The sequence below is a fragment of the Budorcas taxicolor genome, chromosome 9, assembly GCF_023091745.1.
Source record: "Budorcas taxicolor isolate Tak-1 chromosome 9, Takin1.1, whole genome shotgun sequence".
NCBI classification, from domain to species: Eukaryota; Metazoa; Chordata; class Mammalia; order Artiodactyla; family Bovidae; genus Budorcas; species Budorcas taxicolor.
This window is the reverse complement of record NC_068918.1, coordinates 66,548,972-66,621,060: the sequence shown is the minus strand read 5'-3', so window position 1 is coordinate 66,621,060 and position 72,089 is coordinate 66,548,972. Positions and strand designations below refer to the sequence as shown.

Below are 72,089 nucleotides of genomic sequence, written 5' to 3'. Positions count from 1 at the left end.
AGGATGACTATGCTAAGATACATGGTATTGGCTCAAGAACAGACTAATAGATCAACAGAACTGAAAAAAGAGCTCAGAGACCTGTGAATATAAGAAAACTACAAATAAACAGGAAAAAGATGGACTGTTAAGCAGATCATCAATAAATAAATGAATGAAATAAAACCCTGTATTGGTTGAGATAAATCTAAGCAAGCAGCAGAAATATAGGCTCAGAAAAAAAAAATGAGCTGAATTTTTAAATTGAATTTAAGTTCAGTTCAGTTGCTCAGTCATGTCCGACTCTTTGCTACCCCATGAACCAGGCCTCCCTATCCATCACCAACTCCCGGAGTCCACCCAAACCCGTGTTCATTGAGTCCATTGATGGTTAGTGATGCCATCCAACAATCTCATCCTCTGTTGTTCCCTTCTCTTCCTGCCTTCAATCTTTCCCAGCATCAGGGTCTTTTCCAGTCAGTCAGCTCTTCGCATCAGGTGGCCAAACTATTGGAGTTTCAGCCTCAACATCAGTCCTTCCAATGAATACCCAGGACTGATCTCCTTTAGGATGGACTGGTTGGATCTCCTTGCAGTCCAAGGGACTCTTAAGAGTCTTCTCCAACACCACAGTTCAAAAGCATCAATTGTTTGGCAATCAGCTTTCTTTATAGTCCAACTCTCAGATCCATACATGACCACTGGAAAAATCATAGCCTTGACTAGATGGACCTTTGTTGACAAAGTAATATCTCTGCTTTTCAATATGCTGTCTAGGTTGGCCAAAACTTTCCTTCCAAGGAGTACATATCAAAAATATCCTATATCCCTGCATATCTAAACTTGTGGAATGAGGTTTATGTTTACTACAAGAGTAACTTTGGGTTGGAGGGAAGGAATAACACTTCTATTTGATGCAAAGCTATGGGGCCCAACTGAGAAATTGAGAAAGGAAGTGGGAAGGGAACTAACATTTATCAAACAGCTGCTGCATTCTAGGCACTGTACTAGATTTCAAATTTCAGACTGATTTACTTATTTAATTTTTACAATATCATCATATGCTGTGATGTACTGTGCTTAGCCTCTAAGTTGTATTCAACTCATTGTGACTCCATGGACAGTAGCCTGTCAGGCTCTTCTGTCCACAAGGATTCTCCAGGGGAGAATCTGGAGTGGGTTGCCATGCCCTCCTCAAGGGGATCTTCCTGACCAGGGATTGAACCCAGGTCTCCCACATTCAAGGTGGTTTTTTTTTTTTTTACCGTCTAAGCCACCAGGGAAGCCCAAGAATACTGGACTGGGTAGCTTATCCCTTCTCCAGGGGAACTTCCCGACCCAGGAATAAAATCAAGGTTTCCTGCATTGCAGGCAGATTACCAACTGAGCTACCAAGGAAGCCCTTCATCATGTATAGATGCTATTGATCCTTTTCTACTAGTGAGGAAAACAAGGAAGATGAAGCACCCAGCCCAGGGTCATATTTATTGATTCCTTTATTCATGTATTAAGAGGTATCAATCACACACCTATTTCTTACCAGATGTTTTTTTTCAAGCACCTGGGATAGAGTAGTGTGCGGATAGAGTAGTAGGGGATAGACAGACCAAGGCTCTGTCTCCAGATAACATTCTAAAGGCAGGAAACAGTCAATACAGCTTATGAATGAGCATATATATAAAGTCACCTCAGTACAGGAAATGCTGGGAACCAAGGGTATAAATCTAATGAGAATGATGAAGAAAAGGCACTCATTTGACAATCTTAGGGAAAAGTATTCCAAACAGAAGCAAGAGTAGATGCAAAGGCCCTGAGGTAGCAATAAGCAAGCATGTTTAAGGGACAGAAAGAAGACTAGTGTGATGGACTTAAGCATTGTGAGGGCATGATGGAAGATGAGGTCAGAAGTAGAAAATATATTATAGTCACCTGCCATGCTAAAACCTAGGTCACAGTTTTCAACGACATTAAACAATAAGTATTTATTTGATGGGTTTTCTCTTAATGGAAGGTTTTCCCCCCTCAAGTTATTTATGTTCACAATGAATAATTGAATGAATTTCTTATTCCAGTTGTTTTATGAGGTTAAAGGAAATAAGAGAACATCAAACCTAAGCAAGCCAGGTTTTGCAATATTTACATTTAGTAATAGGTGTTGAGGGACAGAAGATTATAAACACTGATTGCAAACAGAATTTGGAAAGATAATTGTTTTTGCTTTTTTCATTTAAATTGCTACTTCTCAAAAGTACATCTTCTTTTACTTCTGAGTTTTCCCAAAGGCAAGAAGAAGCCACAATGGTGAATAAACAAGAGTTTAAATAAAACAGAAATTGTCTAAATTTGGGTAAGTCATCAAGGCTGAAATGGAACCAGAATTGAGAAACTGAGTGATCTGTGTGTTGTTATAGATCTGTGTGTTATCTGTGTGTTGGCTCAGTGGTGAAGTATCCACCTTGGATACTTTAAGAGACAAGTTTGATTCCTGGTCAGGAAGATCCCCTGGAATAGGGAATGGTGACCCACTCCAGTATTCTTGCCTGGAGAAGTCCATGGACAGAGGAGCCTGGCAGGCTACATATATAGTCCATGGGGTCACAAAGAGTCAGACATAACTGAATGATTAAGTACATATGCATGTGGGTTGTTACAGGGTTCTACGTTAAATTTCCAAGAGAAAGACATTGAACATATAGAGATTTCTATGCCTTATTTCCACATTCTCAAGAAATAAGTATGCAGAAGATAAAATTATTTTAATTTTAACATATTTCAAAAATTTAAATCACAGAAGTCTACATTTTTTGTGTGAACACTAAGCTCCCCAAATATTTAATGTTATAAAACTGCCTATGAAAACTTTACATGGGATTACAAACAGACAGGTTTCTCTACAAATTTGCTGAAACTTGAATTACATGGTTGGATGGCATCACCGACTCAATGAACATGGGTTTGGATGGACTTCAGGAGTTGGTGATGGACAGGAAGGCCTGGAGTGCTGCGGTTCATGGGGTCGCAAAGAGTTGGACATGACTGAGTGACTGAACTGAACTGAACTGAATTACATCTAAATCTGAAAAATCTATCTCGTTATTGAAAACTGATCCTTAAAAAAAACAAAAAAAAACAATTCCCATTGACCCTTGTACAAACCCATATCACTAATGGGTGGGAATCAGCCACGCCAGTGTCAGGACAGCTTGGTATCCCTCATTGTGAAGTGGCTGAGTGCTGTGGTGGAGTAGGAAAGGAAAAAAAGCCAAGGAATTTCACCTGCAAGAAGAATGGGGACATTGATACCACTTGACTGGCTCTCGCTTTTTAAATTAAGTAAAAGTGTTGAGATGATGACCAGGGTCTGAGTTTCCTCCATCGTCTCTTGAATTTTTGGCTTGTTCTAGATTCCAGGTTAGGGAAGGATGCTGACACGTAAACAACTCTTTAGGATGTAGAATGAAAAGGAAGGTTGTAAGGAATCGCAAGCACCAGCTGAGGAGACTACTGAAGCTGCAGCTGCAAATGCAGACTGGGAGAGTACAGTAAGGCTGGGAGAGTACAGTAAGGCTGCAAGAGTACAGTAAGGCTGCGAGAGTACAGTAAGGCTGCGAGAGTACAGTAAGGCTGCGAGAGTACAGTAAGACTTCCTAGATGCTGCGGCTTGAAAAGAGGAAAAGTCAAGCCAGTGCCAAGAAAAGGTGAGGTCACTAAAAATAGGTCTCTTAATTGATTTTTAAAATATATATAGACTGAGCATTAGATGTATCTTCTGGTGCTACCATAATGAAGCAAAGAGTTTCTTAGTCATGATAGAGAAGGAAGGCTAGCTAGACCAGGTGGTAGCTCAGGATGAAGGCAACGATCAAGGTGGTTTAGTGACTCCCAGTGGTCAGCATTTGCTCCTCAACCTCAGTTCTAAAGAGTTGTTGGAGGTTTCTGATGATGTCTCTCTATTGGTATTAATTATAGGAGTAACAGGGCTGATGAGACTAAGATACAATTGGGGGACACTTCTACCGAGCAGGCATTGTACCTTGATTATGTCCTTATGGACTCAAACAGCTAAATTATTCATTAATTTAGCAATTAATCATCAAACATAGAGTTGGGCAGTTTGTTCCAGCCAATAGAAAATTTTATTTGAGCATCTGTGTATAAAGATGTATTAGTGACCAATTAATGCTTTCTAAAAGACACACAATTCAGAATAAAATCTATAGTGTGTAGAAATTCCTAAGTATAATTTTCTTTTGATTTGTAAAAAAAATCCCTTTTTGTATATAATATATAACAATAATTCACTGCAAAATTTCATTGGTACATTAGGGACTCATCATTGGCCTCAGAGTTCTCGTTATCTTGACACTAAATGGCTTTGAAGTAGACTCTTCTCTTGCCTTTGACTGTCAGTCTGATCCAGTGTCAGCTCTTCTCCTTTGTTATTTCTATCCTCCACCTATGAAACCTCTCTAATGGCTCTGAACTACAATAAGGCAGTGGTATACCTGAAGTACTAAAATAGGAAGAGGATAGCAACGAGAAAGACAAATTTCATCCTCACACACAGAAAAAGAAAGAGAGAAAGAAAGAAAAGGTCTTGGTTTTGAGACAAGGAAGGAACTCATCTTATTGTGAGTACCAAAAGATCAACACAAGGAATAATTTAAACATCAGGTAAAGAGAAGTCTTTCTCTTCAATAATGAAGCTTTTAAAGGTCTGACAATCCTGGGACTTCCCTGGCAGTCTTCTGGTTAAGAGTTCACATTTTCGACACAAGTTTGATCCCTGGTCAGGAAACTAAGATCCCGATGCCATGTGGTGTGACCCCAAACAAAACAAAACAAAACAAAAACAAACAAACAAAAAACTAACGATGGAAGAGGCATGTGCTAATTTTTTAATGCCTTTTCACCCTGATCAAACATGTTTAAACTAGGGTCCTTATTTAACATAAACCTTGTAAATGCATTAAATAAGCAATCCACACATGCTTACTTAAGCACTCAATAACTGAATCAATAAATTACTTCACTTATTACTAGGTCATTGTCTTGACATAACTTTTTCTATGTCTCTGAAGTTTCTTATTCATGAATAATAAGTTTCTTAATATTTATTATTTTTTAAATTATACTCTGTGCCCAGGAGTTATGCACACTAGCTTGGTTTATTGACACATTTTATCACCTCATTTCACAGAGGAAAAAATTGAGATTCAGAAAAGTTAAGTGACTTTCCAGGGTCATACAGCTGTAAGTGAAAAACTCAGAACCCTTGCCTATTGCTTTTTTGGCCTTGTAGCTCAGTCAGTAAAGAATCTGCCTGCAGCACAGGAGACTCAGGTTTGATCCCTGGGTTGGGAAGATCCCCTGGAGAAGGAAATGGCAACCCACTCCAGTATCCTTGCCTGGAAAATCTCATGGACAGAGGACCCTGGTGGGCTACAGTACATGGGGTTGCAAAGAGTTGGGCATGACTGAGTGACTAACACTTATTTACTTACTAAAAGAAGTCACACTGATAACTCTTCTGATATAAAAAATTATTTAATTCTGTGATCACAAGCCACCCCCATACAAGCACCAGCATTGAGTTCCAACTGGCAGATAGAGACAGTGTGGTCTGTGCTAATGTGTCTTTTTGAAACAATTGCATTTCTGTAGACTGTCATAATAGAACATCCAAAGCTAGCAGAGAATCTAGGCTTTCAAGAAAAACACAGAGAAGGTGACGTCTTTGGGATTTTGCATCTAACCACTTCCTTTCAGTAATCAGCTCATCATAGAATCTATAGAAGAGATATTCTGGATTGTTAAGTATGAAGGAGTTTATGGGAGCAAGTAACATTTTGCATGGAGCAAATAGTCCCTGGTTTTAGAAGCTACACACTTCATACCTGGGCTGGAAATGGGACTAATTTGGCAATCTAAAAGTTCTTATGTGAAAACTGAAGATTTTTTACCTGAAAAAGACAAATTTTGACCCCGATTACCAAGTGAATCACCAGGATTTGCCACAAAGTCAAATTTAGAAGACTATAATATATTTTGGTTCATCTGCAGTAGCTTCTGTGGGACTCAAGCAAATTATGAAATCAATGATTTAAAAAGCCTGTACTTTGGCATTAATTTAATTTCCCTGTCTACACCAAAACTTTTACCTTACTGGATAATATACATATCAGTGCTATTTCCAAATATTTCTACCTTGACCCCTTTCCAATGATATAATTCTCTTTTTCTAGGAGTTGGAGAAAAAACAAAATGACAAACAGAGTAGAAGGATATAAAGGGATTTCTTCACACTTGCCTCCAGCCAAACAATGCCTCCATGGGATAAGGTCATTGACTTTCTCCAAAAGTGAGCATGTGGAACTAAGTCCAGTCTTATATCTCACAATTCCGATAAATATACTGATTTTTATAAACATAGCACAGACAGCAGAGTCGTAGTGTTTGTCAAAAATAAAATAATAAACCAGGAGCAAAATGAACCTTCAATACTTAAACCCTGGTCATTAGTGTTATTGTACTAATAACTCCTATCATGTTTTGAACACTGACTACAATCCAGACAGGGTGTTATGCACTTTACAAGTATTATATTATTTGGTTCACTATTGGTTTTATGTAATGAGTGCTCAGACTTTATGCATTTATGTATTATGCTATGAAAATTGAGGCGTGTAGTAGTTAGGTATACAGGAAGAGGAAGGACACAAACAGCAGTAGTCTGTTTAGACTGTGCTCTTAATCATTGAGTGAAACATATCATACACTTCAGTTCAGTTCAGTCGCTCAGTCATGTCCGACTCTTTGTGATCCCATGAATTGCAGCACGCCAGGCCTCCCTGTCCATCACCAACTCCTGGAGTTTACCCAAACTCATGTCCATCGAGTCCGTGATGCCATCCAGCCATCTCATTCTCTGTGGTCCCCTTCTCCTCCTGCCCCCAATCCTTCCCAGCATCAGGGTCTTTCCCAGTGAGTCAACTCTTCCCATGAGGTGGCCAAAGTATTGGAGTTTCAGCTTCAGCATCAGTCCTTCCAATGAACACCCAGGACTGATCTCCTTTAGAATGGACTGGTTGGATCTCCTTGCAGTTCAAGGGACTCTCAAGAGTCTTCTCCAACACCAAGTTCAAAAGCATCAATTCTTCGGCACTCGGCTTTCTTCACAGTCTAACTCTCACATCCATACATGACCACTGGAAAAACCATAGCCTTGACTAGACGGACCTTTGTTGGCAAAGTAATGTCTCTGCTTTTGAATATGCTATCTAGGTTGCTCATAACTTTTCTTCCAAGGAGTAAGCATCTTTTAATTTCATGGCTGCAATCACCATCTGCAGTGATTTTGGAGCCCAAGAAAATAAAGTCTGACACTGTTTCCACTGTTTCCCCATCTATCTGCCATGAAGTGATGGGACCAGATGCCATGATCTTAGTTTTCTGAATGTTGAGCTTTAAGCCAACTTTTTCACTCTCCTCTTTCACTTTCATCAAGTGGCTTTTTAGTTCCTCGTCACTTTCTGCCATAAGGGTGGTATCATCTGCATATCTGAGGTTATTAATATTTCTCCTGGCAATCTTGATTCCAGCTTGTACTTCTTCCAACCCAGAGTTTCTCATGATGTACTCCACGTACAAGTTAAACAAGCAAGGTGACAATATACAGCCTTGATGTACTCCTTTTCCTATTTGGAACCACTCTGTTGTTCCATGCCCAGTTCTAACTGTTGCTTCCTGACCTGCATATAGGTTTCTCAAGAGGCAGGTCAAGTGGTCTGGTATTCCCATCTCTTTCAGAATTTTCCACAGTTTATTGTGATCATACCCTTAGGGGCATTCAGATAAGAGCCCTAAATATTTCTTACACCTCAGATATGCACAGAGTTCCTACCCAGTCACCACTTTGGGTCATGTTCACTTAGTGGAAATAGTGACTTCTGTCTCCCAACCACACCTAGAATAAGGAAAAATACAACTGTCTGGAACAGCTATGATGTTTTTGGCTGGATCCCATGAATCCATTCTATTCCATTTCCTGGTCCTCATGAAAGCCAACTCAACGCTTTCTCTCCAGAGGAGTGGCTAAAGGAGCAAGCCTAAAGGGGAAAGCAGAGATCCCCAGCGTTCTGGATGGTGAAGATTTGGGGAGGAGGATTACAGCAAAGCCCCACCTCTTGGAGTTTCCCAGGTGGCACTAGGGGTAAAGAATCCGCCCACCAATGCAGGAAACATAAGAGATGCCAGTTCGATCCCTGGGTCGAGAAGATCCCCTGGAGGAGGATATGGCAACTCACTCCAATATTCTTGCCTGGAGAATCCCATGGACAGAGGAGCCTGGTGGGCTACAGTCTGTGGGACTGCAAAGAGTCTGAGTTGACTGAGGTAACTTAGCACACACACACCCATCTCTTACCACCTCATAAAGAAAAATGGAGGAATCCCGGCTTTAAAAGACACCTTCACACAATAATTCAAACCACCAGTTTGCCAGGATCATGCTATTCTCTGAAAAAGATGTCAGAACCTCAGGCAGGAGAGAGGTTCCAAGAAGGCAGGAAGCCAACATAATTAGCAATGCTCACAGGGCAGGCTGCCTTGGATTCCCCTCATGAACTGAGGGGCCGGAAAAGCAGGCCTGCTCCAGCAATCATCCCATCTCAATATGTTTGCACCTTGGTACAGGTCCCTGGGGAACACACGGCTGCCGCCAGCCTCACTCATCACACAGAATTAGTGAGTGCTTTGGCATGGAGGCCCTGCACAGCAGTCACCAAGCTAGAAGATTTATTGCTCTATTTGACAGTCTGTTATTCACTAACTGAGCATGACACATCTGGGATTTCGAATCATCAACTTGACATCTAACAGGAGAACAAACCTTGGGGAGGAGGACAGGGGTAAGAGGAGAGAGCAGAGGAAGGTGGCAGTTTTCAGAACAGATTTCCGATTTCCCTGCTGACCTCCATTGTGGGTCTGGGCTTGAGGTCATCACCAGATAGAAGGGAGGAGGCGGATACCTGGAGGGCCTTGGTGTGGGGTAATAATGAAGCTGCAGACCACTGGGAACGAAGGCACTTTGGCCTTGTATGCGTTGGACATCTTTCCCAGCGACAGTAAGTGAGCTTCTGTTCTCATCTTTAGGAAAGCATGTCCCATGGGAGTCACAGAAGAGCTCCCCTCACTTCCCGCTCCCTTTGCAGTTGAAGCAGAGCCTTGGCTGCCAAGGGAGAATGAGTTTTACTGCTTGAAGTCAGCTTTTCAGCTAGAAAACCCAGTGGACAGGATGGCCCTCATCCCCTTTCCCATGCTCTGGCCACCCTCCATCAGCTGAATGGGCTGCAATGAGCCCAGACACAGTCTTCAATCCTCGCCTAGCCCCCTCACAAATCAAAGACAAACTCTTTTCTTGCCCATTAGAAAGCCGAGATTCTGTCCACAGGATGCAAGCTCCACCTTTGCCATGAAAAAGAGAGTGGGGCTCACTAATGATTGGAGACATAATGTATTTAATCTTCATGGATCCATTGGGAGCCATGGCTCAGAGGCCCATGAATAAAAATGGCAAGTTTGCTCAGTGCATTCAAGGCAGTTAAGACAATTTGTTTAGCCTGCTACTAAGTGCTCAGAAGACTTATCTATCCTGGCTGAAAATAGCACTCACACGCCCCCATTAAAAGCATTGAATCTCTCTGATTACATTTCAGCAAGTCAATATGAGATAAAATAAAAGTTTTAATGCCTGGTTTCTGCCTTTTTGGATTTCCATATGTTACAAGCCAATATATTTATTCCCTCTCCGTTTATCTGCTCTCTCTTTCTCTCTTCTGTCTGTCTCTCCTCACCCACTCTGTCTTCTCCATCCCACCCCTCCCCTGATCTCTCTTTCTGTCTCAGCAAGTTGAGGAGATGAACAAGGCAGTGAGACCACAAGCAGTGGCTCTGGTTCACATTTTCTCCTAATTGTTCCTGCAAAATTCTGCATAATAAAGGAATATCAACAACAAAGAAGGAAAACCTAAGTACGAGGAGGAATTGCCCTATTTTACTCTAAACATCCTTTTAAGCTGAATTGTGGTTTGATCTTATTGAAATGGACATACTCTTTATAAAAAAACAGACAAATCTAACTCTCTTTTAAATCATTTATTCAGTTGATGGAATAGAAAGATTTAAAATTACTGCAAGCACATTAGTTAGTATCTAAGCCCTAAGATAGTATATACTGATGGAGAAAGTTTAAAACAATTCTGTCAAATTAAGAAGGGAGCAAGTTTGCAGTGGAAAAAAAATGAGAGGTTTTTTTTTCCCAATTAGGAACCAAGAGTGCATGGGAACGTGTGACTTGGCAATCGCAAGAAGAAACATACTTAAAACCCCAGCTTGAAACAAGTCACAGATTAACAGAGAATGACACAGAGGCCTACAGGTTCCTGGCATCAGAGATCTGTCCTGTCCCTCCCTCTCCTCTCCTGTGATCATGGGTATATAATGATAAATCAACAAGAGTGTCAAAGAAGTGGGTACATAGCAAGAAGAAAAGATCCACCTGGGCCTCCCTGAACTTGGCTGCAAGACCTCCCCAGGTCCACCACCCCTTGTTGGCCACTTAGAACTTTTCTCAAGGGAGTGGAGAAATTTTTTAGATGCTAGACAACATATTAAAAAGCAGAGACGTTACTTTGCCGACAAAGGTCCATATAGTCAAAGCTATGGTTTTTCCAGTAGTTACGCACAGATGTGAGAGTTGGACCAGAAAAAAGGCTAAGTGCCAAAGAATTAATACTTTTTGAACTGTGGTGCTGGAGAAGACTCTTGAGAGTCCCATGGACTGCAAGGAGATCAAATCAGTCAATCTTAAAGGAAATCAGCCCTGGATATTCACTGGAAGGAATGATGCTGAAGCTGAAGCTCCAATACTTTGTCCTGCAAAGCGCTGACTCATTGGTAAAGACCCTGATGCTGGGAAGGATTGAAGACAGGAGGAGAAGGTGGCAACAGAGGATGACATGGTTGGATGGCATCACCAATTCAATGTACATGGGTTTGAGCAAAATTCAGGAGATAGTGAAGGACAGGGAAACCTGGCGTGCTGCAGTCCATGGGGTCGCCAAGAGTCGGACACCACTTAGCAGCTGAACAACAACAGCAGGGCAGACTCAGGCTTTGTCACCTGCCTAGACACCTGCTCCAATACAAAAATCATGTGGAGGGGCCCTGCGGCTCTTCAGATCTCAGAAAACAGATCATGCCCTCAGCATGGTTCTTGGTCTGTCTAGCACAGAGTTCATGGTTTCATATTAAGGATGCTCACCATGACCTGACTTTCCTACTTTGCTTCTGCCTCCTTCCAATCTTTAGGGTCTTCCTCTCTTCTGCTAAGAGAAGATTCATGATCACATCATTCACATTATTCACAGCAAATGTATTAGACCCTGGTTCATTATAGCATTCCTCTCCTACTTTTACACCTGCCATGAGTTGTAAAAGTTCATTTTGAAACTGAAAAGCTGAGAGCTGTTTTTAACTTTCCATTTTGCCATGATGTTATGCCAAGAGAAGTAAGAACAGAACACCCTCAGTGCTGGGAGTCGGGGAGATGGGGAGACCAAGGAAATTCTGAGAGTATCAATAGGTTAATAGTTCAAAAATAGTAGATGTATTATTTTATCCCAGCTTTATATTGTGTCTATTAACTCATCCTCAAAGAGAACAATTGCTTCCAATTGCACATCAAGAAGACAGCATCCAAAGCCATTTCTCTCTGAAACAACAATGTACTTTCTTCCTGCAAGTGTGCAACAGTCCTATTTGTTGGATGGAGGCCAATGATCACAAAGGGTACCATAAACTCTGGCTCCTGTCCAGTGATGTGGGTTAAACTTTTACGTCAATAAATATATGTTCATATACTTCCTTCTCCCCCAAAAGATTTGAAATATCTTATAAATAATTACAAAATATATCAAAAATACATGGATATGTAAATCAAGGTAAAGGGAAAATAGATGTAGGAAAGTTAGATAAAGCCAAAGATAAGATTATTACAGAAAACAGAATTTCCTTCTCTTCTATGCAGCTGCTAGATCTGGGTTATCAACTGGGCTGTAACAAGGTCAGGTTGTCATGCTCATCATCTTTTTAGCCCTCCTATTGAAATGCTGACCATATTAGTACGGACTAAATTCGTAATCAGAATTGAGAAGGGGCTCATTGTAAAGAAATTATTCTGGGAGAAAATTATGAACATTCTAGAAGGGGCTGGCCCTTGGGTTATAGAAGTGCTAAGCAAATTCCCTCAAAGATGGGACGGGGGTTAGACAACCTGGTGGTGCCTGAGCAGGATCTTGAGGATAACAGGAGCATCTGATTCACCTCCTGGATTTGACTATTAGGTATGTTGAGAGGGGGAAGATACAGGGTTTGGATAGCTGGATGCAGCTACAGAAGAGGCATCAGCAGGAACTCCAAATGGGAAGAGGCTGTTGAGGACCCATTTCAAAAGGATATCCTAGGAAAGCTTTCTGAGTCAAAATGTTGCCTTTCAGAAGTGATGTGTTCTGGATAGTTTGTGCAGGAAAGAAATGATCCTTCTTGGAAAATAACTTCTCCCCCCGGTTTGTGGTTGTTGTTAAGTTGTTAAGTCATGTCCTACTCTTGTGACTGCATGGACTGCAGCACGCCAGGCTTCCCTATCCTCCAGGCTTACTATGCTGCATTCTGTTGTCCCCGGTTCTCTCCTGCACTGCTCTAAAAACAGAATAGTGGGTCCTGGGATAATAGGATCTGAGGGAAGTAGGAAAACACTTCAAGGGAGGTGAATATAAGAAAACAGGTCCCCGGCCAAGGTCTGTTGGATTTATGTTAAAACAAACATATTCAGAAAATTTTACTTACACATAAAGTTAAATGACTGGGATTGGTAAAAATATTAAAACTTTTCTGTTTGGGACAGACATTTGCCTGTTATCCCAAAGGTTCATGTCATGTTTCCACAAAGTTAATCTAGTCAGAAGACATGTTCCATCTGACCCGATGGGGTTTCAGGCATTTTGGAGCCTGGTCAGTTTTTAAAGACATAGAGGAAATTCCCAGAAAATCACATGTTTTGTGACTGTCAATCAATTGAGTAAATGAGTAAACAGGAAATAGAGTCTCAGGTGGGATGGCCTGTGATGATATGAGCCAGGTTCTGTTTTTCTTCAAAAGATAATATAGTTTTTATTTATTTCTAGTGCTTGGTTGGAGTAATTTTTGTTGTTGTTCAGTTGTTAAGGTCATGTTCTTTTTGGCCTCATGGACTGCAGCATGCCAGTCTTCCCTGTCCTTCATTATATTTCAGAGTTTGCTCAAACTTATGTCCATGGAGTTGGTGATGCCATCCAACCTTCTCATCCTCCATTGCCCCCTTCTTCTCCTGCCCTCAGTATTTTCCAGCATCAGGGTCTTTTCCAGTGAGTAGGCTCTTCCCATTTACTCATTTACTCACTCGATTGACAGTCACAAAACATGATTTTCTGGGCATTTCCTCCATGTTGTTAAAAACTGATCACCAGGCTTCGAAGTCCCTGAAACCCCATCGGGTCAGAAGGGACATATCTTCTGTCTAGAATAACTTTGTGGTAACATGACATGAATCTTTGGGATAACAAGCAAATATCTGTCCCAGAGAGAAAAGTCAGTATTTTTAATAATCTCAGTCATTTAACTTTACATGTAAATAAGAACTTTGTGAGTTTTTTAAAACATAAATCAGACAGGCCCTGGCCTGGGACCTATTTGCCTATATCCATTGAATTTTAATGTAAACCTAACATATACCTGAGGGGGGGAAAAAGGTTTTTTTAATGCAATGAAATATTAAAAAGAAAAACCTAGAGATTTTTAAAAATAACTAAGATTTAGTATATTCCTATCTGACTGTTTTTCTGTGCTTTTCCAATTATTTATTTGTATTTACTTCATAGGGACTTTATTGCATAGCTTTTTATCCTGTTTTTTCCATTTCACATTTTATAAAATACACTTTCTATATCATTGAAGCAGTCTCAGAAACAGTTACATAGTTTTCCACAATGTAAATACATCATAAATTATTTAATCATAAAATGTTTCCAATTTTTCATTATTTGGATAATACCTTCTGAGACTTTATTAGTTTTTTTTTTTTAATCTATTATTTTTAGAGTTTCAGAAAGGAAAGGAGGCTGAAGCTTGTGCTTAGTTTATAATTTTGATCCAATCACAAATGATCTTTATTGAACAATTTGAAAGAATGTAGTGTTCCTATTTTTTTTCTTTTTACAAAAGCTGCATAATGATATTATTTAGTCATCTGTGGGATATTCTGGTAAGGCAGGTGAGTTTCACCTTCATTGTATAAAAGGAAAATTGGAGCAGAGTGGTGATTGCTCTAAGGCACAGAGCGATGACAACGAGCATCATTTATACAGGCCTTACAGCTGACCGTACGACATTGCTTCTAGGTAAGTATCATTCATAACAAAATTGAGAAGACTGAGACCCAGAGGACAGGTAACTTGCACATACTTACCAAAAGGTTAGTGACACAGCAGTGTGTCAAATCTGTGTCCTCTGACCCCAAATCTATGTCCTCCACCCTCAACCATTGCTTCCTGCGCTGCCCACCCAAAGTTCACCAATTTCTGGCTTTGGATACCCAGGGGGTATCTATACCAAAGGACAATAAGATGTTTTGCATAAATCCTTCCTCTAAATACATGTATTATATGCAGGTGATTGTATTTGCTTTGATTCAACAGCTCACTTTTAGTGAATGTCTAGGTGGCATCAAGCTTTCAATCTTCCTCTTGTTTTTAAACACCTCTTGCCACACTTTTGAGAGATATGATCCCACCAGCTTAGCTCTGATTATTGAATGGGCATAAAACCTTTCCTCAACTTTTGTACTCATCACTGGCAAACCGCAAGGCTCATTGAAAAGGGGAGTGTTTCATTTCTGAATTCAGTCCGTTCACAGGCCAGTACACGAACGTGGCACACAAAGAAAAAACATTTTTTTTCACGGTCAAAATATCTGTCACCACACACCCCAACCCCTTTCATAACTCACAGTCCTATTACAATGTTGTTGTGTAATGCGCTGTTAAAATTATTTAGCATGAAAAAAATGTGGACTTGCCGTGGCAATTTACATCGGTGTTTCTCCTTTCGTAATAGGGTTTTGTCAGTCTTAGCTGCATATTGGAATAGAGCTTTTTTTTTTTTCACTTTACAATACTGTATTGGTTTTGCCATACATTGACATGAATCCACCACAGGTGTACATGAGTTCCCAACCCTGAACCCCCTCCCACCATCCTCCCCATATCATCTCTCTGGGTCATCCCAGTGCACCAGCCCCAAGCATCCTGTATCCTGTATCGAACCTAGACTAGTGATTTGTTTCTAACATGATAGTATACATGTTTCAACGCCATTCTCCCAAATAATCCCACCCTCTCCCTCTCCCACAGAGTCCAAAAGTCTGTTCTTTACATCTATGCCTCTTCTGCTGTCTAGCTTTAAAACACACAGATGCCCAGGTGTCTCTCCTTCTGATGGAATTCTTTCAGATTTCAGCCTGGGTTTGGGGATTTCTAAAAACCTGCATGGGTGATTCTAATGCATAAAGACTCTAGAATATGTCAGGGTTTTAGGTGGTGAAGCAACAACCAACAACAACAACAACAAAAGTGATACGTACCTTTTTAGAGAAGAGAGCTATTAATTAAATCTAGATAGATAGATAGACAGATATAGCTAGATATTCCTCTACAACAGATAGCACAATTAAAAGCTATTCATTTATTTATAGTTTCAAATTAATGGATTTCTAAAAATGAAGGAGTTTTCAAATATTATGCACAATGTAATTCCTCATTTTTAGATAGAGGTAATCCTCTCCTAACTGAAATGATGTCTGTTGATAATTCATTCCAGAAATTCTCAATCCTATATCCTACAGTACTAAAATTTTTGGATAATTTCCCTAATAGAGAAATCAAGGCACAAACAGAGTAAGGGACTAGCCCAAAAATGGCACATCTTACCCTATATGCAGACTGATCCCTTGGAGTATTAGGGAAGCCCCATATGGCAATAGTGGTAAAAATCCCACATGTCAATGCAGGTTAGACAAAAGAGACTCGAGTTTGATCCCTGTGTTGGGAAGATCCCCTGGAGGAGGGCAAGGTAACTCATTCCACTATTCTTGCCTGGAGAATCCCATGGACAGAGGAACCTGGCAGGCCACTGTCCATAGGGTCGCAAACAATTGGACACAACAGAAGAGACTTAGCACCTACCTGGAGTATTGTTGAGAAGGATTCTGAGGCTGCAGCAGGGTGTAAGTGTCATGATTGATTAATGTCTGCCATGAGTGTAAATTGTCGTTCATTTGCTCATTGTCTGAGTCTTTGCAACACCACGGACTGCAGCATGCCAAGCTTCCCTGTGCTTAACCATCTACTAGAGTTTGCAAGAGGGAACACATGTTTCCAATACTTTGCATCTTTAGTCTATTATTATTTTATTTGATCCAAGACCTGAATTTGGCATCCCTCATAGCTCAGTTGGTAAAGAATCTGCCTGCAATGCAGGAGACCCTGATTCAATTCCTGGGTCAGGAAGATCCGCTGGAGAAGGGAAAGGCTAGCCACTCCAGTATTCTTGGGCTTCCCTTGTGGTTCAGCTGGTAAAGAATCTGCCTGTAATGCAGGAGACCTGATTTTGATTCCTGGGTTGGGAAGATCCCTTGGGGAAGGGAAAAGCTATCCACTCCAGTATTCTGACTTAGAGAATTCCAAGGGACTGTATAGTCCATGGGTTGCAAAGAATCGGACACGACTGAGAGACTTTCACTAACTTTAGCACAAGGGGTTTTTACAGATCACAAACTCTCCATTAGAATATTCTTTTCAAGACACAGGCTGGGTGAATATGTGTGTGTCCTTGAAGATATAAATATGATAAAGAAAGCACTGCTATTGTTCAATCCCTAAGTCGAATCTGACTCTTCAACCCCATGAACTGCAGCACACCAGGCTTCCCTGTCCTAGACTATCTCCTGGAGTTTGCTCAAACTCATGTCCATCTTACCCCTGCCGTCCCCTTCTCCTCTTGCCCTCAATCTTTCTAAGCATAAGGGTCTTTTCCAAAGAGTCACTCTTCTCATCAGGTGGCCAAAGTATTGGAGCTTCACCTTCAGCATCAGTCCTTCCAGTGAATATTCAGGGTTGATTTCCTTTAGGATTGACTGGTTTGATCTCCACAGATCCCCTTTAAGAGATTATTTCTTTTTTTAAAACAAATATTTTATTGGATTATAGTTGATTTACAATGTTATTTCCACTGGACTTCCCTGGTGGCTCAGACGGTAAAGCGTTTGCCTACAACATGGGAGATCCAGGTTCAATCTCTTGGAGAAGCAAATGGCAACCCACTCCAGTATTCTTGCCTGAAAAATCCCATGGACGGAGGAGCCTGGTAGGCTGTAGTCCATGGGGTCACAGAGTCGGACACAACTAAGCGACTTCACTTTCACTTTGTCACTTTCTACTGTACCGAAAAATGTATCAGTTGTATACACACATACTGTTGCTGTTGTTCAGTTGAGCAAACTCAGGGAGATAGTGATGAACAGAGAAGTCTGGCATGCTGCAGTTCAGGGGTCACAGAGAATCCAACATGACTTAGCTCGACTGAACATACATATGCTACTCTTTTTTTAGATTCTATTCCCATATAGTTCAATGCAGAGTATTAAATAGTTCCCTGTGCTATTCAGTAGGTTCTTATTAGTTATCTCTTCTAGATATAGTAGTGTGTATATGTCAGTCCCAACTCCCAATTTATCCTTCCCCACTCCCTTTACCCCCTGGTAACCACAAGTTTATTTTCTGCATCTGTGACTCTGCTGATTCATAAATAGATATCATTTCTTTGGGTTTCACATATGTGATATCATATGATATTTGTCTTTCTCTGTCTGACTTACTTCACTCAGTATGACAATCTCTAGGTCCATCCATGTTGCTGCATACGGCATTATATCTTCTTTTTTACAGCTGAGTAATATCCCATTGTATATATTGACCAAATCTTCTTTATCCATTCCTCCACTGAGGGACATTTAGGTTGTTTCCATGACCTGACTATTGAAAACAGTGCTACAATGAACACTGGTATGCATGTATCCTTTCAAATTATGGTTTTTGTCTGAATATATGCCCTCGGATGGGACTCCTGGATAAAAGATGGATTTATTTCTTGATGCTGAGTCATTTACTCATTTTAAGTAACATCAGCATGGATTGGCGACCAATAATGCTAAAGCTGAAACTCCAGCACTTTGTCCACCTCATGCAAAGAGTTGACTCATTGGAAAAGACCCTGATGCTGGGAGGGATTGGGGGCAGGAGGAGAAGGGGACGACAGAGGATGAGATGGCTGGATGGCATCACTGACTCAATGGACATGAGTCTGAGTGAACTCCAGGAGTTGGTGATGGACAGGGAGGCCTGGCATACTGCGATTCATGGGGTCACAAAGAGCTGGACATGACTGAGCGACTGAACTGAACTGAACTGAACTGAACTGAAAGCTACCAGAATTTTCAAAACTCAGTGTAATTATCCTAAAGTATATTTTAAAATATAAATGTGTCTCATTTCATCAGGATACTAGTCAGATTCACATTTAATGAAGAGATAAATATGCACCACATTTTGCCATATATCAAGTTTGTTTGAATATTATCTGAGCTTTAGTTCTGAGTTTGATTCTACATGAGTATAGGTTGAAGGAATGAGGAACATTGAAATGCCAAACTCAAACTACTGGAATCTTCTTTGACATACAGTTTTGGACTATGGTTTACCTCACAATTATAGTGTATCACCTCAAATTTTTGGTAATGGGTTGGCATCCTTTGTACTTAAGAAAAAATTTTGCAAAATCATACAAATAAAATAATGAAATTGGTTTTATCTCTTAAAGAGGTAATGTAAAACAAAAAAACAACAGAAAATCATACTGTCATACTTTGAGAGAAAATATGGAAAATAGAGGTTGGTTGTCTCTTCTTTAAGTTGTGTTTTTAAATTTTTTATGTGGACCACTCTTAAACTCATATTTATTACAATATTGTTTCTGTTTTGTGTTTTGGCTTTTTGGCCATGAGGCTCCCTGATTGGGGATAGAACCAGCACTCCCTATGCTGGAAGGCGAAGTCCCAACCAGGCTGTCCCAACCTGATCACCAGGGAAGTCCTGGTGACTGATCATCTTTAACAGTGAAATATAAGATCTAATTATATTACATTGAAAGTACTTACAGGGACTTATCTGGTAGTCCAGTGGTTAATATTCCATGCCTTCACTCCAGGGACACAAGTTGGACCCCTGGCTGGGGAATTAAGATCCTCCATGGAGGTACTGCCAAAAAAATAGTACTTACATAATTTTGGTACCAAGTCTTTACAAATACCTTTATCCTCTATTTCCAAGTTTGAGGAAAACACTTGGTATTTTTAAAGTTTTTCATGGGTACTTTACGGACCTTCTCCCTTCTGGGGCTTGCTCCCTAACTTCTCCCCTCCCCCCACTCAAGCTGCTGGCCTTGGTACCCTGAAGTGGACTGCCACCGCAACCCAGCTACATTTCTGCTGGGTGACATTTCCACTCAAGCAGAGTGAAGCAGCAGAAACAGTTGTCTGGGAAGTATTTTCATCTCTTCCTTTGCCTCTCCCTTCAAGAAAAGACAGAAAATGGATATGCAGATAGGTTAAAGAGCATTTCCCCAAGCAGGAGAGGGTGGAAACTATTTGCATAGAATAGCATCTGGAGCCCCCAGGCACTCAAATGCTTCCAGGGGAAAGACAGCTTTCCACATTCATAGATGTTTCCTAAGGAAAGGGAGACAGGGAACAAGGGAGGAGAGCAAAGGAGCAGGGGACTCCTTTTGTATCTGTGTCCAATATGGTTTCTTTTCATTGTTCATTCTCCATAGTCAGGGGCTCCCCAGGGGTTCTCATCTGTTACCAGGCTCGGCTGTACCTGCCTGCCTGTGTGAAAATGGCTCAGCTGCTGCTCTGGATGAGGCAAACACACCACATCTATCTCCCTGGCATCTACCGAGCTTTCGGGCTGCAAAGATCAAGCCCCAAATGGAGCACAAAAGCAGGTCTGTATAGAAAGAGTCGACCTTCTTCATTGTCCAACACTCTTTGTGCAGACGCTGGGGGTCAGAGCTCTCTCCATTTTCCTGCCAGTACCAGGAGAGGGAGGCCAGGGAGTGTAAGTACAGTAACCTCTTTCTGGATTTTCACTTGAGCAAAAATGTAGGATTATTCATTGGTCCACCATTTCCTCACCAGTTACATCCTAATATAAAATCCAGGACATCAGTTGAACTGCTATTTTTTGATGTCAACTTTTCTGTTCAGAGACCAAATAGAATATTTGAAATGGTAATGGAAGGATGATTAATGATAGAAAAGTAGAGTCTGTTTCAGATTTAAACTAGTATCCACTGGCCTCAGGAGATATGTTATTCAGTATCCTTATCCCCCTTATTCTCCTCATTTAAAATTAATTTTAAAAGGCACATGATTTTGTTGGCTAAAAGTTAGAGGGGAAGTACACAGAGGAGATAGGGCTTTCTTATTAGCATAAAGCACTCATAATCAATGAAGGAGGAAGTCAAGATAATTAAAAATCAGATGGGGAAAATTTACAAATTTTATGGTGTAGTTTTTATTTAATAAGAGAAAAATTTTCATGAAAAGTAGTTAATAGACATTGGTGTCTAGATTCAGATGTGAACCTCATTCTATAATCTCTCACGGTGTTTTATATAGCCATGAATCCTGATCTTTGATCTTATCATGCTTGTGGACAAGCTTTTCTCTTTTTCTACAAAAAAAAAATATTGTTTACAAAGAAATTTTTCTATAATTAATGTCTCTTCTTTCTAAACCCATGTGATTTATATTTCTTGAAAAGTATTTGCCACTTCAAAGTTAGAAATAGGCAAACATTGCTTTTAGCTGGGTTGTCCGTAACATTCCATAGAATGTTCTATAACATAACATTCTATAGAAGTATTTGCATTTTCTTCCTTCAACTAAAAGATTTCAAACTTAAGAAAACATGTATCATTGTGCCCTGCCATATATTTTGATCCTTAGTTGTAGACACCTACCTTTTCTACTTGGGCTGTATCTTTAATACTTTCCTAAATCCCCTACCCCTGTTTCCTGCCTGCCTCACTCCCCTATCCTTCTTTGAGAAGACTCAGAAAATGAGCAATCAAAAAGGAAAAAAAAAAAAAGTGCTGCTGTTCCATTCGTTCCGCCCTGCCCCCATAAAAAGCTAATATTTTCAGGTTGACTGAAAGTTTAACTTTGTGATTTTTTTTTTATTTTTCAAGAAAATCCAGCGTGACGTGGCACGTGTTAGTGCCCTCTTACTTAACAAATTACATGTTTTTTGACCTAAGTTAAAAGCTGTGCAAATCTCCCTTGTCTGGGTTTTCATTGTATGGATTTCCGCGGTCCAGCCTCAGACTTGTCCACTATGGAATTCTGAAATTGAACCTCAGTTTTTCTGCCCAGAACTCCTCCTTTTCCCTCAAAACTTGAAGAAAGACACCCGTTCTCCAAGAATGTGAAATTTTCTGATGGTAAATCTCCTTACTTTCCTGTTTGCCATCAAAAAACAGGGATGACTTGGGGGTCTAAGTAACTCTCTGTCCTTGTAGGAACAACATCAGGAATACGGCCATTATCTTATTTTTTAAAAAGAATTGATCTTTTTCAGGGGCTAAAAGAGTCATAGGGGTTTAAGAGAGCCATCAAGGTTTTTAAGAGGGCAAATAATTTCTTAAAGATTAGAAAAATCAAAATGACCGCAAAAGACACAGCATCTAGTTCTCTTTTTATTTCAAGGAGATTTTTAATGGCATACTGATGGTAGATCCCAAGATATTTTAGAGGAGAACCTAGCCTGTTTCTAGATGCTGGCAAGAGGTATTGTGCCTCCAAGGCTCCCAGGCAAAAACACCGCTTCCTGGGAAAGAAAATCATTTGGGATAAGGCTTTTGAAAAACGGATCAGAGAAATCTTGAGAAGCCTCTGTTTATTTGTTACTAAACACACCAATCCTTTCTTTTCTCCACAGACTTGCCTGGACTGACCCAAGATTTTGCGCTGGGTAATAAACATTGAACTGGTCATGCCTGGAGATAGGCAACCCACCCTTTCATCCAAACTCCTCCTTTGCCCTAATGTGCCATTTTATTTTCAAAAGGCAAAGATATCCTAGAGCTATAAATCTCCTCTCTTTCTTCACTGGCTTGCAGCCCCTGCCTTCACGGGGGCTACCTCTCGGAAGTTATTCACATTGGGTTGGGAGAGGTCAGCGCAATGCACAGCTCCTGGCAGGTGGTCCGACACGGAAACTTGGGGCCCCATGCAGGATGACGACCCCAAGGTGCTTTAAAGGCTCTAAAACAATGGTCATGCGCCTTTGTCTGTGTCTCCAAGGCTGTCTATGACAGCCTTTGCTTTGTGACAGATTGCTGTCCAAACACTGACCCCATTCTATCTCCAACTGGCCTGCCTTCCACTCCAAGTATACAGAAACTTGACATCCTTCCAGAAAATAAACTCTTTATACTCTCAAAAGGAAAAAATGAAAACTCGTTGGAGATAGGTGTAGATAGGATACTTTAGGGAGGACCGTGGCAAATGGAATAGAGAAGACCCTAAGCAAACAGATATTAGAATCTGGACGGTTGTGGTTAATGTCACTAGCCTTTCTCCTATTGTTCTGCACATATAACTTAGGTTCCACTTCACTCTACTTGACCTTCCCAGTCTGATTTCCTTCCAGTCTCTCAACTTACTGTATTATTTATTTTTCTTAAAAATCTTTTTCCTTCTGATTTCTCTAGTTTTGACTTAATTTCATTTTTTCTTTTCCATCTTTTATTTTCCCTTTCATTCATCTATATATAGACTTTATGTTAACAGTGTAGTGGAGAGAAACCTAAGCAATGTTGATTACTCCTTCCTTTCCCCATCTCTGCATCTTACACAGTATAGCCCTTATTGCTTATCCATTGACATATTTTATGATGTCTGATGAGTCTATATGTCTAAAGTCCTAACCGTGTCTGTTGCTATTTGAAACTATTAATATTTGTTAAATGAATAAATGAGAGAAGAGATTATAATTACTATAAATTATCTAGAAATTATATTCTTTGTACAGAATAGATTACAATTTCTCATTGGTTCACTACTTCTCTAGACTAGGGTTTCTCATCTCAGCACTTTTGATATTTTGGACCTGATAAATTTTTGTACATGGTAAGATGTTTAGCAATATTCCTGGCCTCTACCTACTAGATGCCACTATTCCCCACTTCGTTGTGATAATTAAAAATTATCTCCAGATGGTGCCTGATGTTTCTTGGGGAGCAAAATCACCCTCAATTGAGAACCATCAGTTCAGATCAGAGTGATCCAATAGAAATTTCTGAAATGATGGAAATGTTCTATCTCTGTGCTAACACAATAGCTACAGGTATATATGACTACTAAACACTTAAAATGTGGCTAGTTTGAACTGAGATATATTGATACTATGTGTGCACTAATTCACATCAGATTTGAATGATGACCTCATTCAAAACAAATGTAAAATATCACATTGTCTTTAATATTGATTACATGTTGAAATGATGAAAATTTGGACATGTAGAGTTAAATATAATAAATTACTCAAATTGATGTCATCTATTTCTTTTTACTGTTCTGACTACTGGAAAAATTATGATTACATTACATGGATTACAGGTGTAGCTTATATTATGTGTCTATTTGAAAGAATAACTTTTAGATGATCATTGATTTTTGCTTTCTTTTTCCAATTTATTTTCTTATCATATACATTGTTCTCACCTGCTCCCCCAAATGCCATTGTTTTATTTTCTGTACTAAGCTATTTTTGTGCAATTTAATGTCTAGTTTATTATCCATGTGACCTTGAATAAGTATCTCCCTCTCTGAATCTTGCTTCATTTAAATGTCAAATCACTGAATTGTGTACAATGATTTTAAAAATCTAAACTTTAGAATATAGCTCCAAAATGTTATTGAATCAGCTGTGTTTAATCAAGTACAGCAGCTGAATGCAGCCACTCTGAGAAGGATCAGATTAAGGGCCCTCAGAAAGACAAAGGTCAGAGCTTTGCCTTCAGATCACCAAATGAACTTCCCAAACTGTGTCCTGGAGAATGCTGGCTTGAAGGAGTTTTATAGGAATTACTAGGAAGAGAAGAATTTCATAGTTAAATAAATCTGAGACATTCTGAATTAAATGAAACAAGAGAGGTCTGTTTAACTGCAGGTCTTCTCAGAAGCTTTTTTGTTTTGTTTTGTTTGTTTTGTTTTGGTTTTTTTGTTGTTGTTACTTTTTAGCCATTTATTCAGTGTCATACAAGTATGGTCTGTTTGTACTTTCCTGCCCAAGGATACTTCTTCATCCACACAAATCTTTTTTTTTTAATTTAAATTTATTTATTTTAATTGGAGGCTAATTACTTTACAATATTGTATTGGTTCTGCCACACATCAACATGAATCCACCATGGACGTACACGTGTTCCCCATCCTGAACCCCCCTACCACCTCCCTCCCAGTACCATCACTCCGGGTCATCCAAGTGCACCAGCCCCAAGGATCCTGTATCGAACCTGGACTGGCAATTCCTTTCTTATATGATATTACACATATTTCCATGCCATTCTCCCAAATCATCCCACCCTCAGAAGCTTTAATACATCAAAACACATTATAAATCAAAGGATGTAGACAGAATGCAACATTTTCCACATGTATTTTTTCATGGAATTTGTATACTGCTTTGGATTACCCTGATTGTTCACGAGAATCCACTGAAGCCAGGCAAGACACAAGCCACTGACATTTTAGAGAGCTCGCTCTGGGCTTCCCTGGTGGCTCAGACAGTCAAGAATCTGTCTGCAATGTGGGAGACCCAGGTTTAATCCCTGGGTTGGGAAGATCCCCTGGAGAAGGGAGTAACTATTCACTCCACTATTCCTGCCTGGAGAATTCCATGGACAGAGGAGCCTGGCAGGCTACAGTTCATGGGTCGCAAAGAGTCAAACAAAACTGAAAGACTTTTTCTCTGGGGTCTGAAGATGTCAGATTGGAAGCCTAAAATGTGAAGTCAGGGGAAAGCCCAAAGCAGAAGCAAGTGAAGAGGATCTTGTAAATTGCTTGGGTGATATTTTGAGGACTTGAAAACAGATGATTTAAGGGGTGTTTACAAAATTCAATCAACATGATTTAGGGAGCCCAGACAGGCCCAGTTCCTAGCTTGGCAACTCAGTAGACAGTGCTGGTTTCACCAAGAAATTTACAGCCCCATTAAGGAATGTGCCATGTACTCAGTCATGCCTGACTCTTTGCAACCCCATGAGCTGTAGTCTCCCAGGCTCCTCTGTCTATGGAATTCTCCAGGCAAGAATACTGGAGTGGGTTGCCATTTCCTCCTCCAGAGGATCTTCCCAACCCAGGGATTAAACCTGTGTCTCCCATGCCTCCTGTACATCACAGGTGGATTCTTTACCCAAAGTGATTACAATACAACATCATCCACAGAAATTAGAAGTAAGTGTAAAGTATTCTGCATGTAGGCAGAAGCCATAGTTTATACATGTACATTTATATAGCACATATCAAAAATAGGTGCAAGTTTTATGATCTTTCCAGTTGTGACAACATTCATAAATGTTTCAGTTGCCCATATTTTTAAAAATTTGAATAAGGGTTCAGGATTCAATTTTGCACTTAAAACTAAAGAAGTTTTGGAGGAGTGGTTACAAAGTTATAAAAAGACATATTAGGATAAAAAAGACAAACGACTGACATATCAATGGCTAGGATTTTTATCGTCTTGTTTACCTATATGCTTACTGCTGCTGCTGCTAAGTCGCTTCAGTCATGTCCAACTCTGTGCGACCCCATAGACAGCAGCCCACCAGGTTCCACCGTCCCTCGGATTCTCAAGGCAAGAACACTGGAGTAGGTTGCCATTTCCTTCTCCAGTGCATGAAAGTGAAGAGTGAAAGTGAAGTCGCTCAGTCGTGTCTGACTCTTAGCAACCCCACGGACTGCAGCCTACCAGGTCCCTCAGTTCATGGGATTTTCCAGGCAAGAGTACAGGAGTAGGGTGCCATTGCCTTCTCCAAACTATATGCTTAACCCCTAGCTAAATGTCATGAAGTATCCTGGAATGTGAAGTCAAGCAGGCCTTAGGAAGCATCACTATGAACAAAGCTAGTGGAGGTGATAGAATTCCAGTTGAGCTATTTCAAATCCTGAAAGATGATGCTGTGAAAGTGCTGCCCTCAATATGCCAGCAAATTTAAAACTCAGCAGTGGCCACAGGACTGAAAAAGGTCAGTTTTCATTCCAATCCCAAAGAAAGGCAATGCCAAAGAATGCTCAAACTACCACACAATTGTACTCATCTCACACACTAGTAAAGTAGTGCTCAAAATTCTCCAAGCCAGGCTTCAGCAATATGCGAACTGTGAACTTCCAGATGTTCAAGCTGGTTTTAGAAAAGTCAGAGAAACCAGAGATGAAATTGCCAACATCCGTTGGATCATCAAAAAAGCAAGAGAGTTCCAGAAAAAACATCTATTCCTGCCTTATTGACTATGCCAAGCCTTTGACTGTGTGGATCACAATAAACTGTGGAAAATTCTGAAAGAAATGGGAATACCAGACCACCTAACATTCCTCTTGAGAAACCTGTATGCAGGTGAGGAAGCAACAGTTAAAACTGGACATGGAAAAGCAGACTGGTTCCAAATAGGAAAAGGAGTATGTCAAGGCTATACATTGTCACTCTGCTTATTTAACTTCTATGCAGAGTACATCATGAGAAACGCTGGGCTGGAAGAAGCACAAGCTGGAATCAAGATTGCCGGGAGAAATATCAAGAACCTCAGATATACAGATGACACCACCCTTATGGCAGAAAGTGAAGAGGAACTAAAAAGCCGCTTGATGAAAGTGAAAGAGGAGAGTGAAGAAGTTGACCTAAAGCTCAACATTCAGAAAACGAAGATCATGGCATCTGGTCCCATCACTTCATGGCAAATAGATGGGGAAACAGTGGAAACAGTGGCAGACTTTATTTTTCTGAGCTCCTAAATCACTGCAGATGGTGATTGCAGCCATGAAATTTAGACTCTTACTCCTTGGAAGGAAAGTTATGACCAACCTAGACACATATTAAAAAGCAGAGACATTACTTTGCCAACAAATGCCCATCTAGTCAAGGCTATGGTTTTTCCGGTGCTCATGTATGGATGTGAGAGTTGGACTATAAAGAAAGCTGAATGCAGAAGAATTGATGCTTTTGAACTGTGGTATTGGAGAATACTCTTGAGAGTCCCTTGGACTGCAAGGAGATCCAACCAGTCCATCCTAAAGGAGATCAGTCCTGGGTGTTCTTTGGAAAGACTGATGCTGAGGCTGAAACTCCAATACTTTGGCCGCCTGATGTGAAGAGCTGACTCATTTGAAAAGACCCTGATGCTGGGAAAGACTGAGGGCAGGAGGAGAAGTGGACGATAGAGGATGAGATGGTTGGATGGCATCACCGACTCAGTGGACATGGATTTGAGTGGACACCAGGAGTTGGTGATGGATAGGGAGGCCTGGTGTGCTGCGGTTCATAGGATCAGAAAGAGTCAGACATGACTGAGTGACTGAACAGAGCTGAACTGAACTGAACTGATAAATATTTGTTGAATAATCTGAATTCTTATCACTGAAAACTGAATGTAATATTAAGAAACAATATGAAGGGACTTCCCTGGTGGTCCAGTGGTAAAGAATCTGCCTTCCAGTGCAGGGGACAGGATTCAGGATCCATCCCTCGTTGGGGAACTAAGATCCTACATGCCTTGGGGCAGTAAAGCCTCCACACCACAACTATAGAAGCCAGTGTGCCACAATAAAGACCCAGCATGGCCCAAATAAATATATAAATAAATTAATTAAACTATCAAATTATTTTTTTAAGATATTATATGATGATTCAATTAACAAAAAGCATTTGCATTTCATAGTAGCAATGGGAATTCTTTTTTTTTGGAAATATCAAATAAAGATATTCAATATTCTAAATAATACTCACTGTTGCTAGGGAAAGGCTCTTCCACTCTTGGAGGTTGTGGCAAGCTGATTTGACCTGAGAGGGCTTGAGGGAGACCTTTCAAGATGTGATGAAAGCCCCATAGCTGTACTCAGTTTATGTCAACTTAGGTCTCAATATGGCTCCTACTTTTATAATTCCATTCTAAATTTTGTTACTTAAAAAATCAATTTTTAAAAGAGGATATCTGTCCATCAGCAGATGAATGGATAAGAAAGCTGTGGTACATATACACAATGGAGTATTACTCAGCCGTTAAAAGAATACATTTGAATCAGTTCTGATGAGATGGATGAAACTGGAGCCAATTATACAGAGTGAAGTAAGCCAGAGAGAAAAACACCAATACAATATACTAACACAAATATATGGAATTTAGAAAGATGGCAATGAAGACCCTGTATGCAAGACAGCAAAAAAGACACAGATGTGTATAGCGGACTTTTGGACTCAGAGGGAGAGGGAGAGGGTGGGAGGATTTGGGAGAATGGCATTGAAACATGTATAATATCATATAAGAATCGAATCACCAGTCTATGTCTGATGCAGGATACAGCATGCTTGGGGCTGGTACACGGGGATGACCCAGAGAGATGTTATGGGGAGGGAGATGGGAGGGGGGTTCATGTTTGGGAACACATGTACACCCGTGGTGGATTCATGTCAATATATGGCAAAACCAATACAGAATTCTAAAGTAAAATAAAGTAAAAATAAAAATAAAATAAAAAAAATAAAAAGAGGACATCCTAGTACTTTGTTTACAAACTGAGAATTGTCTGTATCTTGCAAACTAAGGGGAAAAAAAAAAGGAAAATTTAGCTCTCATTTATTTTGATACTTATTGATTATAAACCAATAGGCATTCTTAAAATATGATTGGATTTCCAGTAGTATAGACTATTTTGCCAGTGTGTGTGTGCTAAGTCGCTTCCAACATGTCTGATTCTTTGTGACCCTATAGATTGTAACCCGTCAGGCTCCTCTGTCCACAGGATTTCCCAGGCAAGAATACCAGAGAGAGTTGCCATGCCCTCCTCCAGGGGGTCTTTCCTACCCAGGGATCAAATCTGCATCTGCTTTATCTCCTGCACTGACAGGCGGGTTTTTTTACCGCCTAGCACCACTAGCACCACCTGGGAAGCCATTTTGCCTAGATATTTACAAATTATCGGAAGAATCTGAATTATATTATCTTTACCACACACAATCCCTCATACTCTTTGTTCTGCTAATATGCAATATACAGGTCCGTGCTACCCAAACTGAGATCCATGGACCAACAGCATCAGTATCATCAAGCAATGTCTTAGAAATTCAGAACCCAGATCTACTGAATGAAAACTACCCAGACATTCATAGGCACATTTAAGAGTCACTAATATGGACAACTCTTGATTGGCCAGGTAAATAGGAATGAAAATAGAAAAGACAAAAAAGCTTTATATTAGACATACATCTTTTTTTGTTTGTTTTTTTAGTATAGCAGACATATAACATTGTATTAGTTTCAGGTGTACAATATAATGACTCTCAGTATTTATATGCATTGCAAAACGCTCACAAAAAATTTAGTTAACATACATCACCAGTTACAAATTTTTTCTCCTAATGAGAATTTTTAAAATCCACTCTTTTAGCACTTATCAAATGTATAATACAGTATTACTGACTACAGTCACCATGCTGTATATTACATCCCCATAATTTCTTTATTTTATACCTAGAAGTTCATAACTTTTGACCATGTATGTAAACATACATCATGACTTTTCCTTGTCAATATTTTCAAGAATTGCTAAGTTATTATCAGGAATGGCTCACTTTTAATTTCATTTCTCTCAATTATTAGGAATGATCAGTGAAAGGAGAAGCAACAGGCCACTCATGGATAGACTGAAGATTTTAGGATACTATGAGATCTTGGTCAAATCACCTGCATGAGGAAGAGCCCAACCGAGTAGTCTTGAAAGGTAAAACAAGGATCTGAGGAGAGAGAGACAGCCCTGAGGCCAGTGGCTACAGAGGCAGTAGAGAGGAATTTCAGCCTGGCAAGAGGGTATGATATTTGATGCATTGACTGGATATCGTTCTCTTCTTCCTATCTTCTGGGTATAGAAATATACAGCATTTTAAAGGGAAAATATGTTTGAATTTCAGATAAAAGTAATGTGTAAAAAAAATTACAGCTAGTCTTGGGAATAAACTCCAAAAATGTTATTTCTACCAGCACCATGTCACTTGTCTGTAGAGATGGAGAGAGGCACCTGGAGGGCCATTTCTGCATAAACACATGACAGGCAGAATCTGGAGATGACATTTCCTTTGCCAAGTTCGAGACCCCTAGTCAGAGGGTGATTTACACATCAGTTTGCAGTGTTTGGGTCAGTGTTCCAGGCTGTCAGCTCAGCACCGCCCTGCCCTTCTTTAACAAGCACCATCAGAGCTCAAGCTACATGGGGCTTTGAAACGTTGGTCAAAGACCACATTGTGTTCATCCTGCTGTAGGAGAGGCTGCACTAATTTGGATTGTGACTTGGCTTGTTATCCCCCCTGCTCTTCCCAAGGTCTGAGCCGAGTCTTTGTCAATCAGTGGTGTCACATCATTCAAGGATGGTGGCCTTCCCTACCCTTGGAGTAGTTTTTAGAATAAATTTCAGGAAGACATTAGGACAGTGTTATGTAATTCTGCCTGCTCAATACCAAGAACAGTCACCATGACATCTTTTTGTAGATTAATGGAAAGGAGGTATCTGGTACATTTAATTCATATACTAGTTGGCACAAGGAATGTCAAATTTGAGCCAGAAAGCCTGGCTTGAGTTCTGCCTTTGCCACTTATTTTGTGTCTCAGTTTACTTATCTATAAAATCAGTATATGAGCTATCTCTCACTGTAAAAATAAAGATTATGTAGATCAATTTGTAAACTATAAAAAGATATTATACAAACTAAGATGTAGCCACATCTGAACTAAAGAACTGATTCAATGGGATCAGTTCTGCATGTTAGAAGACTGTAGGTCAAAGCCAAACATTTCCAATTCAAGTATTATCCTAAAAAGCCAGAATTATTGAGAATCTTAGGGATCATAGGGATTATTAGCAGCAAGCAATAATTAGGTTTCCACTAATATGAATAGTTTCCGATTACAAATGATAACTGTAATTGCCAAGTAAAGCTCTAATGGAATTGTTCTTTAAGCTAATGAAGCAGATGGACAGAAGTGAACGGAGCACAGCTTTTTCTTTTTCTATAGGTAATGCTGGAATAGGTAAAATACTAACAGCTGTGACACAGCTCTACCTAGCAAAGGCACTCTCTCTTCTCTTCCTCCTTAAGGAACTTACCCCATTCTCCTGGTTTTAGGAGATGACAACAGGCCATCCACTCCAAAAAATCTCTTTACTTTTTCTCTTCTCCTGTCTTATTGAGTACTGATTACCTCTGCGGGTCTGTTCTTCTGATCCTTGCTTTACTAGGTTTTATCTCTAAATGAATCCTCCCCCAACTCTGCTGTCTGTCAAATTAAGTGTATAGTTTTCTGAAATTCTTCTCTCATTAGTAAACTGTATAAAAGATGATTCCTCCCTATTGTCTCATCCTGTCCTTCTGAACTTTTAATAGTTACTTAAAATAGTTTACTTTTTAAAATCAGAGGTTTTCGTGTGTGTGTGTGTGTGTTTTTAACATGTAGAAACATGGAGACATGATGGAAGAAAAGAGCATTATTCCTATGTTCAAAGATTCAAAAGTCTACTGGAAGTGTTCGTGAATTACAAAGGTATTCTTAATTTCTTACAGGAAAGACATTTTGAGGGAAGGGTGGTATTAGGGTCTGAGATAACTAGTCTTTGACACAAAGTGCATTCAACTCCATTCTGGTTAGAATTTATGAGGGCAAACTGGTGAACTGGGAAGGGATTCTAGCAGCCATCCTGGCAAATGAGGTTCCTCACCACTTCACTGGGCATATTATTTAATGAAAAGGTTCAAGTTTCTTAAGCTTCTCCACCCTTCATAAATTCAGTGTAAACAAACAGCTAACTAGTAAACTTTTGATCCAGATTTCCTTTACACAACCTGCACAGAGAGACCTTAGGCACCAACTCTGCTAGGTCTCACCTGGGTAGGCTCAGAGGACCAAAGCTTTGGCACTTGGATAGTAAGTGGCTGACTATATGAATATGTATTAATAAGTGTTGCTCAGCAATTATATGAGTGCTCAGAGTAACATTCTTTGGGGGCCCTCAGGATCTCCTAAATACTGCTACAACTATCAGTCAATATTTTTTCTTAAAATGTAAAAAGATCTTTCAGTCTTTTAGAAAACAAAATTTGTTGAGGCAGCAGCATTTGCTCTTTTATGGTCATAGATGAACAGGACCAGAGTCTGCCAGAAATGGTACCTCAGGAAGAGGACTGAAAAACATAATGAATTTCAGATCTCTGCTGCAGAGAAAAAGAGACTGTGATTTTCCCATACTAGCTGGAGATTTCTTACTCCTTCTGAATCAAGTTGGGTAACAATTTAAATATTCTTATTAGAATAGAATGTGTTTGTCCTTGTTACATTTTGAGCCAGTAATGATGTAGTCCTACTTTTCATGTCTGTTTTAAATCATTCTAGAAGATATTCGTCATATTTATTATTAATAGTATAAATGATCAACCCTGAGATATTAGTCTAAAAATTAATTGTGTATGCATGTAGTTATGATTCAAATCCCATGAAGACTGGAAACGTGTATGAGATGTAATGCTATCCCAAGACAGAACCCATCATAGGAAACAGGTTGTAGACCTGATGACAATCAGAAAATAGGCCTAAGATATTTAATAACAGTAATTATAATTTTTTAATAACTAACTGCAGAGTTTATGGTTCAGTTTTTACATCTAATCTTCAAAACAACTCAGCAAGATATATTATGTTCCCATTTTCATATGATGAAACTAAGGTTCCAAAAGATGGAAAAATTGGTCCAAGTGACTTAATTATTAATTTCTCTCTGATTACAAAGCCACTATGCAAACTGCATTGCTGGTCTCAAATTTTCCTTTTGTTTGGCCTCCAAAATCAATTAATGTTTGTTTGAGAATTAAAAGGTAATAATAAAAAGTAATTAATTTTTTCAATAGTTAAAAGGTAATTCTGCAGTTTGTGACATTAGGCAGTTAAGAGTATTCTAGTGGAAAACATGAACTATTCAGACACAAATTTTAGAGTGACTTGAATTCAAAGACCAAAAGCAAAAGAATGGGTTCTTCAATTATTTTCAAGTTTCTTCTATTTAAGTGGAGTGGGTAGATATTTTAATTTTTCAATGAATTTTCAATGTTATTTTCCTTCTCATTCAGAATTCAAAAAGTTGTTGAATTCTGTTCTAATAAGTTCACAAAGTTTAGATATTCATTAACTGACTTCTAACAAAATCAGGGAGAGTGTAGTGGATTGTATTTGATTATATGTGGTCCCTAAAATTTTGAGTGTTAATTATTACTTGTGGTTTCATTCAGAAACATAGATGGTATCTATTGGAAATACACAAACTGCTTGCTTTTTCAAAGGAAGTTATCCTTTCTGTTCATTAAAGAGCACTGAAAAAATTTTAATGGACTAGGTATTAATTTAATTCAACACTGATCAGTAGGAACTTGAAATCTTATGGCATATTTTCTTTCCTTCAAATAAAACCCACTCCCAAGCAATCTCCAAGAGTAGTGAGTTTCTGGTTTATTTTCGCATTCTGTGCACAGGGCCATTACCTGGGCTTCTCTGGATGTGGTGTGAGCCTCAGCATCCATATGGAAAATGTCAGTTCCTTTGATGGCCCCACCCATTTCACTACTACTGGGGCCACAACTCTTAATCAAAGTCACTTCAAAGACCGCAAACAGATTGATTCATATGTGAATGTTCCCCAAACCGTCTTCCAAAGGAGGAGGGCTTCTAGTCTTATGTTCCTTTGAACCTACTGTTGCTCATTTACTAGTATTTACTTTGCATGGCCTATGACTGAACCATGGAAATTGGAAAACAAACTCCTATTCAGTAAGTCATGTCAAAGGTGACTGCAGAGTCAGAGAGTTGACTGTGGGACAGACATTCTTTCTGATCAGGAGGCCTCTTTTGCAGCGCTGCTGTCTCCACAGTTACATACCTGTCCATGGAAGCCTTTCGTTTATCTTGTCTATGTGGGAAGTCCTAGGCGATGCCATCAGTCTGGGAGATGAGAGAGATGCCCATTTGACACCCCAACAATGGTTATAGGGGAAAAAAGAGAGAAAGAAAGAAAACGAAAATTAGCTGAATTCTGAGCAAAGTTCTTTTGAGCTGTACTATGGTCATAGGAAAAATCCAGTAAGCACTCTGTTCATAAGTATATTTTGTGCTCTGTCAAACATATGGTTAAGCAAAGATTTCCACCTAAGAATATAAAATGGGTACTGTCCAAGGGCCCAGTGAATAGGGGGACAGGAAATCACCACATTCCTGAGTTTTCTTACAGAGGAAACTCACATTTCCCTAGAACAATGCATACACCATGCCTCAATAATAGTCATTTATGAGGACCATATTTCCTGTTGGCTATTTTTAAAATAGTTATTTATGTGGTTCTGCCAGGTCTTAGTTGCAGCCTGTGGAATATTTAATTGTGGCATGTGGGGTCTAGTTCCCTGACCAGGGATCAAACCTGGGCCCCTTCATTGGGAGTGAGGTGTCTTAGCCACTGGACCACCAGGGATGTCCCACTGTTGGTTAACTTTGTGGGCAGAGTCAGTGAAGGGGTGCAGTGTATGTCCTATTTCTGTGGTCCCCAAACCAGAGTTGCTAGTGTTATTACTAGTTGAGACAGCACATCGAAAAATGTGAAAATTGGGTTCTTCTGAGATATATCCAAAGCATCTTAATGTTCTTTTGATGAGAGAAGTTCAATAAATCAGATTGAATTATGTGCCTTTTCTTCTCCTGCAAAACAAAAACAAAAGCACACCACTTTGCACACGCATTTCTCACTCTGCAGTGTTGTCGGGTTCAATCGTGAGAGTGTGTGTGGAAGGGTCTGGAAAACACAACGTGCTTCACACACTCATAAGCATCATCAGCATCATCGTCATCTCTAACAGGATCCTTTGGAAGCCTAGCTGAATGCTGTGTCTATGATAGAAGCTGAACCTCATTCCTGTCAATTGAAATGAAGAGGAAGCTTTTCTTATGAGAAGGTCCTGGACTAAGGGATTTACTGCCAAACTCCCTGCACTCTCTCCAGCTGACCTTTAGGGCCAGGTACAAAGTCCATCTGTTTCCACAGACTTTTACTCCATGGGGGTTAATCTAAGAAGAAATTTCTCAGACATGATATGGAGATGCAATTATGAATGTTAATGTTTATGTAGTACTGTTTTTTCTTAATAATAAATGTTCCAAATGCCTCACAAAAATAGACTAACATGTTCATTGAAAGCATCACAAAATGTTATTTACAAGTTTAATTGAAAACATTATGTTAAATGAGAGGAGAGCAGAATTATTATTAAGACTGCAGAATGCATCATATCATGATCTCATTCATCTTGATTACGTCACCCTGGGGTGGTGTGTGTAGGCATGAGGAAGGGAAAGGGTGGGTAAGTAGCTAGAGATATACTAGATGAAGGGACTAGATATCCCATTCTCACTTATAGCCTATTTTCCACACCTTCCCTTCACCCTCCCACCCCCAAAGATCTATTCCTCAGGATTTCCTCACTTGACCGAGTTGAGAGGTGATAGATTTGGAATATATCCTTCTTATCATATTGTTAGCTAAAAACTTAAGTAAGTGGTAGTGATTATATACATTTTTACAGATTTAGTGAGAAAATCTAGCCAAGAACACAACTTTTCTATCAGCCTAATTTTTAATTCATCAGATTACATTAACTCATGAACATGTACCCATAGGGAATGGGCAGGAGGGCAGAGATATGGATGTTATAAAGTGACAACTGATATATGGAGCTAAGATAAATAACATCTGGGGTCTAAATAAAATTATAGGTCTTGAGATAAATCTATTCAATCTCAGGCTTAGTTTTTAATTTGCACTTCTCTCCTCTTTAGACAAATCTGAGAACTGAGCTGCAATTGATATCTGTTAGAGATAGCTTGTTTAGTAATAACAAATGAAAATACCCAATGTTAATGAGCGTGTTCACCATGGCAGTATAATTCTAAGCACTTGACATGAAATCTCACGAGCTCTGTATGTGGAAGATGCTATTATTATCCACTGTACAGATGAAGAAACTGAGAGTAAACTCTTCTTGTAATGTCATTTAGCTAGCAAGTGGGAGCTGGGACTGACTCTAAAAACTGCAGGAGCCTTCATTATTAATCACTGAATTGCTGCTTCCCCAATGCAACTGGTACCCACCAGCAACCCAGTGAATGGGTGAAGCCTAACAACCCCTGCTTTGGGGAGATCCTCTGCTTGAATTAGTGGAGGCTGATTTATCAAAGAAAGAGCTTGGGATGTATGTAAACACAAACTAACACCTGAATAATGTGGGATTATCAAGGAAACATCTGGCCAAAGCAAGCCTGTTTGGATGTACAAAGGTCATCTGTTATTTGCACAATAGCCATTTGTATACAATTGGAGGCTGATATGAATTCAACCATTTTGTCTTCCAATGGAACAGGCTAAATGCTCAAAGAAGTGAATCGACATGTTTCTCAAATCTCCATCACTCACAGGTCTCCTGTCCTGGTCAGAATTGTGAGGAGCTCTGACAGGCAGGGTTTCCCAGGTGATGCTAGTGGTAAAGAAATCGCCTGCCAGTGCAGGAGATGTAAGAGATGTGGGTTCGATCCCTGGGTCAGGAAGATCCCCTGGAGGAGAGCATGGCAACCCACTGTGATATTCTTGCCTACAGAATCCCAGGGACAGAGAAGCCTGGTGCGCAACAGTCCATAGGGTCACAAAGTGTCAGACACGACTGAAGTGACTTAGCACTCACACACTGGATCGGCGGCTAGGAGACTTGTGAGATTTCAGTGTATCTGTCTTTCGGTCTGCATTTGAATTCTGAGAGTGGCTGTCTCCCACTAATGATGTGTTTGTCTCTCAGTACATCAGACTGGAGCCTCAAATTTCTCTCTCTTGAACCCTTTAGATATGACAACTGATGGAATGCACGTCCAGCCCTTCCAGCAACAGGTTCGGTGTGGGGAGGAACACAGTTCCACAGATAACAAGCATGCATATGTCTGGTGGATTTCATTAGCAGTGTCCATTAACAATTTCTGCAGATGTTCACATCAAATCAGATGAGCTAATTTTCTCACACTCTTCAATTTGGCCTATCTTCCCTTTTCTGAATGTATCCACTCTCGCGCGAATCTTCTGATACCTACATGAAAGCAAACTTCCTTCTGCTCTCGGAATCCAGATACTTGACTCGTTGTGTGATGCTGAAGAGATGAAACTGCTGGGTGATGTTCAGTATTCACTAGGGAATGCATATGATTCATAGTTAAAGGCTTTTTCTGAGGGTGTGGGGTGGTAGCTGTGTCTAGCTGGGAGCTGCAGTCTCTGACACAGAGGATGTTCTGTGTTCTCTAAGACACTGGCCCACTCTTTCAATTATTTGCAAGACAGAAATAGACTCACAGACATAGAAAACAAACTTACGGTTACCAAAGTGGAAGGAAGGGGGTGGTGGTTTAGTTGCTAAGTCATGTCCAACTCTTGCAACCCCATGGGCTGTAGCCCATGTTCCTCTGTCCATAGTGTTTTCCAGGCAAGAATACTGGAGTGGATTGCCATTTCCTTTTCCAGGGTATCTTCCTGACCCAGGAATTGAACCCAGGTCTCCTGCATTGCAGGCAGATTCTTTACTGACTGAGCTATGAGGGAAGCCCAAGGAAGCGGGGAGGGGTAAAATAGGAGTTTGGAATTAACATACACACATTACTATAAATAAAATAGGTAACAAGGACCTACTGAATAGCACAAGGAACTCCACTCAATATCTTATAATAAGCTATAATGAAATAGAACATGAAAAAATATATGTATGTTTATGAATCACTTTGCTATACACCCGAAAGTAACACAACCACTGTAAATAAACTATACTTCAATTAAGGAAGATCCCCTGGAGAAGGGAAAGGCTACCTACTCCAGTGTTCCAGCCTGGAGAACCCCAAGGACTGTATAGTCCATGGGGTCACAAAGAGTCAGACACGACTGAGTAACTTTCACAAAAAAGAACGATGCCTAATTAACTCTTCCACAGAAGCACTTTTTGAAATTTACATTTTCTAATTACTTTTAAAGTTTGGGGCTTAAAGTTTTTGACATTTATAATAAAAGATCACTCTTAGACCCACCTGATGCACACATTTTATCATAAATTTCATAAGATCATGTATGACAACTAGACATCACATTTCAAGCCAAGAGCTGAAATCAGCAAATGGTGTTGACAGATGTGACATATTGACAGGACAAATGTGTTTTTATTTTGCATGAATAAATAAGCACATTATGCTGAGTCTAGTAAATGGATTCTCAGAGTCCCATGGAAATCATCAAAATTGAGACAGTAAAAGTATGTTAGATGAGCCAGCATTGGTAGGTGAGCACTATTAGTTTACTAATATTTGTGAAGTTCAAGAGATTTATAAGAGAAATTCTGTGTATACCACATGACATAAGCAATTGGATTTGATTAAAAAAAAACATAGCCCCACACTCCTAAAATTCTTGCTGCATGCAAAACATCGCTGGTTAAGAGAATTACAAGAACATATATTCCTTGTAAGAGCAGAATCATCCCACACCATATATGAAGTTGATTACTATCCTTTTTTGTGAATATATATATTAATGTATTGTGAAAGAAGTTTTTAAGAATAATGAGTTTTTAAGCATAACAAGCTATCAAAACTTTCCAACTATATGTATCCAAATGTAATTTTTGCTTATTATCCATCTTTAAAGATTAACAGGCCTACACAAGCAAATTGTAAAGTAATGTAAACTTCACCACTTATACAAAAAACTGCTTTGCCCCCTATTTTTCATGGAAATCTTCTTTAAATATACATTTCACATTTCTACCTTTTAGAATAAAAGTTATCAAACAAGGTGATATCATTTAAACTTGTCCTGAAGATGTAGAGTTTTCCTAGAAAAAAAGAAAGTGTATTTTTTATGCAGCATTATAATTCTGTCCTGAATTTCTCTTCCTCTAAGCTGAATGTTAGTTGTCACATCAACCTCTGCCTTTAAAAGTTCTCACCCTTCAGTTTCCCTTTCTTGATGTTAATTATGACCAGGAAAAATGCACCCAAAGTAAGAGACCGTGAGGCTGAGAATGAGTTCTTAAGAAACTAAAGTGTATACCTCTAGGGCAAAGGACTTGTGACCATCTTCTGGACCAGTAGCATCACTTTTCTATTTGGTACTATCTGGGAACACAAAGTTTCTTTAAATCTGACCCTCAAAGAGTGGAATGTTGATGTCTACGTTTGCACACCCCTCGAACATTATAACCCAGTGTTTGCCAAATGGTTGGAAAATAAAAATCCACAATAGAAGCATGCAATATGTGTGGTTCATGGATTAAAAAAAACTATCCTTTCTTTATCTGAAACTCCTCCAGGGTGAACCCATAATTCCCATCAAAGTCAAGCCAGAGAGGAGACCTGTCTTTACAGGCTTCTCAATGATTTGACAATCTCTGCCCCAGCCTCCACTCCCCATTTTTGTTTGCATGCTCCACCGTGTTGCTCTACAAAGCAAGCCACAAAACGGGGCTGGGAACGCTTTGGGCAAAGAATGCCCCTGTTCTGTGGGATACCCCGAGGTGTCCCAGAATGAGACCACAGGCGTCCTTAGGATGCTGACCCGACCCTGGGAACTCTAGAGGTTGACACAGAGGTCGAGAACCGATGTCCCTTGGATGCCTGCAGCGCTGTTCTATGACCCTACCCCACTGGGTGGCTGTCAGCATCACAGCGGACATTCATTTTGGCTAGAAATCGTGCCTTATTGTGAGGGGACGCACTGGTCTGAAAAGAGCATTTTCATAAAAAGATCCATTAGGGGTTCTGCTTGGGAAATTATGGACCTGCTGCATTTGTGTGCTCCAGGTTATTCTTCATCAAATTTATTTTCTTACCTTTCTATAGATTGAGATCAAAAGAAAATAAATTACCTTCCTTTTCTGCTGCAGACAAGGGGCATTACAGGTGATTCATCTTCCACTCCTTCGTTCTCCATATAAAATACGAAGGTATTGTCAAGGTCATTTCAGCACAGTTAGTGTCTCCTCCACTCTACAAAAGAAGAATCGCTTCCTCTTTGCATTTGTGCCCGGCATTATACATTAAGCCTAATGTACACCGAAGATTCATGTCTGAGGGGAAAGAAAGTGATACCTTGGAAGTTCCTTGGTGACTTTCTTTTCTCTCTTACCAGTTTCATCTAGTTCCTTTTGACTTTTGGTTTATCAAATGTTATATATGTAGGTATCATTGAAATAAATACTTCCATCGTTTCCTGACAATCCAGAAGACCAAAGGTTTGTGTCTGAAAGAATGGAGAGGGGTCCCCTGGCCCCTCTTGACTCCTTTTTCTGTTCTCACATTGTCAAACCAGTAATCCACCACCTGTGTAGTCCCATCCCACAGAAAATCCTTGGGAATGCAGATATTTATTCAAACTGCTAGAAGGGTCTCAGGAGAGTGTTTCCCTTCTATAAGTTGCAGGCACTGTGTAGAGGAGGTCCCTTTCAGTTCAGTTCAGCTCAGTTGCGTCCGACTCTGAACTCCCGGAGTTCACTCCGACTCACGTCCATCGAGTCAGTGATGCCATCCAGCCATCTCATCCTCGGTCGTCCCTTTCTCCTCCTGCCCTCAATTCCTCCTAGCATCAGAGTCTTTTCCAGTGAGTCAACTCTTCGCATGAGGTGGCCAAAGTACTGGAGTTTCAGCTTTAGCATCATTCCTTCCAAAGAAATCCCAGGGCTGATCTCCTTCAGAATGGACTGGTTGGATCTTCTTGCAGTCCAAGGGACTCTCAAGAGTCTTCTCCAACACCACAGTCCCTTAGGAAAAACTAATTATGAAAAGCAAAGGCTCTCATCCTAGACCCGAGCCACCTTCATCCTATCTCAAGCCATTAACCTCAAGTGCTCTTAGGGAGGAAACTGCCCACCCTCCCAGATTGTGAGTACTCCACCCAGATGAACTGGATACTGTGTGTATGTGTGTATGTGTGTGTGTGTGTGTGTGTGTGTGTGTGTGTGTATTGTTGTTGTTGTTCAGTCTCTAAGTCATATCTGACTCTTTGTGATCCCATGAACTGCAACACACCAGGTTTCCCTGTCCTTCACTGTCCCCCAGAGTTTGCTCAAACTCATGTCCATTGAGTCAGTGATGCCATCCAACCATCTCATCCTCCGTCATCCCCTTCTCCTGCTGCCCCCAATCCCTCCCAGCATCAGAGTCTTTTCCAGTGAGCCGGCTCTTCGCATTAGGTGGCCCAAGTATTGGAGCTTCAGCTTCAACATCAGTCCTTCCAACAAATATTCAGAACTGATTTCCTTTAGGAGATCCTGGTTGAATCTCCTTGCAGTCCAAGGGACTCTCAAGCATCTTCTCCAATACCACAATTCAAAAGCATCAATTCTTTGGTGCTCAACTTTCTTTATGGTCTGACCCTCACATCCATACATGACTACTCAAAAAACCATAGCTTTGACTAGATGGATAATAATATTTATAGTATACAAATAATACTATATATTTATTATATATAATAATTTATATTATAATTTTTGTTGCTGTTGTTTAGTCCCTAGTCATGTCTGACTGTTTCACGATTCCATGAACTGTAGTCTGCCAGGGTCCTCTGTGCATGGGATTTTCCAGGCAAGAATACTGGAGTGGGTTGCCATTTCCTTCTTCAGAGGATCTTTCTGACCCAGGGATCAAACTGATGTCACCTGCACTGGCAGGTGGATTCTTACCACTGAGCCACCAAGGGATACCTTATGTATAATATATATTACTATATATTTATTATAGCTGAGACTTTACCAGTGAAAAGATGTGCATGGATGCATTTAATAATGACCTCAATTTAACACAATTAACTGCTGGTTAAAACTATCTTTTAAAATACCCTTAAAAATACAACCATCCCCACAGTTATTTAATTTTAATCCTTCACACATTTGTGTTCTTTCTTTGGACTGAGTTTTCTTGACTATTTCCCAATATATGTACATCAATACATTATGCTGTACATCTTAAATTCACACAGTGCTGTATATCAATTATAATTCAATACAGCTGAAAAAATAGATTCTTTTGAGGTAGACAGCCTAAGATCAGAAACTTGCATACAAAATCTTACTAATAAAGTCTTGGTAAAAATAACATCTAAGTAATAACAATAAAAGAAATTCTGTGCAAATTTCTCTTTTCTCCCTTTATCACTACAATTTTCCTAAAAATAGTTCCTTTACTTTTTCTTTGTAACTATCTGCAAGGAACCAGAGTAAGGGTGATGAAGAGAGCACCTATTCTCAATGAGGACAGAGAAGTTATAATTTACTAAAGTTGAGATGTAAAGATCATTTGGGGGCCTGTTTTAACTCAGATCAGGATATATGATGAGGCACCTGCAATACTTATAAATAACATTAATTTTTAAAATGTTTAACTTTGGTATCCAAATACCAAAGGAAAGAATTACATGGTTCTAAAGGAGCATAAAGATTATTTTACATGAAAGACTCTGAGACAGCATGTATTTTGGCATAATATACTTCTTTGTAAAATACCTAGTTAGCATAGGAGTCTTTTAGAATATATGGACACTCAAAGCACATTATAGCCCTATGATCTCTACAAACTCTTTATATTTTTGGAGAGATGAAAATTAAGAGTAGGTGAGAAAGGAGTTAAATATAACAGCAAAATATGGGGGGAATCTTTCAAAAATACATCTTTTTAATTCTCTTTCTTTTCTCCTCTTCTTGAATGCTATCAGGGCACAAAGGCTCTGCAGGCTTTCCTCATAAATGCTCAGCCAGGAATCACCCCTGCTCTGAGGTCTGTAGTGCTCAGGGGGGCTTCACACTTTCTCCACTCCTCCTCCACCCCCTCCTTAGCGCTGCTCTTTCAGTCTCATACTGAAATGCGGGGTGCAGTCAAGTGTGACCCCAGCCTGTCTACCTTCAGAACTGGACCAGCCTCCTACCGTGGCCAGCTTCAGTTAAGACCAAGCAGCTTCATAAAATAAACATGTGTCTCTCTGAATGCAAGGTGGCATAAAATGATAAGCAAGAGTTCTCAAAGATCAGTTATCGAAGTGAAAATAACAGCAATGGGCTTTGTTCACTTTGTTCACTTCAAATAAGAGGATTGTTCTCAAAATAAATGAATACACTCAGATCCTGCATCTGTGTAATTGGGAGAGGTGGCTGATCTTATCTAATCAGAAGAAAGGTTCACAAATAAAACAAAACTATCATTATTTCATGGAAAGGGAGAGTTTACCAGAATGCGAAAAGAAAGAAACGGGTTGCGAACATGGAAAATATTGCACTTGGATTATATCTGCCTCTCAATCATGTACAGATGCAAAAAAGACTCAAATGCCTTAATCTTCTGGGTGACTATACACAGACAATACTTTGCAGCTTTTTAAGAAGAGGAAGAACTTTTTTGTTCTTGTTCCGTTCCCATTTAGAATTTGCAGATGCACAATCTAAGTTCACCCTGGAACCTGGGACGTGTATGGCATTGTTAGTCATTAAGAAAGCCAATAGTTTACCATCATAATCGTGTCTGAAACCACCGCGCTGAGGACAGCACTGCGTCTAGAGTCTATTATTAATTCATGGCCAGTTCTGTCCAAGGCACTTGGCCTTTGGCCCCTTGCCTGACAGCACAATAGCCAATGAGTTAAAGCAACACTGTCCATTCTCCTCACTCTTGTTTAGGCATGTTGAAAGAAACAACTTCATTAAGGTTTGAATTATTTCACGAGGATGCTGTTTTTCTGCCTTCTCCTGCCCTACTCTCACAGCACCCCACCTTCGAAGTTAACTAGTCATGGCTCCTTTCTGCTGTTGGCACCAATGATGCCACCTTGTGGGCATTCCTCCCGTTCCTGAAAATAACATCGCATCACAGAGAGCTGCGGGCCAGCCTTCCTGGGCCTGGGAAACATGCTCCCCCGGAGCCTCGAGGGCTATTTCTAGCAGCCCACCCCCGGCCACGCGGCGGCCCCCGCTGCACCGCCCCAACAGACGGCATCTTTTTCCAAGGTGCAGGCCGGCGCCGGCGTGGTCGATGGAGTTGAGCAATGCCGATCCTCGTCGGCTCTGCCTGCTTCAGCCCGGGGAGGCACAAATCGCTTCCAGGAGGCTTCGCATCTGATTAGCGTGAGCCAATGACAAACCTCCAAAGAGGCAGTGGTTGCCAAAAGAGCAGATGTGTCTGAAGCCTGCATCCCGTTCATCTGGTGACCTCCTGAAATCGGTGAAAGATTTATATTGCTAATTATAGACTTTTTTTCCCCTTAATTTAGTCATCCTTCTCTTCATTAGAAAAGAAAAAAATACAGTTCCAGGTTAAAATCAAATGCTACTTTAGGAAGGATGTCATCACACGACTTAGCGACTAAACCACCAAACCACCACTATCATCTTAGCGCGGTTTTTGTAAACCACAATTCAGGCTTTCTCGTGTTAGACTGACAAAACACACAGCACACCAGACACACACACAAACGCAATTTACAGAGCTATACCAAATTAAAGACTCAGCACAACAAAAACAAATGTCCTTTAGTGGGAATTTGATGTTCACTGTAACTTAGAAGTTGTAAAAATAAACCTGGTTGCCTGGGAATTTAAAAATAATTCCTATCGAGAAGAAATCAGATAAGTAGGTAGGCCACACTACAATTGCTTAATTGTTGAAAGTATTTGATTTTATAGTTAAATATTTAGACCACAGATATTTTCTTCTTCTACAAGAACGAAAGAAAGAAAGGAGGGAGGGAGGAAGGAAGAAGGAAAGAAATAGAACAAATCCATAAAGCTTTCTGGAGTGGGCTGTCTTATCCATGATTCACCGGCTTGCCTGTGGGATTGACGCACATGGACCCAAGTCTTCTGTAGTTGCTACTATGGGCCCCATCAAAATGAAAACAATTTCCTGCCAATTTACCTTGAAAAATAAAAACACGCATTTTCTGGGTCTCTCAAACAGCTTTAGCCTCCAAAATCCATGTAATGAGCAGCAACAAAACAATTGTAATTCACTCTTAGCCAGCGAATTTCCTCTTGCATTAATTAATGTACAGTGGGCCCATGTATCTTCCCGTGTTCATTGCACGGCTGCATGTCCAGAGACAGCAGATGGTCTGAATGCATTTGAAGAAGATCCACATCGAGTCAGGAATATTTTCAATTATTTTGACAAAAGTGTTCTTGTTGTATCATCTCAAAAATGACATCGGAGACATTTCTTCTGGACAATTTTTTAAAATATTTAGCAGAAGCAAATGAACCAAGAGTTTTTTTTTTTCTTTTTCCGATGTTAGCACTTGAGTCACTTTAATATTACATTAAAGTTAGTAGATATGGATTAGAAAGTCTACATAGTCTTTATGCCATGATCAGTTTTAGATCTTTCTGGATAAAGGAAATCAACACATGCTATTGGCAAGAATCCCTCAAGGAATGCCATGGGTGACTGTCTGGGTCTCACACAGACCCAGATATATAAAAGCTGAACCCAAATGGCCACATGGAGGCCCCAAACCAATTATTTCCCCGATCCAGGAAAATCTGTTGTCAGGGGCTTGATTGCATATGAAAGGAATGTTGTTTTGTTTCAAAACCAAAGATTTCCGACAAGACAGAGCATGAGCTTTCTGAAAGGAGAGATCTTTTTGTTTTTTTCTCACCAAAATGCTCAGACATAGCTTTCCTTTCAGCTAATTAAGCTGTTTTAAAGCAAACTGGTCAAACAGTGACATCTTAGTGGGGAGCCTTGGAGTCAATTGCACAATATAGAAGGCAGGACACTTAAAGGGTGACTTCTGCCATTGTTTTCTCTGGCTGAATGTTTTCTACTTGGTCAGTGCTGCCAGAGTGACCCCATACAATTGGGAGAATGTAAAGCCACTGGCCTCAAGAAATGCCATTAAGAAGGCAACCACAGAATAAGATTTCATGGTCAGAAGCTAAACTTAGTCTCTCCTACCAAGTCCTGATGCTTACAATATTTTATATGTATGTTTTCTTCCTGTCATTAGCATATAGTTAAAACAGCTAAATAAAATGAGAACACAGTCATTGGGAACTGCTTTATATAGTTCTTCCTGTGTTCATGTAAAACACAAAGTCTTTTTCATTAGAGAAGTAGTTGAGAATAAAGTCAATTTCTAGAATATTGGTGGTTCCTTTAAGAGCAGGTGTGGATTACCTAGAGCAAAGTTTCCCTTGGCTAAATACACAGTATAGATGATGAGAATCTCCCCTAACAAATATTTTTTGTTAGCAAGGTATAACACCTGTTGTTGAAATGGATGGAATAAATTTGGTGTTTAGACATCTACTAGGATTGTGCACATTTTCCAATGGTGAAAGAAAAAGGAAAAATTAAATTTTCTGTAAACAGCTGTACGATTGTTGAAAATGCTTCTTCTTTTTGTATCTTGTATTAAACCCCAATACACTGAGTTAGTCAGTAGGTTGGAAATGAGTCTTTTAAAACTCTGACAATGGTAAAGCAGTGCTCTTTCATTAACAGAAAATTATTCATTATTTCTTGCCAAAAGGAATGGAAGAAAACACTGAAAAACAGAAGGAGGAATGATAACCAGTTCTTAACAAGAGATATATTTAAGTCAGTATTTATTTAAGGGGAAGCCTGTGTTTTCCTTTGACTTTTAGAAATACTAAATGATATTTATTTAGTTCTATTCTTATGGAATACTGAAAATAAGTAATCCATAAAAACAGAACATCTTGATAGTAAGGAAAGGGGAAGATGATGACCAACACTTACTAGCTGTCTATTACTGAGAGAAGGGTTATTGAGAACGGTATTATTTGAGAGCATTGTTGCTTTGTGATTAAAAGAGAAGCTTCAGGAACCAATCTGCCCAGGGTTCATCTTCCTGTTTCACCACTTCTCGCTGTGAAGCCTTTGGCAGGGTGTAAAACCTCTCTGTTATAAGGTTTCCAAACCTGAGAAAGGAGGCTGATAATATACTACCACACAGGGAGTCTTGTGAGCATTAAATGAGTTCAGCGGCACATAGGAGTCACACTGTAAAAATTGGTAACTATGATTGCTATGTGCCAGCATCATGCTAAGTGCTTTATATGCATTATATTTCATAATCATTACAGACATTCTATAAGGATTAGATCATCCTCTCCCTTCCAAGGCTGAGAAAGCTAAAGTTCATAGAACCTACTGAATTGTTCTACCATCACAGAGCACAGATTTTAATCCAATTCTCCAGACTCCAAAGTCTGTATTATTCCATATCTTGAAAGTGAAAGTGAAGTCACTCAGTCGTGTCCGACTCTTTGCAACCCGTGGACTATAGCCCACCAAGCTCCTCCGTCCATGGGATTCTCCAGGCAAGAATACTGGAGTGGGTTGCCATTTCCTATCTTACTGCTTATCAAATAAGCATCAACACAGATACTTTGGTTTGTTTGATAGTGAAAAATATAGAAAAGTAGTAAATAAACACTCAAAATTCTATCTTCATGGAGCAGCACTCAACATGTTAATAGACTGTCTTTTCTTTTTTACATAAATGAATTACACAGCATGCATGGTTTGTGTACATCACAAACATCTTTTTATGTGGAAAGGAATGACTTGGCCATATTTATACAGCTATGCTGTGGAAAGACATACCCCAGGGATGGGGCTGCTATGAGAAGTAGTTCAGAAGTACAGGGAAATGGAGAATTTGAGTAGTTTTTAACTAAGTACTGACACTGTCCAACAGTATGAGATAATACCTGGTCCCAGAAGGAGGCAACTCAGATAGGACACAGGTCTACATTGCAAGCTGTCTCCTGTTCTCCATCTTCAGGACTGGGTTCCCATTATAGAAACGATGGTGACCGACAACGGAAGACCAGCCAGGTCCCCGCCCTGTCTGGAGGCATTCTGCCAGAAGGGCTGCTTACATGAATCAGGCAGAGGAAAGAAGGTGGTGGTTTGAACCAGGCAGCCCTGGGGACAGATTCTGTTTCTGCCAGTGTCTAGTTGTCTTGTGGCTTTCTTGTCTGAATCACTTTTAGCCTCAAAAATTTGGAATAATAAATTTGGTTGTGATGATCAGAAAAGATCCAGTGGGCTCAGCTGCCTGAGCCCCAAGCGTCGCTGGGCCAGGAACTTCGGTGAGCAGGGGATGCCCAATCTGAAGGCCCAAAAACACAACCACACACACAGTTAGAAGGCATGCTGAAGACACAGAATGACTTTCTGGGATATAAAAAAGCAAGCCTTAGAGCCAGTTAGTATGTGAGAAAAGGTTTTGTCAGGGAGATCAGCAAAATATTGAGTTGAACCCTAAATACTCAACAAGTCCTCAGCTAGGCCCCATGTGAAAGGGGGCAGTCAGAGACGGGAGGCCCCCAGGCAGCAGAGCAGATGCTTTGAGTGCCAACTAGACCATTCCAGATGCCGTACTTGAGGGCCTTGCCCTCATCCACTGTTCAGATGACCACGGGAATCTATTTATCTCTGGAGAACAGGGCCATCTCCAAGTTTAGGGGCCATGGGTCATATTTCTGTTGCAGGTGCCTCAATTTGCAAGAAATTCAAATCTATAGAGATAGCCAAAATGACATACGAGTTTTTTTTTATTATTATTTTAATATAGCTGATTTACATTGTTGTGTTAGTTTCTGGTAAACAGCAAAGTGATTCGATTATATGTGTGTGTGTGTGTGTGTGTGTTATTTGTTAGATTCTTTTCCATTATAAATTACAAATTATAAATTATAAAGATATTGAGTATAGTTCCCAGTGCTATGTAGTAGGTCCTTGTTGATTTTCTATTTTATATATTATAATCTGTGTATTTTAATGAAATAGCTGCTAAGATAATGATGTCTGAGTAGAACACAGGAATTTTTGACTTCAGAAAATTAAACACAGAAGGCCCTACACTCATAGAAGATTTCAAACCACTCAAGGAATCAGGGATTATAGCAGTCTTCATTTGGTTGAGTCATGAAAGATAGAAGGTAAGAAGAAGCCTACTATTGAGTAATAGAAAAATTTCTGATGTTCTTAAGTATACCCAACATAACATTTATGGACATAAAGGGACTTCCTTGGTGTTCAAGTGGTTAAGACTGAGGTGCAGTTTTGATCCCTTGCTGGGAAGCTAAGATCTCACATGCTTTTTGCAAAAAATCGAAACATAAAACAGAAGCAATACTGTAACAAATTCAATAAAGACTAAAAATGGTCCACAAAAAAAATCTTTTAAAAAATTGGGGGGCATCAGGAATCACTGGGGGAAAGATTATGAAAGATAGGAAGGTTGAAGCTGCCAACAGTTTTCCTACACTGGAGCATGAGTAAACTGAGAGACAGCAATCTCTGTGTTCACCAGCTTTCAGTCACAAATGCAGGAAAAAGCAGCAGCCGAAGAACAAGGCCTCCCTTAAGGAGAGAAGGAAGTCTGTGCAAGGGCGCAGTTGAGTCCTCCAAAGCCTGGCAGGCAGCAGAGATGGTGAGATGAAGGCTGTTAGTAAGGATGCTATTCCCAGAGGCATGGGCAGAGTTAAGGAAGCAGTAATGGACAGTGAGGCACCCAGAGACTAGCAACTTCCTTCCCACAAAGCTAAAGGGACCAGAGATGATAAGCCAGAGCCAGTGGGGAGCTGGGGTTGTGTCAGCTGCCGTCATGGAGACACCCAGCCAGAGATACAGCACTATAGCAGGGAGGGAGCAGGGGAGAAATGCCCCCACTTTTCACCTTCCGAACACTGTTCCCATTAACTGAACCAACAGAAGTCATCCAGCCAGGAGGCCTAGGAGATAAACTCTGCAGGGATCAGGCTCCCAGGACACATAGGAAAGCAGATCAAGGCCAAGGTGGGGGGCAGGGGTGAAGACAAGCGCACACCAACCAGACACCTCCTCCCATTTCAATGTGAGGGCGAGTTAGCCCCTCTTCCTTAACTACACAGGTACCACGCGAGGGAGGAGCACAAGAGCTTCCAAAGCAGTGAATATTTACCAAAGAGACGAATCACTTAAAAGTGAAAGTTAATTGCTCAGTCGTGTCTGACTCTTTGCAATCCCTTGAACTGTACCCTGCCAGGCTCCTCTGTCAATGGAATTCTTCTCCAGGGGATTTTCCCAACCCAGGGACTGAAACTGGGTTTCCTGAACTGCAGACAGATTCTTGACTATTTTGGGGCTTCCCTCATAGCTCAGTTGGTAAAGAATCTGCCTGCAATGCAAGAGACCCTGGTTCGATTCCTGGGTCAGGATGATCCTCTGGAGAAGGGAAAGGCTACCCACTCTAGCATTCTGGCCTGGAGAATTCCATGAACTACAGCCCATGGGGTCCCAAAGAGTTGGACATGACTGAGTGACTTTCATATTTCACTTCACTTCACTTCTTTACCGTTTGAGCCACCAGGGAAGCCCACAAGTCACTTAAAGGAAGTCCTTAAATTATTGAAAGTGGAATGAAGTTTGCTAAAATACAGTTCATTTTTCTCTCTACCCATTGGGTCATTGTAATGAAAATTAGATCAATTACTTAGAAAAAAACAAGAAGCATAAATAAATAAGTTACATTTTCATTTCATAATGTGAGGAAATTTTTTAATCTTCTCCACTTTGCACTATGTCCTCTATTTCCAAAAGCAACTGAGATGACTTAAAGATGAAACATGACAGAAATGTCCCAATAGAGACAGAAGGAAGAGACTGTTTCAGACTCCTGCTGTGAGCAACCAAATCTTAGTCATTGGTTGATAAGTCATTGACATCTAAAATGGTAATATAGTACATTGAGGTCCATCCTTGATTATTTAAAGTAAAAATAGCTATTTCAGGAAAGGAAATAATTTCTGAAACTCAATACAAATGATAATTATCACAGGGGATCTTCTATAAAGTATATCCAGTGATCTGTGAGGAAAAAAATCTCTCTTCAGGTTTTCTGAGATAATGAAGCCATGTTCAAGCACAGTATAATTCTGGATGGTTTCACAGTTCCTGGCCTCTGCTTTTATCTCCTCCAAAATGTCTTATATCCTTGTTTCACTCCACAAACATTTCCTAATTTCTTCTGACACAATGACTGTTTTTAGCAATGACCCCCAAGCCTTTCCTAGACCATGAAGTTCAGCTTGTCAGAAGGCCCTGCTTCATGCAGACTCAGTATCTATCCTCATCAGGCTTCTCTCTGAATATCCAAAACATCCAAATGTGATTTTACATATCTTTGTCTAACCCTTCCTCTCCTAAATTTAATCATCCCAAAACAAAATGTTTCCATAAGTGTCATGCTAACATTTTCCAACCTGCCATCCTAATCTTTAACTGAACTCTTCCATCAAAGCTATTTTACATCTGCATTCTTTTTGGTATATATCTACATTACATTTGTTGATGTATGTCATCTCCCTACTTTATTATAAACCAAAATATCTGAGGACAGAGACAGCATCCATATCCACTATTTCTAAGACAGCAAAAGCTGGACACTTAGGAGATGGCCAAAAACTTTATTAAAATAGATAAAAATGCATTAATAAATCTATTGCTAGGAGAATGCATGCTTTCTTATTTTATTAAAAAATTTTTTGACATCCAAAGAAAAATACCTGAGTTTCAGCAAGTAATTTGCTTAAAGCAATGATCTTATTTGTGTGTTTCTCTTTTTCAACCATTTTCCCAAGTCTCAGTTAAATATTAAATATGTGATTGCAATATTTCCTTCTCCCCACAACACATACACACACACACACACACACACACACTGAAACCAGTAGCCTTTCTAAAAAGATACCTTAAGCCAGCATAATTAGAAACCTGACATCAGTGAGCTTTTAGTGAAAAGAGGCATTATTTGGAGATTCATGCCTAATCATTTTTTGGTTTGCAGCACGAACTTTGAAGGGTGACTCCTGGTACGGTTTCCTGGCCACTTGCTACTTTTCCTGTGTAGTTGCATGTTAAACATGATGACTTGCTGTATAGAAGCCATGTGTTGTCATAATGTAACATCATTAAACAAAGTGTTTAGAGCAGTTTTAGCTGAGCCAGAACATGAACAACAAAACCCGCCAATTACAGTGTCATTTTGCGTAGTTGTTAAGGTTTCAAATGTCTCCAACTTTTTCTGGTAGGCCATATTGAGCGTGTCACAGTGAACATCTGAGACAACGATTTGCTAGGCAATGTGCAATCCTCGCCCCTTTTTATAATATCAGAGAAGAAAGAGTTCTTTATAATAATTTGGCTCAAATGTCTACACACATTGCTCCAGCGTCTGTAGCAGCATGTGTTTCTAGGATTGTTCTGGAAGAGAAAATGCAGAAACAGCAGGGAGCAGAAGATAAACAGGCAATCCGTGACTCATTAAAACCAGCACTGGTAGCCAACATTGTGGAGTGTGTGAAGACCCCAGATCCAACTCGCCTATAAACTTTTTTTACCAGCTGGACTTAGCATCTGTCAGAGTTTGGAAGGAGAGATAATCTGGTACAAATGATTTCAGTGTGTCGCATTTATTAACCTGCCACCTTACATAACTCTGCTGATTGGGAACTCGGGGAAATGTTTGAGCAATGAAACAGCTTATTGTTGGAATGTTACAACTTCAGTAATAAAGATGCAAGTTGCTATTTTACAAAAAAAAAAAAAAAAACTATGACGACCACAGAGCAATTGGAAAATGATAATGAAGCCAAGTTAAAAAGCATCACAGTCTTGAGAAATGTACATGCCAGAAGAATAATTGAAATTCAGTTTGGATTTTGATCCCCTTCGATTCTTTACATCAATTAGGCAGGAAAAGTGTTTTACTTTTTAATAATTGTCACATTTGTTACACAGCTCTGATGTAAACAAATGCCAAACTGGGAGAATTATCGCATCCTTTTCCAACTACTTACTGTTTTAAATGAGTGATTCACTTCTGTTGTTAAATCCCTGACAATTGCTAGAGGGCATTTTCTGTTTATTTAGCGTTTTCACAACAGAACTGGAGATGAGAGTATAGGCGGCTTCCTACAGAACCTATGTCCATTTTTGTCTTGAACAGCTTTGCCTTGGCTCGCTGCTCATTAAAGACAAAGAACATTACCCTTGAAGTCAAAAATCACACAAGATAACCTGTTCCCTTTTCATTCCTGGGCTTTGGTTGACTTCCTTTTTGCCTCAAAGTTTGTTTATTATTTGATCAATAGGAGGAAAAACACTCCAGAGCCATTTTCCATTTCTTATCCAGTATATGCCAGTCATTTCAAATTAATGGAGATGTTCACACTTTGATACAAAATTTGCACATATCAGCTTATAAAATATGGATAAGCTGGTTTCCTATAACAAAATATAGCCCTGCCATTTCAAAAAATGAAAACTGCAGAGACTTTGGAAAAATATCAGCGGAAGGAATGCTTCATGTTTCACTATGGTTAGCCTATTATTTGTAGTTTTGAAACTTTATTGGTCCCTAATCTAATCTTTTCTGAGTATAAAAACATTAACATATGGTTTAACACAGCACAGCGCTGGAAAGTCCATATCCCAAAGGCACATTGTATGCAGGGTGACATTCACACTAAATATCATCCCTCAGGGTCTGTACTCCATTTTACCTGGGATTGGAGAGCCATGAAATTCCCGGAAAAGTTGTTCATGAGTCTGAACCAAATGGTGCACAGTGTACTGAGATGCTAACAGTGTATGCTGCTGCCAAAGGTTGTGGCTCAAATGTCTCTCTAAGTAACATTAAAAATCTGCTACTTCATGCCTATGAATTTCAATATTTATAGCATTCGATAAAACGGTCCACTGTCAGAGAGAGATGTGCCACTGTGCACTCTCTGAGCAGATGGACGGCAATATGGCACATTTACATGGACCAGCTGTGGAGCGCAGAAAGGGATGCTGGTCAGAGGCAGGGTACAGGCCCCACATCTGGAATTCGAACCGGCCAGCCTCAGTACCCATTGTAAAGTTTCCTTCCGTAGGACGAGCTCTGATTTAGGGCCGCTCACTAGTGTGCCTTAAACTGCATCAAGAGTCCTCATTAACACGAGAGACTAGAGGGAGGTGAGGGCCTGGATCTCCCCTGCTGGGCATCTGTTAGTCTGCGCATGGCACTCTGTACTTGCTTTTAGACGCACCCAGGGGAAGATTCTCTCATGCATGATGCAATGTTCTCTACTTAACTGGTTTTATACCAAAAGAGAGGTTTTATCATAAACAGAGCTACTTTATTTTCACACTCCCTTTTCAAATAGGTCAGAAAACATACCCTCAGAGAAAGGACAATCCCTAGGACGTTTAAAAATTTAGTAGAAATGTCCAATTTTTCTTTTCAAGTTTCAGATGGAGTGTTGTCTTATTTGAGGTAGACTGGATTCAGTTCAAATGCAAGGTAAGAAATTTCTGAAATGTAGCAAGCTCTTAGACTAGTTCTCTTCACTGTAGTATCACTATTCAGATAATCAAAACAATACTTTTGTATAGTTAGATCAGTCAACTGACTTGACAGAAAGATAAACTTCTCCCAACAGATTTCAAATAGAAACAATAAATGGTTTGTTATGTAAAAAGTACTCTTAAGAAATAACATTCTAGTTTATTTTCATAAAATATTTTCCCTTTAGAGAAAATTCTACTCTCACTTTCCTTTTGTAAAACACTTTTCTCCACATTTTTCAATTATTAACTTTAAGATTTACTTCGTCTTCTGTGACTTTATCTCCTGAAAAATGGTTGTTCATTTATATCTTCATAACTTGATGATTCCTTTCCTATGACAATTTCTCACATTTATTCCTACCTTCCCTCACTCCCAAGAGAAACACAGATATTTTAAGAAAGTGAGTGAATACAACTAGTCACCTATTGGGGCATGCCAATTTAATCATGTAATTTATAGATATTTTAGAGCTTTGTCATTGCATAATCATCTCCTTTAAAATCTAAAATAAAATTCTTTTTATGCGATTTGACCTCAATATTTAAAAACTTTTTGGTTAGAGCTGTCAAAGAGGTTCTATGGGATAACTGATTTCCACCTAGAGGATTCTTTACCAGCTGAGCCATAAGGGAAGCCCAAGAATACTGGAGTGGGTAGCCTACCCCTTCTCCAGGGGATCTTCCCAACTTGGGAATCAAACCAGGGTCTCCTGCTTGCAGGGAGATTCTTTACCAACTGAGCTATCAGGGAAGCCCAGTGAAAAGCTAACAGGTTAAAATGGTTGATTAACTGATAGTTGATTAATTGAATGGTGTAGTGTGTTAGTAATTAATGAATGACTGAATGTGAGCTGAAGACATAGCAGCTAAAGTGATGATTGTTTACACAAGACAGTAAGCACATGACTATGACTTGTCCTGGTGGTGCATTCCCTAAACTCAGAACCATCTATAAACAGGGTGAAGTGATGAGAAGGAACTGAGCCACTCTGGACACTCAGAATTGTAGCAATAAAAGGTTTGGAACTATTAAAAAGGGTAAGAGTGTTTGGGTGATGAAGAATGAGCACAAGTTGGCAATCCAATATAATATGCATGATCATAGCAATTTCAAAGAATTCAATGAGGGAGCATTAATTTTTCTCTTATTTTCAACCACAACTCAACTTCTGGTTGGTAATTCAACACCCCAAAGATATCACTTTCTTTCTTCAATAGAAAATGGCAATATTTACCCCATCCCACACCCCCTCTTATAACTGCATGGATTGTATATAAAACATGTGATACTTCTGAATGGAAACGTGGTCTTCCAACCAAGGGATGCATAGAAAGCAAAGTGAATGTGAAGCAAAGTGCAACTAACATGATATGAACATTTTCAAATGGCAACCTCCATCCACAATAGCCTCCTCCTTTCCTTTGAGATGGATACAAGCTTTACCAACACAAATAACCCCATCTCTGCATGTCCATCAGGCAGGCAGAGTTCCAGCATGGTGTTGTCTGGCTCAATGTGTGCTCGTCACGGACTGCTGAATGCCCGACTTTTCCCATCTTGTAAGAGAATTCCACTCCATTGCTCCTGACAAGAGACAAATCTATTTATGCATCCTGCTTTTGGTTTTGAAATATTCAGGGAGATAAACTTTCCTATGATATTTTTTCAAAAAATTAAATTAGGAAGGCAATACTTTTTAATTTTTAAAAATTTTATTGAAGAACAGTTGTTTACAATATTGTATTAATTTCTGTTGTACAGCAAAGTGACTCAGTTGTACACACATTCTATTTCATGTTCTTTTCCATTTTGGTGTATCACAGATATTGAATATGGTTTCCCATGCTCTACAGTAGGATCTTGTTGTTTATCCATCTTATATATACTAGTTTAGGAAGACAATACTTCCATAACAATTAAATGGCTATAAAGGATGGCACAATTCCATGACCCTGTTTAAAAGCAATATTAAGACATCAGGTAGAATGCATGTATTCTTAGCTTTAAAAAATGTGTGAGTGTGAGTCTGTGTGCATGCACCTGTGTGTTTTTAAGGAACCATAATATAATAGAGCTTTAAAAAGAGACGTATCTTATTTAATAATTTGTGATGTTAATTTTAAGTTCGGCAGGCAATGAAAGAGAAGAAAATCACTTAGAGAATTTTCTGTTAGTTTGTTTCAAATTCTTAAACTGCTGAAGATGAGAAGGAGTTACAAATTCTGAAAGGGGGGAAACTAGGATTAACCTTGTGGTATTAAATTAGAATTGAAATTAATAAGTTTATGTTGTTGTTCAGTCACTCAATTGTGTCCGACTCTGCGACCCCATGGACTGAAGCATTCCAGTCTTCCCTATCCTTCACCATCTCCCAGAGCTTGTTCAAACTCATATCCATTGTGTTGGTAATGCCATTCAACCATCTTATCCTCTGTCGTTCCCTTCTCCCCATGCCTTTAGTCTTTCCCAGCATCAGGTTCTTTTCCAATGAGTCAGTTCTTCGCATCAGGTGGCTAAAGTGTTGGAGCTTCAACTTCAGCATCAGTCCTTCCAATGAATATTCAGGACTGATTTCCTTAAGCATTGACTTGTTTGATCTCCTTGCAATTCAAGGGACTTCTCCAACACCACAGTTCAAAAGCATCAATCCTTTGAGGTTCAGCTTTCTTTATGGTCCAACTCTCACATCCATGCATGACTACTGGAAAAAGCATAGCTTTGACTAGATGGACCTTTGTTGGCAAAATAATGTCTCTGCTTTTTAATACTCTGTCTAGGTTTGTCATATCTTTTCTTCCAAGGAGCAAGCATCTTTTAATTTCAAGGCTGCAGTCACCATCTGCAGTGATTTTAGAGCCCAAGAAACTAAAGTCTCTCATTGTTTCCATTGTTTCCATATGTATTTGCCATGAAGTGATGGGGCCAGATACCATGACCTTTGTTTTATAAATGTTGAGTTTTAAGCCAGTTTTTTCACTCTCTTCTTTCACTTTCTTCAAGAGCTTCTTTAGTTCCTCTTCATTTTCTGCCTTAAGGGTGGTATCATCTGCATATCTAAGGTTATTGATATTTTTCCTGGCAATCTTGATCCCAGCTTGTGCTTCACCCAGCCTCTCATTTCATGGTTTCAAAATATATACCTACGGATAGAAGTAAATATATAAGTGGTAAATTCATGGTTTCAAAATATATACATAGGGATAGAAGTAAACATGTATACAAAAGTATGTGTAAGAACATATTCATACATTCATGAATTCCCTAACTCTACTTACTGAGAGAGCCTAGAAGTCACAATACCCATAGCAAAGAGCATACCTAGGACCCTGACTTAGCTTCTAATTCTATTCTCCACTAAAAGGAGCCAGGGCTCCTTGGAGAGGTCACTGATTCTGGGGCTGGGGGAAGGAAAGGACCAGACAAACCTGAAACATCCTATGTGCCAGAAAGCTGGAAGCACTCAAAGAATCCAGGGACATCTGAAAAGGACACAGGAGCCAACTTGATGGAGCTCCCATTGGCCAAACTCAGGACAATTTGAGTATTTAAATGAACAATGATCATAACATATTAAGACACTGAATAAAATAGAAAATCATGATAACATATAGATAGAAATAAATGAATGCATTTGAAGTTTGTAGGTACAAAATAATCACAAAATGTCCTCCACCAAGTATTTATTCATTACTAAAAGGGACAAGATTAACTTTATAGTGGAGAAGACTGGCCACCATCACCTAAACCAAAGTGAACTTCATCAGTGATGGGACAAACTGAAATCATGCATCTTGATGGGAAAAAGCATCACGACTTCTGTGACATTTTTGTCTAACAAATATCACCTGAATCTAATCATAAGGAAACACCAGACCAATCCAGACTGAAGGATGTTCTATAAAATCAATGGCCTGTAATCTTCAAAAGCATCAAGGTCATAAAAGTGGAGGAAATACTGAGGAATTTTTCCAGGCTAATGGAGACTAAGTGAAAGAAAGTGAAATCGCTCAGTTGCGTCCGACTCTGCAACCCCATGGACTGTAGCCCACCAGGCTCCTCCATCCATGGAATTTTCCAGGCAAAAGTACTGGAGTGGGTTGCCATTTCCTTCTCCAGGGGATCTTCCTGACCCAGGAATCAAACCCAGGTCTCCTGCATTGCGGGCAGATGCTTTACCCTCTGAGCCACCAGGGAAGCCCCATGGAGACTAAAGAGATATGATAACTAAGTGCAAGATGTGATTCTAAACAGGTACAGCTTTCTTTATATATTTATTTTTATATATTTATTTGACTGTGCTGGATCTTAGTTGCAGCTTGTGAACTCTTAGCTGTGGCATGTGGGATCTAGTTCCCTGACCAGGGATAGAACTTGGGCCCCCTGCATTGGGAATGCAAAGTTTTAGCCACTGGACCACCAGCTAAGTCCTACTAACAGATACAGTTTTCAAGAGATATTTTTGAGGAAAAGTTGAAACTTGAAAGCATCTTGAATGTATCCATGTTAACCATCAGATTCCGATTGTTGCATTGTATCTATGTTGAAGAATGTCCTTGTTTATAGGAAAATCACACCTAAGTATTAAAGGATGACGGATCATTAGGTGGGCAACTTGTTCTAAATGATTCAGGGTGAGGGGGAATTTCTTTATTCTGTTACAACTTCTCTGTAAATTTTTTTTGTTTAGTTTTTCAAAACTAAACAAAATATTTTAATACCTGTGCATGAGCATTACCTCCAGAGAGTCTGGGTCAATTTGAGGTGAGATCCAGGCACATGCATTTTCTAGAAGCTCCCTACTGTGTCCATGGTGCAACCAGGGTTGCACAGGGTTGATGTCTAGGTCCATCAGCCTAGACAGTAAACCAACCCTCTCACTTTACAAAATATGCCAGGCCAAAGATTGTCCAGCTGCCGAACAGCCTCCAAAACTCAGGTTTTCAGATTTCTAGTTGATTCATTCATTCATTTGATTGATATAATATTTACAAGGCCCTGTGCTAGATATTTTGGACAAATAATAAAACACATGTGTTTGTGATAGTAATAATGCCTTCTCTTACATAAGATTTTATTGCTTGTAAAATATTTCAATATTTCCTTTAGTTGTCAAAGGAATTCACTTGAGTGTCATTACCTCAGTTTTACAGACAAGGAAACCAAGCTTACAATGAGTGATATCCTGTGTCAGGGCCAGGACTCGGGTCTGCTGACACCGAAGCCAGGGTTTTCCTACCACACTCCACTAGTTTAACAGAAGACAGCAAATGTTTAGTGTCAAGTGAGTAATAAAGAGCCATAGGCATTCTGGGAACAGATAAGAACTTGAGGTCCCTCCAGATGCAGTATTGGAAAGAACTTCATAAAGGAAGCAAGATGTAAGCTGTAAATTCAAAGCTAGCTCAGTAAGTCCATCTAACCAGATAGAAAAGTAGTCATTCTAGCTGGACAAACAGGGTATATAAGCAGAGGGCAAGAAGCAAAAAGCTCCTGGTCTCATGGGAGATAGTGATAAAGCAGTTTGGGTAGAGGAAAGGGTTCACATCAGAGAAAAATTCCTATCAAAAAGTTTCTATGAGCAAAGACAGCAAGTATTTTTAGATAACTTGCAGCTTCCAATGGGCAACTACAAGTTGGCTACATGAAAACCTACCAGGGAGAAGCTGGTCACATCTAACTGCAAAGGAGGCAGAAATGCAATTTCTAGCTACATAGTCATGTACCCAGGGAAAGGAGGAAGGGGTAATTTTCGTCATGTCGGTACTGTCGGAAATCATAATTCAATGTGTATACTTTAAACAGTTTCAGTTCAGTTCAGTCGCTCAATCATGTCCGACTCTTTGCGACCCCATGAATTGCAGCACGCCAGGCCTCCCTGTCCATCACCAACTCCCGCAGTTCACTCAGACTCACGTGCATAGAGTCAATAATGCCATCCAGCCATCTCATCCTCTGTCGTCCCCTTCTCCTCCTGCCCCCAATCCCTCTCAGCATCAGAGTCTTTTCCAATGAGTCAACTCTTCACGTGAGGTGACCAAAGTATTGGAGTTTCAGCTTTAACATCATTCCTTCCAAAGAACACCCAGGACTGATGTCCTCTAGAATGGACTGGTTGGATCTCCTTTCAATCCAAGGGACTCTCAACAGTCTTCTCCAACACCACAGTTCAAAAGCTTCGGTGTTTACCTTTCTTCACAGTCCAACTCTCACATCCATACATCACCACTGGAAAAACCATAGCCTTGACTAGACGGACCTTTGTTGGCAAAGTAATGTCTCTGCTTTTGAATATGCTATCTAGGTTGGTCACAACTTTCCTTCCAAGGAGTAAGCATCTTTTAATTTCATGGCTGCAGTCACCATCTGCAGTGATTTTGGAGCTCAGAAAAATAAATTCTGACACTGTTTCCACTGTTTCCCCATCTATTTGCCATGAAGTGATGGGACTAGATGCCATGATCTTAGTTTTCTGAATGTTGAGCTTTAAGCCAACTTTTTCACTCTCCTCTTTCACTTTCATCAAGAGGCTTTTTCGTTCCTCTTCACTTTCTGCCATAAGGGTGGTGTCATCTGAGGTTATTGATATTTCTTTTGGCAATCTTGATCCCAGCTTGTGCTTCTTCCAGCCCAGTGTTTCTCATGATGTACTCCGCATATAAGTTAAATAAGCAGGGTGACAATATACAGCCTTGATGTACTCCTTTTCCTATTTGGAACCAGTGTGTTGTTCCATGTCCAGTTCTAATTGTTGCTTCCTGACCTGCATACAGGTTTCTCAAGAGGCAGGTCTGGTGGTCTGGTGTTTCCCTCTCTTTCAGAATTTTCCACAGTTTATTGTGATCCACACAGTCAAAGGCTTTGGCATAGTCAATAAAGCAGAAATAGATGTTTTTCTGGAACTCTCTTGCTTTTTCCATGATCCAGCGGATGTTGGCAATTTGATCTCTGGTTCCTCTGTCTTTTCTAAAACCAGACTGAACATCTGGAAGTTCATGGTTCACGTATTGCTGAAGCCTGGCTTGGACAATTTTGAGCATTACTTTACTAGCGTGTGAGATTAGGAAGCTGCAAGATAAATATCTCAAAGAAGCTGTTAAGCAGCCTGGTTTCTTTATTTTCCTCTAGGGAAGAGATTACATCCTTTATACTTAAAGGAAGTGATAAAGTCCTATGTTCAAATAATTCACCATTTTGCCATTTGACTTGCAGCCCAACCCAAGACTTAAATAACATCAATGATATTATTAAGATCTAAGAAGTCACCTCTGATCTACAGATCACACGCTCGCATCCTACAGTTTGGAAGAAACTCCCGGACATAGTTCCTTAGTATGGTACGGCATATAACTTTTCCTGAACAATGAGAAAAAGGGAACATGACACTGACATGACATTGAAGTCGCCTAGTTGTGTCCTACTCTTTGCGACCCCATGGACTCTAGCCTACAAGTCCATGGAATTTTCCAGGTAAGAGTACTGGAGTGGGTTGCCATTTCCTTCTCCAGGAGATCTTCCTGACCCAGGGATCGAACCCGGGTCTCCCGCATTGTAGGCAGACGCTTCACCGTCTAAGCCACCAGGGAAGTCCGGAAAAAACAAAGGAAATTCTAACCAAAATACAAGACTGTCATTTCCACTTTGCAGCTGGGGCAGGCACTAAGCTCACCACAATCTCTGGTACAACCTCCTATCTTTCACCTACACTGCTCTGGACCTGGTCCTTAAATACACTGTGTTTTTAAGGCATGGATCATATATCATGTAACCAACCCACTCAAACCTTAGGTTCAACTTGAATTGTGGTGCAAGAAATGCTGTCACAGGGAGTAGGGAAGTGGGGTATTTACTCTCGACAGGATTTACCCTTTCATGGGCTTACTTCCTCTTCACTGTTAACTATGGATTTCTTTTTTATTTAATTTTTCTAACAAATTTTTACTTTACTTTTTGATACTCTTTACTATAATTTTTGCTAAGTATTGAGTTGTCACTTTAGATAAAAATCTAGATTCACTGAGACTGGTACTTTCCATCAATATTAAATGTAAGAACTATATCCATATAGAGTAACATGAAGTAAAATTTTAGACAAATCTCAAAAAAAATTGTAATTTTTCAGACAAATTACAGAAATTGAACAATCTTCTATCTTCTCTAAGTTAGTTTTTAACATGCAGTCTCACTGACTAATTAAAATTAGAGCTTGCCTGATAAATTCTTGCTAAGTCACTTCAGTCGAGTCCAACTCTTTGCAACCCTATGGACCGTAGCCCGCCAGTCTCCTCTGTCCACTGGATTCTCCAGGCAAGAATACTGGAGTGGGTTGCCATGCCCTCTTCCAGGGGATCTTTCCAACCCAGGGATTGAACCCAGGTCTCCCACATTGCAGGCAGATTCTTTACTGTCTGAGCCATGAGAAAAGCCCAAGAATACTGGAGTGGGTTGCAGTGCCCTCCTCCAGGGGACCTTTCTGGCCCAGGGATTGAACCCATATCTCTTATGTCTCCTGCACTGGCAGATGGGTTCTTTACCACTAGTGCCACCTGGGAAGCCCCTGATAAATTCTCATAAAGTCAAATGACAGAATACTGCCTCAGCAAAAACACAAAACTACACTCTTAAGCCAGAGGTAAATTATTTGTGGTTCTTAAGTCTCATTGGCCCTTATTATTGTAAATGCAATCAATCAGAAGAAAAAAAAAATCCATAATCATCTCATATGAATCAGCATTACCATGTGTGTTTAGTTCAGTTGATTTCAGTAGCTCAGTTGTGTCTGACTCTTTGTGACCCCATGAATCACAGCATGCCTGGCTTCCCTGTCCATCATCATCTCCCGGAGTTCACTCAGACACGTTCATCGAGTCCATGATGCCATCCAGCCATCTCATCCTCTGTCATCCCCTTCTCCTCCTGCCCCCAATCCCTCCCAGCATCAGAGTCTTTCCCAATGAGTCAACCCTTCGCATGAGGTGGCCAGAGTACTGGAGTTTCAGCTTTAGCATCATTCCTTCCAAAGAAATCCCAGGGCTGATCTTCAGAATGGACTAGTTGGATCTCCTTGCAGTCCAAGGGACTCTCAAGAGTCTTCTCCAACACCACAGTTGAAAAGCATCAATTCTTCGGTGCTCAGCCTTCTTCACAGTCCAACTCTCACATCCATACATGAGCACTGGAAACACCATAGCCTTGACTAGACGGACCTTAGTCGGCAAAGTAATGTCTCTGCTTTTGAATATAGTATCTAGGTTGGTCATAACTTTCCTTCCAAGGAGTAAGCGTCTTTTAATTTCATGGCTGCAGTCACCATCTGCAGTGATTTTGGAGCCCAAAAAAATAAAGTCTGACACTGTTTCCACTGTTTCCCCATCTATTTCCCATGAAGTGATGGGACCGGATGCCATGATCTTCATTTTCTGAATGTTGAGCTTTAAGCCAACTTCTTCGCTTTCCTATTTCACTTTCATTAAGAGGCTTTTTCGTTTCTCTTCACTTTCTGCCATAAGGGTGGTGTCATCTGCATATCTGAGGTTATTGATATTTCTCCCGGCAATCTTGATATCAGCTTGTGTTTCTTCCAGCACAGCGTTTCTCATGATGTACTCTGCATGTAAGTTAAATAAGCAGGGTGACAATATACAGCCTTGACGTACTCCTTTTCCTATTTGGAACCAGTCTGTTGTTCCATGTCCAGTTCTAACTGTTGCTTCCTGACCTGCATACAGATTTCTCAAGAGGCCAGTTAGGTGGTCTGTTATTCCCATCTCTTTCAGAATTTTCCACAGTTTATTGTGATCCACACAGTCCAAGGCTTTGGCATAGTGAATAAAGCAGAAATAGATGTTTTTCTGGAACTCTCTTGCTTTTTCCATGATCCAGCAGATGTTGGCAATTTGATCTCTGGTTCCTCTGCCTTTTCTAAAACCAGCTTGAACATCAGGGAGTTCACGGTTCATGTATTGCTGAAGTCTGGCTTGGAGAATTTGAGCATTACTTTACTAGCATGTGAGATGAGTGCAATTGTGCAGTAGTTTGAGCATTCTTTGGCATTGCCCTTCTTCAGAATTGGAATGAAAACTGACCTTTTCCAGTTCTATGTGTTATCAACGTATAACTAGACATGATTTGCAGGCAGGATTCAAATTAACACAATTAGAGGAATCATCAGGTAATAATTTATGTATCTGATGAGTTTAGTGTTATGAACATGAAGAAATCTTCAGATGCACAGGTAAAATGTTGAAAAGGATAGAAAGGGAACACATATTACTTGGAAATACATTTTAAAATATTTTTGTTGTTAGAAAAATTCAAGGAAGTTTTAAAAGTCTTTAAAAATAAATTCACTGAAAAAAATGAATTCACAATGAAGCTTGGATAAAGAAAGAACAGAGATTGGAAATTCTGCCACAAGGATAAATATTGGCTAGTTGGGCATTCCCAATGGTTCAGTAATAAAGAATCCACCTGCAATGCAGGAGCCATAGAAGACGTGAGTTCTATCCCTGGGTCAGGATGATCCCCTGGAGAAGGGCATCGCAACCCACTCCAGTATTCTTGCCTAAAGAATCCCATGGACAGAGGAGCCTGGCAGGCTACAGTCCATAGAGTCCCAAAGACTCAGACACGACTGCTGCGACTTAGCATGCACACACTTAATCTGGTCAGGAAATGGATTAATCTGAGTGCCAAAAAAACACAAGCTTTTTCTTTCCTTTATTGTTTTTTCCTTTGCTGTTGTTTTATGTAAGTAATTTCTTTTCTTTTTTTAACAGTCCCTTTATCCAGTTTTCCTCTGAGTGAAGCAACAGACTGGACTGTAACTTAAACCCATCATTTGGGCCCAAAAGTTGTGATTTGGGCCAAATCCTTTGAAAATGTACTGTATGCATTCATTCTCCAGAGCTCAGTTCAAACTCCACTGCTTAAAAAGATTATGTTAAACAGACTATTGATTCTCTGCTCTCCCTAAGCTGTCAGAACTCATCCTTTGCCCTTATAAATTTGAGCTAGTGTTTGGTTTTGTTTGGGAAGAGAAAGAAATAATATAACAAAAAACACACAGGGGAAATCCAACACAGCCATCATTAATGTGCTAAATTATTTCTAATATCTATCACCCCCCTAAGTCCATGATGACACTCGTTTAGCATAGCAGTAAAGCTATCTTTATCTCCTGAGATGGAGCAGAGGGATGGCATTTGCATTTGACGTCCGCTGATAGAAACAAAACATTAAAATACTATTTGGTAAGTCTGCAAAAGTGCAGAGGCGCAAAGTCGTCTTCTTTTTCAGATGTCGTTCCTTACAGAGTCTCCTTAAGAAAGCTCAGTAGGGTGTGACCATATTGCTCCCCGTGGTCATCATATGGTTTGCCCACGCAGACGCCGAATTGTTTTGTGGATGTGAAATATTGTACGTTACCCCGAGAGCCGTGGAGCCAGTGGAGCCAGGAGCTGTTGTTGAGACTGACAGTTACATTGTGTTCCTGAATAGTGAAACGGCAGAATCAAAAACACAAATGGACCCAGACAGAATGTCCTGACCTTTAAGAAAAAGCCTGATTGGATATGGTGTAAAACTTGCCTTCATCTCCCTCCATAATCCATTACACCTTTCTTAAACTACTTTCTCAGGGCAGACTGCTCACAGATGAGCTTCTCTTAAATTCTTTATATGAAATTACTTGTGAGGGGGAGGAGGAACCCAGGAGCACTGCAGTAAGTAGTTACCTCTCCCAAGAGAATTGTTTCTTGGTAGTTATTTTATATTAACACTGTTCAAAGACAACATCAATGACAAATCATGTTATTTTCATTGATCTAAGCATATTGATATTTATAACTGTACTTAAAAAATGAAGACAGATGCCCAGATATGGGAATGGATATATAATCAGCACTTCCAAGCAAATATCATTTAATTGTCTTTAAATTTATAAATCACTGTTCTCAGTCACTATTCACTGTATTGCCAACATCTTCAAGGGGTCTAACTAGAAAATGGCAAATGAGCAGAAGAGTAGAAAGTGGCTGATTTCTCATTCCCCTCTATAAATTTTTTTGTTGATTAAGCTTATAAAATAATTCTTTATGGTAAATCTTACTAATTGCTTAATAAGGGTTGACGTAACTCATTTTTTTTCACTTTATATATGAGACTCTTTTCATTGTTACCATTTATAAGGTTGATGCTGTTCACGTGCAAAGATACCCATTATGAAATGCAGGGTCTTACACAGTCTGATACAAGTGCCACACGGCAAGTTGAGGCAAAACTCTTAGAGCACAACTTAAATACTTAACATTACTCATTAATAATTTATTTCTAAGGGGGGGAAAGTGAAGTCAAATTTAGACCATTAGGAAAAGTGAATTTCAATACCCAAATAGTCCAGCTGCATGTTTGCGGGAAAAAAATTCTTTATTCTTGCTAATAGATTTTTTCTTTCTTTACATGTATTTTCTAATGATGTTGCCACTTAGTACAAACCTGTGGACACACAGCAGCCTTTTTAAGGCTTTTCTGTCCTTCTCTTCCTTTCTCCTATTCTTCTCCCGATTTCTAGGCTGCCCTTCTGCTAACAAAACCTCCTGCCTAAGTCAATATATTTGAAATCAATGGTTTCTTACTGTATAAACATTTACCACTTGTAGATTTGTAATATATGTTTTGAAATATTGACAAGATTATTACATGTATGGATAGATTTAATCTGTCTCAACAGACACAGAGATTTAATGGGTCATCATACTTTTTAACTCTGAACTTCTAAAAGTCTGATAATCTCACTGGCATTTTTTGCATCTCTGTCATACGAGAGGAAAGCCTCTTCTAACTCAATTAGCATGCTTAAGAATGGGTTTGGTTTTGTGCTCCCTTAAAGTCAAGTAAATGGATGCACGGCATGTCTTTATTTCAAAAATAAAGCTGAACAATTAAATCCCATGTCTCTTTGCTCAGCTTTTGTCTCCCACTTGCTGCCTTGGGATGTAATAGTGACGAAGTCAGTTCACATCAAGCACTGTGGTAACAGGCATGGCAGAATTCCTTGTTTTTGCTCAACCAGTCTGTGTTCAAACTATCAGTTTGATTTATTTGTCCACATTGACCCTTATTCACCACTTAATTATCCTCGTATAATGTTTCAAGAGGCTCCTGACACAAGGAGAAAGACAATTGTCGATGTTCTGGGAAACAACTGTTGACCTGATGGGCCCAGATGAAGCCTGTGGGTCGAAGGTTGTTTGCTTTTGGAAGGACCCACATCTCATGCCTTGGAGCTGCGGCCAGAGCCACTCACTGTAGGTGCCAACAGCCTGCCCGTCAAGCTGTGAATCAGCTTATCAGAGTGTGCTGACCATCACCACAGAATGCTCCTAACATCTCGCTCCAGCAGTCTCTCAAAATTCCCTGATATGATTGGGGTAGTATTAGAGGGAAGACGCAGAGCAAGACACCCTCGCAAACAGGCACACACATGGACACATACACACTGCATTTTGATGTCAGCAACACCTTTATAGGTACATAAATGGCTTCTGCTGTGAGTGCAAATACATTTTCTCATTTTATGTCTAAACAGGAAGGATTTCAGAATCACAGATGTAAAATCAGAAATATTACAAACACTGATTTGCTTCATATTGTGACAGATTCCTAAGTCCCTGCTAGCAAATCATAGGAATTCTTACTTTATTGAAAAGCATATCTGTCTTTTACATTTTGCCAGAAACATCATAGATGGTGAGAAGTTTAACTTGAAATTAAGGAAATTCACTCAAAACTTTTGAAATCAGACAAATCTTCTACATTCAAAACCACTAAAATTTAAATGTAAATAAAATAAATGATAGCTGAAAACACAGACAATAAATATTAAAATTTATAGAAAAATGGCACATATAAATATGAAAGTGTGATTTTATATTTATGAAGTGGTTTTCTATAAAAATTTGAAATTCTTTTCTGGCAAGTTGAGTCCATATTTCATTTGCTCCATCATTGTATACATAAATGGTTTTTATAAAAACCTCCAAATCAGTTTGTCATTTTAATTTTTCACACATTTTCCTCTCATTTGGTATATTCTCCATCTTATTAAATTTTGTCTCCATGGTTACCAATGTAAACTGACAGCATAATTGTTTTTCATCAATTAAAAATGTTCATAAATGCCATTTAAACCTAATATTTAGAAAATCACTCAGGAATTCATGATCTGATGCAGCTTCCAGTTGGTGGTGATATTTACCTTTTTTGTGCCTAAGACTTTCTTTCTCTATAATGAATATGTGATTTCAAATGTTGCCACACAGAAGCAATATCACAAGAATTGGATAAATTCCAGGCAACGTTTTCAAAATGAAAAACATCAACTATTTCTAAAAGCTACTTGGTAGGAATTTTCATTTCTATGTCTATAGTCAAAACCTGGAGAAGTATTTTCAGAAGCCCTTTGACTTCTCGTGTAGCTCAGACAGTAAAGAATCTGCCTACAATGCAGGAGACCTGGGCTCGATTCCTGGGTTGGGAAGATACCCTGGAGAAGGGAATGGCAACCTACTACAGTAGGCTTGCCTGAAGAATCCCATGGACAGAGGAGCCTACGGGGCTACAGTACATGGGGTCGCAAAGAGTCAGACGTGACTGAGAGACTAACACTTTGTAACCAGAACGAAAGTCATCAGACTAGAAACATCTTGCCCACCCGCAACCCTGACCCCTCACCCATTCTGCATGAGGAGGTCTGAAATCTCAGCAGAGATGGTCTGGTGGCCAATGAATGACCTTCTGTTTGATTCTTTGCAGAGGTGCTATGGGTCCAGAGACCCGTGTGGTCACGAATGTCCCACCCAGACCAGGCAGTAGCAGCTGCCATATTAGGAGGGCTTTCCTCCATGTAGGGTTTGAATGCAGGGTTCCCAGGAGCCCTTGTGGTGTCCAAAGGGTACACATCTGAGTGCATGTACTTTGGAGTGGGTATATCAGTGAGCTATAGCCTGGGTGGCCCAGCTTTGACCATGGTGGATCCATATTTTCTGCATGAAACTTTTCTCCAGGAGCAAGGAATCCATATAAAGATTTGAAAGAGGGTTTTTGTTTGTTTGTTTAAATAAAACTTCTAACCACTGAATGGGCTTCCCCAGTGGCTCAACAGTGAAGAATTTGCCTGTACTGCAGTTGACATGGGTTCGTCCCTGGTCTGGGAAGATTCCCCTGGAGGAAGAAATGGCAACCCACTCCGGTATTCTTGCCTAGAGAATCCCATGGACATAAGAGCCTGGTGGGCTACATTCCATGGGGTCCCAAAGAGTCCAACATGACTGAAGCGACTTAGCCACACATCCTCAGTAAATATTGAAGCCTTTCAGCTCTGGGATAACGTAAGTCTAGAAATAAAGTTGTGCTTCTAAAGGGCTGAAGAAATGCAGAGACAAAGTGGGTGGGCAGAAGGAAACCCTCAGAAGGAAATGTGGCTATCCCGTCCTTCAGATCAGGGCACCATCCTTCCAGTGGGTTCTGTCATTTGCTGCCACCTCTTCCTCTGGCCACAAACTCATAGGACTGAGATGATGCTCAGTAAGAAACCCAGTAAGAAGGTGAGGACGTGTCTAGCAAGGCATTGTTTCGACATGGAATCCTGCTTCTCCCTCTGCTCTGGACTCCAATACCAAGACGTTTTCACATCGTATTCCAGTAGAAATGATGGAAATACAAACTTCCCTGAAAAAGCAGCCATCTTTATTTTTTTTTTTTAATTTTATCTCACTCTTCCACTCCAAGTTCCTTTCCCCAGTGATTATTTTTTAATCTGAAAAAAAATTTTTTTCAACTCTTATAGCTACTTATACCTGTTTCCTTTAAAAACAGTTGTGTCAAAGTTGTCCTTGCAACAGCTCAAGGATTCTCTGACAGACCTACTTTTGCATCTGTCAGCTTCATGCTGCTAGTGATTAAAAACAGAACACAAATGTAAAAGCAACCAGGAGGAGAAAGAGCAGGCAGGAGCCACAGAAACAAGCACACATTTTAGTAAAAATGCTTAACAAACTCCCACCAGCATAAAGCTTTCCAACTAATTGAATAGTATGAACCTTACCAAGACGATAAGAAGGCATAGGACTCTGAAAATAATTCTAAATGTACCAGAGTATTTTGAGTTATTAATGATAAGGTTAACACTTTGCTCCATTTGTCTTTTGATGGAATAACATTTCAACAGACTACTCTTTGGCCCTCCCTAAGACAAGTGGATAAATAATGTTTGAAAACTTGCTTTGTTTCAGGAACTGTATGAAATGTGTTGGCAACTTGAAAGCTCAAAGACTTGACTTCCCTACTTAACAGCAGTGTGCCTTTGCAAAGTTATTTTGTCAGAGACCCAGTTTCTTTATCTGTAAAATGGGAACTTCAATGTTGGGCAAATAGAGTGAAAAGATCTAAATCCATCACCTAACTCACAGCTGCCACAAAGAAAGTATTTTCCTTTCCATGTAGTACAAGTGTGATCATCTTTTCAAGGCTGAACTAACACAGGCTTCATTGTTGTTGTTCAGTCGCGAAGTCACCTGACTCTTTGTGATCCCATGGACTGCAGCATGCCAGGCTTCCCTGTCCTTCACTATCTCCTGAAGTTTGCTCAAACTCAAACACATCCATTGAGTCAGTGATGCCATCCAACCGTCTCGTCCTCTGTTGCCCCCTTCTCCTCCTGCCCTCAACCTTTCCCAGCACTGGGGTCTTTTCCAGCAAGTCAGTTCTTGGCATCAATGGCCAAAGTATTGGAGCTTCACTTCATCAGAAGCATCAGCCCTCCCAGTGAATATTCAGGACTAATTTCCTTTAGGATCGACTGGTTTGATCTTGCTGTCCAAGGGACTCTCAAGAGTCTTCTCCAGCACCACAGTTCTAAAGCATAGGCTTAGGGAAGGTAGTCAGAAAATAAACACAGGCCTGCTGGCATTTCAACCAGGCTCTCTGAAGGGCCCCATTTGTTTATGCTCCTCCCCTGATGGCCACCATAATAAGATGAAAAGTGAGCTACAACACATGTGCGTTTATGAGGAGA

General features: G+C 39.9%; 1 non-coding gene across 1 annotated transcript; it reads right to left on the bottom strand.

Annotated features, from left to right (window-relative positions):
* Positions 1–34,951: 34,951 nt before the first annotated feature.
* Positions 34,952–35,023, bottom strand: TRNAG-CCC (transfer RNA glycine (anticodon CCC)). Its single transcript has one exon. It is a non-coding gene; the product is annotated as a tRNA-Gly (tRNA).
* Positions 35,024–72,089: the final 37,066 nt, after the last annotated feature.